Source organism: Saccostrea cucullata, unplaced genomic scaffold (genome assembly GCF_032062105.1).
Source record: "Saccostrea cucullata isolate Sc308-1 unplaced genomic scaffold, CSIRO_AGI_Scuc_v1 ctg709, whole genome shotgun sequence".
NCBI lineage: Eukaryota > Metazoa > Mollusca > Bivalvia > Ostreida > Ostreidae > Saccostrea > Saccostrea cuccullata.
Genome location: NW_026926516.1, coordinates 163,204 through 235,292, shown reverse-complemented (window position 1 = coordinate 235,292; position 72,089 = coordinate 163,204). Strand labels below are relative to the sequence as shown.

The window sequence follows — 72,089 nt, the reverse complement described above, 5'->3', positions numbered from 1 at the left end:
TGTGAACTCTCAAACTTGGCCTCCATAATGCCCATCTCTACCTTCATACTCTCCTGTAACAAAGAATTCAAATCTTGATTAGAATTTACAGAAGTCTAACGATGTTCCCTATACATTTACAGACTTTTTAATATCTCAGCAAAAAAAAGATCAGGGTTCTTATTTTAGGAGAATTGAAAATTGCGAACTCATTGGGAAAGTTTTATTTATTAGGTGTTTTTATCTGACACCTTTTCCCTGATGGCCGCATCCAGCTCCATCTGATATTTCCTACTCTCAGTCTGGAGGGAGTAGATCTTCTCTTCCATGTCTTTACACAGGGTCACAGCCTCCTCTGACTTCTCCTGTAAAACATGGAATGTCACTAACATCAGATACAGAGATAAAAGAAAGGATCAGGGTTTTTGTGAAGTATATTTATCATTGTAATTAACTTTATGCAATATATTCCATATCCTTCTTCATGTATATTATACTAGTATGCAAATATTTAGTCTAATCAGACACATACACAGAAAACATTCTCAAATACAATATACCTGAAATACATGTGCATCTCTACACATATATATCTCTTGTAATTATGATATGCGTGTAAATCTGATTCAATGATGTCCAAACATTATACTCATATACCATAGGAGATTATATGATAGCTTTCTCAAGTACAGGATAACATTTATAAAGTGACCCATCCACTAGAATGACCCTCCCTTGATTTTACTTACCCTCTCTTGATTCAGGACTTTCTGGTTGCTCTCGGACACTTCATCTATCTTCTGTAACAGTTCCTGCTCTCTTTTGAACCAATCATCTTGTTCCTAGAATCCACACTCAAAATTTACTTAACGTTGAAGTATACCAATGAAACTTAAACAAATCATAATTAATTTAAAAATATTGATGTCTATTTTGATGGTCAAGAGTAAAAAATAATCATCAATGACCAACAGGACAAGATACAAGATGGAGAAAAATCAAACTTCAAAGAGATAAAATCAGTAAAACTGATAAAAAGGACCATTAGAAACTGAAAAATATTTTGAATTTTAAAACTAAGTCAATCCTGAGACCAAGCCAAATTCTAAACCCTCTGAATTGATGAGAATCTGGATGAATTTGTACACACCGAGCGGAGACGATCCTGTAGCTGTTGGACCTTTTTCTCGGCCATGTCTCGAGCCTCTTTGAGATTCTCCCACTCCTGGTTGATCAGTTGAGTCCGCTCGCGCTCAGCATCCAGCATTTCCTCTGCATGGAAACGAGCTCGCTCCTTCTCCGATATCTACACAATCGTCATTTAAAATGCACTATATAAACAATCATATTTTTGTGTACCTTAATTTTTTCTTGAGAATTTCCTTCTACTTTGTTTTTACAAGTACTCTGCCAGAATTTGACTTACCTGAGCCTTCAGTTTGTCAATCTCAATACTGGCTCTGTCTTTCTCATCTCTCATCTGTTGTAAGGCTTCTGCCATGTCTTTCTCAAAGTTTTTAATCATCTGAAATATGTTTGTAATAAATACAAACATCTTAATTTTTACTTATTTGGAAATACATGTATTATCATGAGAAACTTAAGAAAATCAAGAACTGCCAATCTTCATAAATGTAATTCTAACCGAGACAAATTCCCATGCCAAAAGAATTCATTAAGAATAGATATAAGCTATTTTAGCATTACATTTATTTAATCCCATACACGTCTGAAAAATATAATATCAAGTTCTTGCAAGAAACAGTCGAGAACTAAACAGCCACTTCCCAATAATTTTGATGAGCCAACTTGATGCAAAAAATGTAAGATAATTGACACTTTAACCTTACCTCATTCTGTTTGGCTAGTTTCTCTTCTATTTTCACTTTCTCTGTTCTTAACTTTATCAGCATACTTTCTTTTTCTTCATCCCGATTCTTCCAGCCTTCCACAACTTTAGCAAGTTGCTACAAAAATAATTTTTTTGGTAATTACTAACATCCTTTAAGCATCTCATAAATTGCTACATTATTTGAGTGTATGTACAAGTACTGAAAAGAGGAAACTTTGACAAAGCTCTAATAAACATTAAAGATTCCATTTGTCAACTTCCACATTCCTGTTAAAGAGCACTATTGGATACTAATAAATTATCAAAGATTCCACTCACTTTTATCACCCTTCCAAGTAACCACATTTACAGTACTACACTGCCCCTAACTTACCTTGTCTAACTGTTCTATCATGATATCTTTCCTCTTGTCTGTAGAAATGGCCACAGCTAGCTGTTGTTGTGTCTCCAGTAACTGAAACGTAATCGCAAAGTAACATCACAACACAAAGTCTTTCCCAAATGTTTGCTCTCAGGCATATTTGTATTTAAGATTTCAAATTTGAGATTTCTTTATCACCCTTTTTTGTGCTGTTTGCAATATCACAGTTCAATTTTTTTTCTGATTTATCAAAAAGATCTATGTTTTTTTAAAGTGTGACAAAAAAATCAAATGATGAGGCATTTAATGTGACTGGAACAAACGGACAGCAATGCTTTAAGGACATACGCAACGTACCTCACGTACTGATAATTTTTCAAGATATTCTAAATTTAAACTTACAATATCATTATATGTTCTTCGACACAAAATCAGCATGCATTACCAGGGGTTTTGAAAAGATATCAAATTGAGAAAATTTTTGCATTATTCAAAGAAAAGTGCACAAAAATTCCAGAATTTTTTTTATCAAAAATTGTTTTAGAAGAGGTGTACAAATCCATATATAGATATTAAAATTAATTGCACACGGGTCCTTCATTCAGTGGAACTCTTCAACTCCAAGGAAGAATCCAATAAAGTTCAAACTACATTGCGTATGACCTTAACTATCATGTCACATGTACAGTAGCATTATTTAAATCATATTTCTTCCATGACAAAGTGAATTAAGCCTTAATTTTAGCTAAAAATTTTCCAGTAATATACATATAAGTATATATTATATTCATAAATGAAACTGCTTTACATTATGCTGTACTATAAAATTTTGACCTACCTTTACATTCAGCTTCTGAATGTATTGCTCACAATGCTGAAAATGTAAAAGGAGTGGATATTACAACTTGTACTGTAATATGCAGTTATATTTGGTATTTTCAACAGGATTAAACTGTGGAATGCAGTGAAAAAGAATTACTTTAACAAATTATTTTAAATGAATAAATCTAAAATGAAACATTACACCTTTCCAGTCTGGTATGAATACAGCCGTCAGTAAGAAACACCATAAGCTAATCAAACTGTATACATTGTGTATAAAATATCAGTATAAATGCTCTTTGAATATATGTTCTACTTATCTATTAGAAAACTCCCTCCCCTTTACTACCTCCATTATCAGTGAACTACATCCTCTCATCATGCTCCTGTATGACTGTATCTTTTTCACTGATCCCCTTCTCCTATAAACCCTTTAGTATGGCTGTACTTTATAACCATAAACACCCCCTCTTATAAACCCTCCCAGTATAGGTGTACCTTTCTCCTGTAGCGTTCCTTCTCCATCACCTCCCGCAATCTTTGGTTCTCCGCGTACAGGGAGGATTCACTCCTGCTCTGGTTGGAGGACTCGGACCACATTTTAGACGTAAAACTCGGAAAATTTTCCAATATTTCTGACACATCTTCTCCGCCCTTACCACTGTGAATCAATGAAAATATTTATCTGTATTAAGTTCCTTTTCACTTAATCTTATTGATACAGTAAATAAGAAAATGAGAATGTTTATTCCCCAATGTTTACTACAGGCAAAATGATCATTGTATGAAATTTTCATGTTTATTAGTATTTGTACCTGATGATGGAGTAATCTCCGGGATTGTGCATCATTTCAGGGGCTGACTGCATCTCCTGCATAAACCCATTATCATTGTAGTCCATGTGATTTTCACCTGTAAAAATCAACACCTGTACACTGAACCTCCACCAGAAAAGATTATACAAGGGGCATGCATTTTAGTTATTCAGCACAGACAATAACTTCTTTACAATCACAAAGCTTTTAGTGAAAACTTCTAACCAACTGGTTGCATGTATTCCACAGTTTGACCCCATACTTACCCAGACCTGATGCAGCAGAAAACTTGAGCATATTCTGTAACTGATACCGGACCTCTTCCATTCCCTTTACATCAACATTGTCCTACAAGTACCGGGTAGATAACATTAAAGGTAATACACCCTCTTTTTCCACGTTTTAACTCCAATTAAACTGAACTAAGACACATGAAAATTTTCAAAACTGACCTTGACCTGTCTATGAGTGTGAGTGGTCTCCTCTCCCTCAGAATGATAATGCTGTACCTGGGTCACTACATTGGCCGCTGGATGGACTGGAGAATGATCGTTGACCTTGACACCACCTTGATATGACCTTGAATGTCTCTCCTCCATACTTTCCATGGTCTTCCTCGATTGATCAGTCTTGACCTGTCGCTCACTTTGGCCGGCAGCCATGTTTCTTCTTGCCATGATCCGACTCTCAGCATGAGAAGGAATCGGTCCAGAAATTTTCTTTTCACCGGCAACCTGCCTGGAATTTTCAGGTCTTTGAGTATTTATTTTGGAAGTGTCTGCTGCTGACTTTGTAGCATCAGAACCTTTGGTTTTGGGCCTTGGTAGATGGGAATCTTTGCTTTGTAGAAAAGCATTGTAGGACTCGCTTCTTACAGAGGACACAAAGGGACGCCTCTCGTTCAACGTTTTCTGTGGATGTTTCGATGTTTTGTCGTGAGTTTGCTGTGAACTCTCAGACACTGGAATATCCCATGATGCATTGCTATGAATATGTACATGAGTCACTTTAGGTTCTTGAGTGTGAATTTGTTGTTCTTTACCAACATGTTCCCTCTGGATTTCTGGTTGGTGTTGCATTGAAGTATTCTGAGCAGCATTTGGTGGGGTTCCAATACTTTCTCTGTGTTGATCTACAGCAGGCATTGATACAAATACCTCCCTTCTCTCCATGTTAGGTCTATTCTTAGGTGACACAGGGGATACAATTTGTTGATTTCTACTAACATTTATCTCCCCTGGTGACATCATATATTTTGTTTTTTGCAATGCCCCAGGACTATATTTACCCATTTCATTAGGTGAGGTCTTTGCAAGTGAAGGTTCATGAAATCTTTGTTCCTCATTTTGAAATTTATTACTGGCAACGACATGGCGCTCAAATTCAAACCTTGAAATATTTTCTGTCGAGTCCCCATTCTCCATTTTACGTAAGGGAGAAAATATCACACGACTGTCCAATTCCTCCTCACTTTCGCTGCTCTGGCGAGGAGACTGATTCATTTCAAAAAATCCAGCAGCAGGCGAGTCATTCCGCGAGTTGTTATTATCCATGTCTTGTGATCCATACACCTCCTCTCTCTCTGCGACCAAATAGGAACCCTGTGGGGGATTCTTCTGGGGCATTGAAACCGATCTGTTTCTGCTCAGGTCTTCATTTCTTTCTGTGTCATCCAGAGCGGAGAAATCCAGCTGACCAACAGGCCTGAAGATGACGGATTCCTCGTCTGTTGTTCTCTGAGGCAGAAACCCACTGCTGGTGTTAAAGGCAGGACTTCCTTCAGGGCCTGACCGTCGATAGACTAAACTCGACCTAGTCTGATTCTCTTCTATACCGATTCTTGTGAAATCAAAGTCCCCACCAGTAGGTGCAAGGGATTCCTGTACCATAAATGGACCTGTCTGCATCAAGTTCATAGGAGCGTTAGACTGTGTTCTGTCCATGTTGTAATCTGCCATTCTGGCTGAATTTCTGCTAATCACAGTAGGAATTCCTTCATTCACTTCATACTCTTCCAAGCTATCCTGCAGGTCTTCCATAAGTTAAAAATTTATTTGACTGTGTCAACTTACCTAAAATGCAATTTAACAAAATTAACACTGGTACATTTAAAAAAGAATATATTTCTATTACAAACAGATGTATACTGGTGTCTCATTATATCGCGGTACTTAAAAATTTTTGCATAAAAAGTGTAATTCCAATTGTTTACTTAAACTTTCATCAAATGATATTCATAAACCAAACTATGGCCTATCCTTTTAGTATCAAATTATTTCCCAAGTTTGCATCGTTTAATTTGTAGTCTATTTTTAAAACAGGAAGTCTTATTTACCTCCTAAATTGGAGAGTCTCATAGTATCGCGGTATGGAGAAACATGCCACCTTGTTTTTGACATGGACTTCAATTCTTATTTTTAATTTTACGATGTAATTCTACATAAAAAATAAACAATCATCCAAACTAAAGACTTTCAAAACATGAACTTTATTATGCATTTTACTAGATTATAAATTCAGTGGTCTAAATATACTAAAAACAGGAATGGAAATCTGGAAAAATACGTTTTATTTGAATTAAAACTTTTCCGACGCATGTTCCATTCTTTGTAATCATCACAAAAATTTACATTCAGACGACAGATAGATAGATTTATCCACAAAAATGATATGAGCTGTGTATATGATTTTTTGGAATATACCGCGATACTATGGAACCCGCGATATAATGAGAATCGAGTATATGGTCGAAGGTCCTAAATTCGACAGGGTCCGAATTTCGACGGTTTTCTTTTTTTGTGTATATCGGGTTCGTTCTCGCGAGATCAGGCTGGTCTGTGTAAACATAGTACCCCTGTACACTTGCGATTATATTACCTATATCATGGATGAAAATACATTTCAAACAGGAAAGCTTTCATTTCATATAATTTTAGGGGGGGGGAATGTCTGCCTTGCGTAATATCACTTTTTGACACAGATATGAAATCTGATTACTGGAATATGTTTGCTACAAATAACTTGCCAAATGCCGTCTGCATAGACTGACAATTCAGTAATGAAATTCGCGCGACTAAGTTATGGAAAATAAGGCCAAGCCAATTTTATTTTGAATTTATCAGAACTATATTTTTTAAAAAGAAAATAATGAATTTATCATATTTTGAATTAAAAACACAATGACTAAGAGTGTTGTTATACTTAAATTTTAATGATTTTTGGTATCATCTGCAATATCCTGAAAATGTAATTGTATTTTCTTCCTATCTTTTTTAATACTTTTTTTCCCTTTTAATTAAGTAATACAATGAATCTTTACATAGAATTATTTCAATGCTTAGAATACCGTATAAGTGGAAATTTTAGCGAGACGCAAATTTAGCGATTTCTACCTAAAATCTGGTATTTTATTTTTAGCGAGAATTAATATTAGCGATTTTAAATTGCTAACTAAAGAAGCTATTACAAATAATACGCAATTAAATTTTAGCGATATTCAATTTGAGCGATGTCAGCACCCTCGCTAATAATGCCAAAATTAAATCCTCGCTAAAAATTCTACTTATACGGTATTACATTTTGTTTCTTTTAAACTCTTTCACCATTTCATACTTTTTAAAACAAAATTATTTCATTCTCTACCTACATTAACAAGGTACTAAAATGATATTTAATAACTTTATAAGGTATTATATGTAAAAAAAAAAAGATAAGGTGATATTAGTTTACCTATTGGTTATATTTGTTGGCTTATCCTATAAAAATAAAGACATCAAACTACATGTTGTACACACCATATCTGTGTGTATATTGCACATTGTGCCATAACAAATTTTCAACTATGACAACATTTTATTCACAAAATGGGCCCAGTATGATGGAATGAAGATTGGGGTGCCTTGTCAATATTGAGACTGAAATACTGTTGCAGCACACAGGTTATCTGCCTCGTATGTCTAATTCATCTGTCGTCATTGCATTGAGGAGTGACAAAATGATGAAATCAAGTGTTAAATTTACAATAGTGGCCATTAAATAACCTTATATTGCATAAAAAAATAATCCAATTTCATTTCTACTAAAAATTTGTTTTGCTTGGCCTTCCTGATTGCTTGCATATCGATCGATGACGTAACCGTCGAAATTAGGACTCGGTAATGGCGGCGCCCATTGTTTTTATGTCACTTTCGAACTCATCACCAATAGAAGTAGATAAGACTAATTGGATATATCTTTACACAGGAAAGAATACAACTTGAATGATGTATTTACAGCTCAATTTATTTCAATGGATTCTTGCTTACATAAGATAAAATATTGCAATACATTGAAAGACCGTCGAAATATGGGCACACGAGAGTATACTTTTTATTTTAAAATTATGAATGATGTCATGTAGAAACTCCGTTAATCGAATTAAAATAAGTTGCTACATACATTTATACAAATACTAATGCCTGGCATCTTTTACTACGAAACATATGTCATTTATGCTACTAATGGCACTATATTGCTCAGGTAAACAACAGAGAAAATTCGAAATGCAATAAAACTAGGCCTATGTGTCAATCACGAAAATACGCACAAAATTTAAAGCATGCGCTACTTTCTGTAGGATTTTACTATGTACATGTTTGTTGATCATTAAGTGAAATCGTCTTATGGATAATGTAAATAATCCCAGTTTACCTGTGCATGATTCGCTAAAACATGTTTTGAAAATTATTCCTTAAAATTCATCCGCAAAACATATTGACTTCCGGTTTAAAATTGATCCATTTTTTGAAAAGTTTAGAATAATTTAGTTAAATTTTTAAGGATTAACATCATTTATTTCACAAAAAAGTAAAATCTCTGCATATTTTTTGGAACTTGAAAATCTAAAATAAAACTATTTTTCATTGCGTCAGAAACGAAAGAAGTTGTTGCTGGGCACTTCCGCTAATCAAAATGACAGTGTACACCCTATACATATTTGACAGAAATGGAACGTGTTTGTACTACACTGAGTGGAATAGGAAAAAGCAGTCGGGCATGAGCAAAGATGAGGTACATGTATACCGAAATCCCTTTCAAGTTGAAGACATTTAATTTGCCTTGTGAAAAAGACAGACTGAATGTTCATTGCAAATTGCATTTTGTACTGTAGCTTTAAATAAATAGGTCTATGTTGGTTAGAGTAATCTAACTGTGTATAGGTACAAGCCCTCATCACAGTTAGAATACGTTCCACATACTTGCAATGTAGCAAATCAGAGCGGATCCTCTCTGAAATGATTTTGAAGACAAAAAAAGGGGCAATCTCAGCGAGATCTGAATAAAAAATTTTGATCTGGCCAGGTGTCTCAACCGATCTCAGACCAGTGTCACATAATCTCATCTGGGGTTTTGTGCACAGACTTCGATTGCTTGTTTCCATCAATACAGGCTGAAATAAATTAGCTGTCGATCCACCTCAACTTTTTGCTCTGGATGTCCGTTTAATTCCCTATCACCATAAAACTTTCATTTCTTACCTCTGAAAGGTTGAAATCCAATAAAATATCAAGTTATTGACTTTTCTTGGCAATATGCTATTCATTTAAAACTCTGATACTGCACAGTTTCAGCAATAGTCTGCTTCAAATTAATACTTTAATTAATTGTTCTCCTTTTAATTCCTATAGAAATGAACCATAGTACTAAAATGCAACAGTTTGGAAATTTAGATTAACGCAAATACAGTTGAACTTCAGTACTGCATACAGGGTTATTTTTTGCCCCTTGTTATTTTCAGCCTTTAACACTTGCAAAGAATTTTAATGCCCCACTTTAAATTCAACCAATCACAGTTTTGTTTAAGAAATCATATTGTGTTCTTATAAATCGCCAGGACGCCTGTTTCAAATTCGCCCACATTAATAAGCAGAAAGGAGTGAAAATTAGGCAGGGCCAAATTAAGATTTCCTTGTACATTGTATACAGTATCATAGACAAAAGTATTTCAAATTATTCTACCATGTCTACACTTGCATATTTTTATTATTTTGCAGGAGTTCAAGTTGATGTATGGCATGATACATTCCATAAAGTCTTTTGTACAGAGGATTTCACCTACGGATTTGTATCCTTAATTAGAACAATTCCTCTAATAAATCAGAAAAAAAATTGTGTATAACATATGTACTGTAACCACATAACATTGGAAGTCATGATATGATACAAATGTGGAAAAATTTGCTAGGTTATAATTAAAATTGACAAAAATACAAGTAATCATCTATTAAAGTTTCAACTTTTTGTTTCCTTTTTTAAAGAGCACATTTAAAAACTGAAAGAATTTCAAGTTTTACATTATAAGGAAATTGTCCAACTTCAATTTTGCAGACTCTTACTCATTTTTCTTATGGAAAAAATGTCCAATGCCTAATAATTATAATGAGGTATGGGATTCAAATTCTTTTTATTGATAAGAAATAAAAATGTACCATCAAGTGCCTGTGCCATTCAACATTTATCACCTTTTAAGTAGTCTAGCACTTTCACGCCTGCTAATCGATCACTTGCACAACCAGCAGTTGTGTATAACAATCAAAAGAGATCGATTTCCGGTTGTGCAGTTGATGCGAATAATTCCAGTGCACAGGTAGTAAATGGACTCGATTCAGTCAATAATTTATATTTTTATTAAAATATAAGAATGTGATTCCATGAGCAATTTATTTTTCTTTAATTTTACACTCTCATAAAATGCAGTGATTGTCGATTAGCGACTGTATTTGTTTTGAAGCAAGGACTGGTAGAGCGAAAACGCTGATTGAAAACAGTATTCGCCGACTAAAGTTCGTTTTAATCTCAACCAACCTTGAAAATTCAGTGTCCACCATGAGTATGCTACAAGTGCATCCTATCCACCAAAACTGGGACTTCAATATGTGTTTAATTTGACAAATATTCGAAGAAAAAAACATTGCTTGTGCATGCGATCATTCAGTTGTGAAAGAGATCTCGGGTTATGCATGAGATAAAGGATAAAAAGTTACGCAAGTATTATACAATATCTATAATTCACCTCTTATATTTTATTTTTCGTAATTATAAAGCGTTAAATATTGTCTATAATACTGTAGATCACAAAATTTTCGCGACACCTTATTTTCGCGAGATAGTCATTGACTCTTGATTAGCGAGACAAAATTTTCGCGAACTGTGGTCATCGCTCTATATGTTCTTAAGGAATACTATAATACGCGAGAATTTAATTTTCGCGAGTACACTGTCTCGCGTAATTACGCGAAAATAAAGTTCTCGCGAATAAAAAGTGATTTACAGTATGAAGACATCGCAGGGGCAGATCCAGCACTTTTTGAAAAAAAGGGGGAGGGTGTCCAGGTGTCCAACACTCATGCAAATAGGCACTTCAAACATGGCAACACTGAATTTTCAACAGTTCTATGGGGGACTTTGACAATCCAATAACAAACAAACAAAACAAAAACACAAACAAGCAAGTAGGGCTCGGAGGAAAGCATATTAAACGAGGGAACTTTATTTATAGCGACCAGAAAGGACAGAGATTGAACGACATGTACAGTGTATTTATTTTATTCGAATTTTTTTTTATTCAAAGTATTTATTTTATTCTGTTTTGTTTTACATAACTCTCTCCAATCAAATAGAGGGGGGAGGGGGGGGGTCCAACCCCAGGAACCATCTTCTAGATCCGCCAATGATGTACATTCATATTTGCAAGCACATTTTGACTTTTTCAGCAGCAGCGGCCGATCTCTTATATCGGGAAATGAGGCGTTATTTTTCATAAGTTCTGTAAACTAATCAGTCTTAATTTTAAAAACTTTATTTAAACTGAGCATTTATTGTTGTTGTTACAATTTCATTGTCATTTCTTACTGAGTAATTAATAATATATGGTTATATAGAAAGAGTTTACAATAGGTACTCCCTAACCAGGGAGTAATCAAGATATGAAAGGAAATTGCCATGATTTTCCAGATAATAATGAAGTGGTTAAAGTTGCAAGGTGAATAAAGATTGAAAAGTTTTTCAACAACACTGTTGTAAAAATTGTTTTGAATGTGCTATAGCTGCAGATCTGTAGCGTTATAGTTTTATATACATGTATTTGTCTTTGACCATAACGCTACAGAGCCTGTAATGCAAAAAAGGGCAATTTACGGCGCAATATTTTTTGCGCGTTTTGGGGGAGAATTCCTCTACTTTCAAGCATTGGTCAATCAACTACCTTTCACTCCCTAGTTCTACACACATTCTGTAGCCAATATGTATATTTTATACACCTCCCAACTCTTTATACTCGTCTCTACAAGTGATAAACTCGCTTGATTAAAATTATTTTTTATATTGCTGAAAATTAACTTCTAGAGATTTTATTGCCTGTAGAGACAACTATATATGGTTGAAAGGTGGATAAAATATATATATTGGCTCAAAGACAAATATATAAAACCATAACGCTACAGATCTGCAGCTAAATGTGCTACAGATGTGACAACAAATATTTTTCTTACATTTTCCATCAAACTACGCGCCTTGATTAGCCCACTGCAGAAACCATGGGTATTATCACGTGATAAAGATCCAGGGTTTCGGCATGTGGTTCATCTTGAGAGACCTACATCTTCATTCATACATTCTTATAATTCATCATTGACTTTTTTATTGATTCATTGATGACTCCATTTGATGAACAAATTCACTAAAATTTTCTATTTAATTAAAAAAAACATTTTATTTATTTTTGCTTTGAAGACAGTCTGAAATGAAATTGATCTATTTCAGCTTTGAATATTTTGTGCTTCCCATGCATTGATGCTTTTGAAATAAAAAAAGTACTAGTAATTTTTGAAATTATTAATTTTGCGGCTGATTTGGTGCTTTACATGAATTTTATTTGGAATGTTTAATAGGGATATGTTTTATTGAACGATTATTTTGGATTTTTGACGATTTTCCCCTATGGTACACATGATGAATAAATGTAATGAATATAATTTGTGAGAAAAAAAGTGCCCAACAAGTCCGGGGGGTGTCCTGTCCAGAAGCACCTGTAATGTGGTGTTGTCATCTTGATCCTTTCCATGTCGATAACGAAATTCAGGATACCTAGCTTCAAAACACCAGGAAATATTTACCCCTTGGCAAACACATATCATCGAGAGCCTGTCTCTTATTTTTTTCACAGACAGCACTTTTACTATAAAATACATGTATATATGAAATGAAAGCATGAAAAATTCGGTCTTTCCCTCCACTTTTGTTGAAGTACCGCCAAATAAAGGTAAGATATGTTTGAGTTAAACAATTTCATACTGAAAGAAAATGATATACTGCCCAGTATATGCTGTTTTTTTAATTTTATTTTATCTCTCTTTTTTATTATTTATTTTTTTTTTTGCATACGGAATAATCATATTAAAGATGCATTGGATAATTCACATAAGATTTGTGATTTAAATAATACACACATAATTTTTTACTGTAATTATATTGATTGTAACTGAAACTTTAACCCCCTCCCCTAACAGATATACTTCAACAGTTTACTTATATATCTTTTTTTCTCACAAATTCAACTTATTTGCAAGAAAATTCTATAGCTTTATGTTTTAAATTTTGCAAGACTACCTTATAATTATATAATGTTTAATTTTATTCGTAAAGTTTGAAACTTTTTGTCCTTCATCTCATGCACAACCCGAGATCTCTTTCACAACTGAATGATCGCATGCACAAGCAATGTTATTTTCTTCTAATATTTGTCAAATTATACACAAATCGAAGTCCCAATTTTGGTGGATAGGATGCACTTGTAGCATACTCATGGTGGACATTGAATATTCAAGGTTAGTTGAGATTAAAATGAATTTTAGTCGGCGAATACTGATTTCAATCAGCGTTTTCGCTCTACCAGTCCTTGCTTCAAAACAAATATAGTCGCTAATCGACAATCACTGCATTTTATGAGAGTGTAAAATTAAAGAAAAATAAATTGCTCATGGAATCACATTCTTATATTTTAATAAAAATATAAATTATTGCCTGAATCGAGTCCATTTACAACCTGTGCACAACCGGAAATCGATCTCTTTTGATTGTTATACACAACTGCTGGTTGTGCAAGTGATCGATTAGCAGGCGTGACTTTATTTGTAAGGCTTTTCTCATTCAAATACCAGGTATTTTAAATTGCTTGATTTACCTTAACTTTTTAACAGAAAAGAAGGATTTTCAAGCTTTAGAACTAGCAGATACAAACTGAATTTCTATGAGACACCTAGTGGTATGAAGTTTATCATGACAACTGATTTATCAGTGGGGAACATCAAAGATGTTTTACATCAAATCTACAGCACTGTGAGTTGTTTACTATATTTTATTTGCTTCTTTTATGTGAGACATATATTATTACTATCAAATAGAATTGTTTTAAAATAAGTTAAAGGGCTTTATTAAAGGGTATGTCAAACATTTGTGACAGGTCAATAGGGCTGGGACGATACAACTTTTTCTATATCGATTTGTATCACAATATTTGAGCCACGATACGATATGTATCACAAGATGTTTAATAGCTTATGAAACCTTTTTTTACATTGAAATAAACAAATTATTTCTTTGCAAATGAGAATAATTTATTCAAAATAGTTGTTTATATGTTGTAAAACAAAAACATTTTACTCAAGTGGTGAAATTTATTATTTATTTCATATCTATATTTATATTTAACTTAATATTTATTTTTTATATTAAACCCAAATGTTAATACACAAAGTAAACAGAAGTCAAATTTTTGGGGCAATAATTCGATATTTTTTCAAGTGTATCGATATGTGTATCATCCTATCGATATTTCGATATACATTCCCAGCCCTACAGGTCAACAAGGGATGTTTAATCTTCCCAGGCACCTGATCCCACCTCTATGATTTCCAGGGGTATTTGTTTTAGTTCACTTCACAGATTTATATTCTCAATATATGTATATATTTTTTAAATTGGCCATTTTTCGTTATCTTCACCTATTTCATTTGTTTTAAATTCCAGATATATGTGGAATATGTGATTCGGAATCCACAATGTGAATTAGGACAACCCATCACAAGTGAATTGTTTCAAAACAAACTGGATGAATATGTCAGAGGACTACCTATCTTCCCAACAAGGATATCTTAACACACCATTACTAATTAAATTAACTAATTAACTATAAAAGTGTATTTTATGACACACAAGTAAAATATCTTTGAAAAGTTTCATGTTCGGTATTCATTGAAAGTACAAGATTTTCTTTTGAAGAAACATGCTTTTGCTTACATGTATACACAAACTACATGAAATATTAAATGAAATTGAATTTATTGTGTAAGTTTTAAAGTGTAATGATAGCAGTATGTTGTTTTGTTGATATGAATATTAAATGAGATTTAAATTATAAAGTTTTCTTTTTTTCTACATAGCCACCAGCCAAATGTGTGTTCATATCAGTAAAATTTTACTTTGAAATTCAAAATCAGTTGCACATTCCACATGCTTGATTATTTTGTTCACCTAAGTGCAGGCGAAATAACTTAATTTCCATAAGTAATTTTATCAGTATGCATGGAAGCTAGAGTGCTCAATGTATTTTCATGGTCCATTGTAGAAAAATAAAACTAGAAGTACTTCATTAGCACTGAGCTTACAAATTATACTTGCTGCCCTCAATGTGAGTATTATAACATAATCCATGTTTTGTCAAGGTAAAACCAAGTTATGTTATAGGAGATGCACAGTGGGTCTGTGTAAGAAAGATCAATTCTCTAAAAGTTTCATAAGTTTTATTCAGTGGTATAGGAGGTGGAAGGGATAAGAGCTGTGTACCCCCAATATAACAGTGTAACATGAAGGGAGATATTTATGGCTGGACTTGCAATCTTCCCTGAGACCCCTGCCCCACTTCACTTCTAATCAGCTGCTGTACACTCTGAGCTACTCAAGCTTCCAAAGCATTCCAATAGAAAGAATGTAAGAGTCCATGTTTTGCCATGGAAAACCTCAAATATATATCTATCTGACCAAAACGAATAAATGAAGGTACACAATGTAATAAAAAAAAAAATTCTGTGAAAGGCTGGTTAAATTTTATTCAGTGGAGATAGTTTACCACCCCCCCTTCCGGTATATAACAAATAATGGAAATGTCAATAATTTTCTGTGGCTTTTACCATTTATCCACCCACTTGAAAAGTAAACAAGGTAAATCAAAGAATCTCTGTCCCTTGCTTAAGGAAAAAAGAAGAGAACACACAGTTCTAGATTTGGGGTTCAGGGGCACTGAAAGAGGGATGGACAGGGCCCTAGGGAGTTATGGTGTAAAATTTTATCGCAAAGCATAAAATCTTCTTGACATATCCCCATGAATAAAAGTTTAACACATATGCAAAAATTTACTGCCTTGATTTTTTTACTTCAAAAGAAATAAGTGTCCTGTCTTTTTTTTCAAAGTTATAATTATTATTTTTGACAATTAACTATAGTTTAAACTTTAAGGTCAAGGCCATAGAAGGAAAAATATTAGTTTTTGGAAAGTTTTTATCCCAAATAATACACATGTGAAATATGAAAGCACTCTTTCTTCTCAATCAAAAGTTATGACTGAGGGATTTTAATTTGTTATAAGTAGGTCAAAATTCAAGGTCATTCAAGGCAATACCTGTTACAGATCTGTGCATTTGAAACATGAAAGCTCTAGCTTCTCTTTCAAAAGCCATGATCAAAATTTAAGTTTTTGTGGCAGACTGAAAGATTGACAGGCAAAAAAAAATTTGTCTTCTTGTATTCACAAAAGTGGTGGAAAATATATATCACCACGGATGGGAGCTATAGTTTACAATGCCCAATTCTGAGACAACATATTTCGCAAATATAAAAAGTATAGAGAAAAAATATATTTTCAGCTACTGAGTTAAAAAAAATCGTCAGTGTCATCTTTTTACATATTTGATTCCATTATTGCATTTCATTTTCACTAATGAATTATTAATCTGCCCTAACCACTATACTGTATACATGCAATGTTCCTAGGGAAAAAATGTACCTGTGGGGTTCAACGAGTGGTTCTCAATTTGACATTGAGATATTTATTATATGATACGTTTCATATCAAGTATTGCCTGATCAACACAGCAGACTATGGAAGGGAATTACCGCCAAAATTCTATGTACCTTGCTTTTATTCTTATTCTGCCTACTTCTTTATGCTTTGTTATTATTGTAATTATATGTCACTTTATTGTTTTCATATTCGTCTTTATTACATTTCACTTCGACTTTTATCAGGTCTGGGCGGCCTCCGTTTTTGGAGGATAGCTAGATTCAATATGGCAGCCAAATTTTTTACCATATATGGAAATCGCAATGCAATGTCGGATAGTTTATCTTTTGATTTCAGAGGATAGCACAGGTAATTTTCAAACGCCTCGTGCCTACCTTTAATCAAAAAGTGCAAGCACCAGAGTACAATTAAATAAAAGATCAGACATTAAACTATCAATTGTATGTGGCGATTTGAGATTCTATGTCTAGAATTTTTACAATACGCTTTCAAAGTTGGCACTTCTTGCGCTTCATTTCTACTTAATATTTCTTGTTATTTTGTTTAATTTTTATGTTTTTTCCCTATCAGGACAAATAAAAAGGCACTTAAATGCTCAAACAATACATAAATAACATTACTTTCATATTTCTTTTAATTAAAGATTAGAGGAAAAGGAAACACAAAAGAAAACGTACTGTAAAGACAAAATACACTCTGCCTGATAATTTAAGCAAAGATAAAATAAATATTATTTAGAGAAAATAAGAAAAAAAATCCCACTTTTTAGCTGTGCGGCATCTAAACTTCCGCTAGAGTTTTTAGATGAGGCCTCGACGGGGACCATGCATTCGCAGTATATATATTTCCACGGACAACGTAAGTTTCAGTCAGATTAGTTTTGACAACGGGTAGACGCAATTGAATTTAAGTCAGTCTTAACTGATAAGGGGGACGGTCTAACCTTGCTGTAGATGGAGATTGATCCTAATTTATTTCAGGGGTCTTAATATTTCAGTTTTATTAGATGTATACACATAAAACAGTATAGAAGACTAATACCAGAACGGAAAGTAGCTCCGCCCACTGTAGTCCCGTGCAGAAGTCTGAGAAGAGCAAACTTCAAAGAAAAATTCCTCTACCGTCTTATTAAATGAAATAATAATGAAACTGAATTTTTCAAAAATATGTTTTTTAAAACTTTTATGCTGCTAACACATAATTATGGTACCGGAAAATGAGGTTGGCTAGACAGGAAAGGGTCTTTAACAAAGCTTTCAAATGAATAATTTATTGACAGCAAATTACCAAAATTTGTTAAAATGATTTAAATACCTATATGTAACCATCATCGTATGAAATTTAACCTTTTATTTGTTTTGGTTGAAAAATCAGAGTACGGTACATAAACTGGGACTTGAGATGCAAGAGTTGCTGTTATTTGTTTGGTTTAGACTGCCCTTTGTTTTGAAAAGTCCGGTACATGTAGGTGGCGACACCTCCATCCTCTGTTTCTAAAGGATAAAATCTATCCTCCAAAAACAGAGGCCGCCTAGACCTGTTTATCATTCTTCATTTTGTCTTTACTTCAATGTTGCTTTATTCTAGTAAATTCATTCTACTTTCTTTTAAACTTAAACAGTTTCTTTAATAAATTATTAGCATTATCTCTACTACGAATATTAATTCAATCACGCTTACAATGAAGCATATTTAATGAAGACGAATGGAAGTTGTCAAACCGTCAAAATTTAGTGCGGCATTATAACGCTAGGTGGTGTGGTGTTCGCTACGAGTGTTGGTAAAACTAGGTTTAAGAAAACCCGGGTCGGGTTATTTGAGATTCTTATACGCCTTAATACTTTATCAATCGAACTTCTGAAGGCCGGATCCGATCTCCCGATCCAATGATGGAAACTCCATATTTATTTTCTCTGGGCACACAGGAATAGCGGCTTCTTTTTTCAGACATAACTTTATACTATACTATATGTTCATTTAAGAGGCCGACCCACTTTTTGTAAGACTAAGGGTCAAATAAGTAAATGTAGTACGAATAGTAGGAAGAAAATTTAAATTTGATTCTATAGAAGAAGTTGAATCTAACTCAAAACCCACCACGCCCCCGAAATACGATTTCATTGGCGTCGTAAGCTAATTGAAATGGGGGGGGGGGGGGGGTAAGTATACGAATTTTTTTTAGACCTTCCAAAAAAAAAAACGACAAGCAATGTCCATTTTCCAAACACAAAAATTCTATTTCGTGAGGAGGGTGGGGTGGGGGTGGGTTGAAGGTTTGAACTCCAGTGCCAAAGTTTTTTTTTCCCAAATACCACCAGTTTCCCTATTTTATACCTTTACTGCATCGTGTCTATGGAAAGTGGGGGGGGGGGGGGGGGCTAAAGCTACGCAGGAATGTTCAATGTCTATACTAAGTCTATCTTTGGAAAGAAGTGGGGGCTAAGCCCCCCCCCCCTCCCCGGTACCGACGCCTATAGGTGTATTTTCAAGTTTGGACAATTTCCTGGGGGTTATTTTTTGCTTGTCAAGTTGTTTTCAGTCGGGTAGCTTGAATATTTATTCTCTTGTTGCCCCCCTCCCCTCTTTCAAAAACGATGCTACGTCACTGTTCTCTCGCCTGAAAAATATAGTTCTACTCAAGTTATTTGTTGGATATTTGAATTAAGTTTAATTGTTATAAAAATGTTAAAGATTTTGAAACTAGTTAACCCTTATAAATTGGGTTGTTTTTCAGAACCTTCCAATGAAGTGAACTTTATTTCACGACAGATAGTCACTGCTTATGCGCGTGATTCTAGGGACAGGGCTTTGCAAATGAGTGAGGAGCGTTATGGGTAGGCAGGCGCGGATCCAGAATTTTTTTTCCAGTGGGGTCGGGGGGGGGGGCAACTCAGTCAAAAAAAAAATCCAATCTCAGGTGACAAGCATAAAGAGAAGAAAAAAACCTAAACTTGCTCAAACGTCAAAATTCTATTTCATTGGGGGGGGGGGGGGTTAACTTTTTTTCCTTGTTTTAGTAACCTTGTTAATTCCAAGGGGTCCTACCCCCCTCTAGATCCGCGCAAGGAAGTCGAAGTTGGAACCAGAATACATGCACTCATGCATACTAGAAACACCCCGGTCTTTTTTTCTGCGTAAATATTTTATATTAAAATAGCACTTTTCAACAAAGAAAGAAATATCTTTAGTACGCACCGTGTTTGTCATCAACCTGGAGAGCTAAAAAAATCTTAAAGCTCGAAAATTCTATTGGGTGGTAGTGAAGGGGGGGGGGGGGTCGTCAACTTTTTTCAGTAATAAATTTTACTCATATGCCACTAAGTACATGACTTTTAATATATAAATTGACTATTAGTACTGCAACAAAAAGTGTAAGGGATGGGGGCAACAAGCCTTTCGCTGAACCTTTCCAGTGGTAAAAACTTACGTTTAGCTATAGGTAAATGTTTCGTGGCCACCCTCCCCTCTACCGATGAAACTTACCCCATAGGAGGTTGTCCACCCGGAAGTCAGTATATATATTGAGACTTTGGTGGTGTGATTGTACATTGTATAATTTCCTTTTCGAGAATTTTTCACTCAAATGGAGAAGCCACCTCTTGCCGGTGGAAAGCTGCAAATTTGTCATATATACTCGGCACTTACAGCCATTGAGCAGTGAGGGATCTTTTTTCGTGCCAGCACTTATACTGCGACACGGGACCTCGGAAAATACAGTCTAGATCTCATCCGAAGGACCGAACTCCACATCCTATAGTGGGATTCGAACCCACGACGTATTGGTCGACTCCTTACTACTGTACTTCGTGACTCTATATAGAGCAGATGCCGTAACCACAGTGCCACGCGGGCGACTGCATCCAAAGGGGGGGGGGGAGAAAGAGTCATATCCATATTTACTCGTGAAGATTATCTATGTTTAACTAAATGGTTAAAATGATTTAATTATAAAACACCATTAAAATGATATTATTTAAATATTTATTCATATATAACCAGGGACCTATATACTAGTATATACCCGGTAGGTCCCTGTTTGAACGGATAACTTTTCTTCAAAAATTGAAAACGTTAGTATATATAAACATTGTTTTACGATTCAAAAAAAAAACTATTCGGGGTAGGGGTTGCTAGGAATGGGGCGAATTGCTATGTATAGCGAGATTTCCCACGGAAGACTAGCTATATATTGAAACTTCCCCGGGGAGGGGGAGGAGTCCCACTGTATAGTCTTCAGAAGGAAGCATCACTATGTAGTCAGTCTTCCGGGGGGCTTACCATCTAGCGAGACCCGAGGGAATGGCATGTATCGAGTACATACCTGGACTTATAACAAACATCATTCTTTTAAAAATTTAAGTTTGAGAAAATTGAAAAAAAACTCGAATAACCCGGCCCGGGTATGCTTACCTAATTTTACCAACACTCTTAGCGAACATCCCTGCCATCTAGCGTTATAATGCGGCACTAAATTCGGACAACTTGTATTCGTCTTCATTGAATATGCTACATTGTTTGCGTGATTGAGTTAACGTTCGTAATAGTTATAATCATTTAAGAAACTGTATCAATTTAAAAGAAAGTAAAATGAATTTAGAAGAATAAAGCAACATAGAAGTAAGGTCAAAATGAAGAAGGATAAAAGTCAAAGTGAAATGTAATAAAGACGAATATGAAAACAATAAAGTGACATATAATTACAATAATAACAAAGCATAAAGAAGTAGGCAGAATAAAAATAAAAGCAAGATACATAGACTTTTGGCGGTAATTCCCTTCCATAGCAGACATGACCGGTCGGCAGGGGGATGCATACGCCTCCATAGCACCTGATCCCACCTCTGATTTTTTCAGAGTTCTGCGTTTGCACTGCTCCCATTTTGCAATGTTCCAACTGAACTTTTTTTTAGCTTGAATTCTGTTCGTGATTTTCATATTCCACCCTTCAGCAAAGTTTTTCGACATCAATTTTCATTGACTAGGTCATTTGATCAATTTGATAATTGTCCATTCCACAAACACACGAGGGAAATTATTTTAAAAGGTGCATATAGCACATCCCGTTCAGATGGAGATGCAATCCCTATAATGACAAGCTAATATATCAGAGAATATGTGTTCCCCGCTTAAGAGGCGTTTTTAGAAGAACATGCGGGGCCATAGGGATTTACAGAGTATAACATTTCAATACAAAACCTCAAAATCTTCTTGAAATATCACCAGTAAATGAATGTTTTACAGATACAAAGAATGTATGAATGTACAACCTTGACCTTTTGACCTCAAAATAAAAAGGAGTCTTCCGTAGGTCGTATATAGGGAGCTGTAGTATATTGATTGCAAAAAGTCTAAGGCTTCTCGAAATATCGCGAGGAAACGAAAGTGTTACAGACGGACAGATATACAGCTAGACGGATGAAATGTTGGATTTAAAAAATTGTATGAAACCCTAGAACATCAATTAATTTGTCATTAGCCTGCCTTGGATTCAAAATTGACTCAGATCTTTATTCTTGAAAATTTAAATTCTTGAAATGGAAATACATGTAGCTTATTTCATTCCAGTTTTCACCTAAATTTAATTTTCTAGTCGGACAGACAGGCTAAAAATATATAGATAAAGAAAAATATACTGATTTTATCTTCATCATATATTTGCAAAGTATGATGTTTGTTTTATCGTGAGTTACTTTATAAAATTTATGCAATTTATTTCATTACCCCTTATTAAAATCGTATATCAAGATGTGCTCAAGAGCAAATTACGAGCTATAGTCGCCATTTAGTAGTCGGAAGTCATGAATGTGGCGACATTCTCTCATATACATGTATTTAGAATTAATTTTTAATAATTCATATTTTATTCCTAGTTTTAGCTTGTCTTGAGAATGGATATAACTAACTGTGTTGTTATCTGCGTTTGTAAATTCTTTTAGTTATATATAATTAGTGTTCTTTCTTATAAAAATAGAAAAATACAAAACGATTTTTAAGCAAAAAAATTTAACTCCCAGTTAAAAGGAAGAATTTATTTACCAAAGATGCAGAACAATTACTTAAAATACATACGATGATGCAAAATGTAATTTATTTTTGAACGAGGCTCTAATCATTCTGAACATGAATAAGTATAAACGAAGATCTGATGACCAAAGGACAAATTGACATCTGTTACATTTTTCATTTGATGATCGTAATTCAAATTGTGGATGACTTTGTCCAAAAAGTTCGCTTTAAAGATTGAGAATTTTAAAAGCTTCTAAATATTAGGTTAACTTCGTGACGAACATTTTATAACTTAACAAAAACTGTCACGGATCATATTGGGTCTTGTTCCTTCTTCTGCATAAACAATGTATAAGAGTAAATAATGTGTAAATGTAAACAATGGAGCTTAATTTGCATGGGGTGGGAAATTGAATCAAACTTCGTAGGATAAAGTGCAGAGGCAATTATTTAAATGTGAGTAATAAATGATAAACGATTCTTTTCCAATTGTCCTTTCTGGTATTTTTTTTTTATCAAAAAAAAAAAAAAAAAAAAAAATCTGCAACCTGACTATTTTCATGTTGCAGATTTTATTTGATAAATATTAACCATTATTAATAAAAATTGCAAATGAAATCTGCAACATTACTATTTTCATGTTGCAGATTTAATTTATTTAATAAAATATAATATATCAGAAAGGACACAATGATTGTTCGAATGAGTAACATCTGATTCATATTATTCAAAATAAGAAATATATTTTAACTCTGTTTCTGAGACTGTTTTATATTTCAGTATTTATAGATTATACTATAAACATAAACATTTTCCCGACATTTTATTTTGATTTGAACAACTTTGAAAGGTGTTATCTGATTGAATATTAAGTTTTGTTGTAATTGACAACGCAATTTCCATGTATCGCGTGATGTTTATTTTGAGGGAAATTATATAGGATTGTTAAGATATATTCATCGGGCGATTTTAGAAAAGAATTGTTTAATGGTTCTGTCTTCTACACTATTTTATGGTATAAAACAACATTTGATAATAAAAAAAAATATGTTTATGTAAATAAATAAATAGAGAGAGAGAGAGAGAGAGAGAGAGAGAGTTTACGAATCACTGACACATATGTATTCAAGAGCTGCCTCCCTTTCCGCAGCATGTGATTGTGCAAGCTTTCCTTGATTCATTTTTTTTTTCATTCTTATATTACAGCGCAATATATTCATAGTTTTTCAAATTTGCAAATAAATGAAGAACTCTTTTAATGATGTTTTTAAAGTAAAATTAAAGATATTTCATGTTAGACAATTCCCGAAAACAAATGTGAACTCACATCGAAAAAAAGACTTCCCTTAATAATTTGCATAATTTGCAGTAATTTTGATTTTTATGTGACCAAAGAAAAGAAAAACGATTAAGTACCGCTGAAAGTAGTTGAAAATTTTGTTTATTGAACCGCGAGTTGGAGCGGAAAAGCCCCTCTGTCGTAAAACAGGTGCCCGATGGGGATTCCTCGATTGACGTCACAATACACATATTTAGGATTTTATCACGTGACATTCTTCAATCAATGGCATATTTCTAGCTATTTTACAAGGGTATGATATGACACAATTAGAGACGGATTGACCGATTGAACAAATAGGAAAGGTCAGTGTTTATGACATATTATATTGTGTCCAGTGTGCTACGGACAGCTAAAGAGTAGATCACTCGAGAGAGACTGCCAAATTATCGATCATCCGCCATGAAGATTCGACTCGTACGTTGGTAAAAACGAAACGAGGAAAAATAAGTTATGAATCCTTGTTTACATTACAACTAAACAAGGCGCCTGACTGTTCAATTTTGCTTGTTGCTGAAATCTTGCGCCGAAGGGCGTTTGTATGTGAAATGTGGAGTGTTTTTGTTCACTGATAAAAATCCGTTGGCTTGTATTAAAGGAGACATTTAAATCAAGTTGCTGATGCGATTGAGATTAGCCTTGGAGATCGGCTGACACTTCACCATGGCAAACCAAAACGGGCCCACAGGGACCAAGTAAGTAAAAGTCTACCCATTTGCGTGTTTGTCAAGAGTTTTGCAAGTGTATAATTAGATAGATCTAAGTGCACGTGTTGATAATGGAATCATAATAATAGCTAATTATTGGCCAGGAAGTGCTGTCCAGTGCATGTCTGCAGTCACTTTGATAAACGACCGTACACACAGTAGAACCAGCTGTTGATATAATGCTACTGTCTCCAGTACTTTCTGTGTACCCTCCTTCCTATCCCCCCTCACCCACCCCACCCCCATTTCATGTGGTGCCTTGTTCTTGGCTTTCATTTATGACACAAAAACCTCATTGGTTGTGATATGTTTGTCATTCATTGATTCAATAATAACAATAAGGAGAAGGAGGTGCTAATGAGGTTGAAACCTAGCTTTCTTCCCCAGAAAAAACTGTAAAGTGTTAACCCAGCAAACAAGAAATAGGGAGAGGCTGTCGTTTTCAATCATTGATCATCAGTGATAAAACACTAAATAGTGTACACAGAGCTTGACAAGCAAACCAATTGCAAAATAGTATAAAACGTTGTATTAATTTGTTGCTGTTGTGTTTTTTTTAAAATTGAAATTATGATCTACACCTTTATGTCTAAAAGAAAAAATGAAGTGCACATTTATCATATTCTTATAAGTACCAATGTTTTTGTTGATACTTAAAATAGTTGAATTACTGAGTTGACTGTTTCTTCCTGGAGTAATGCATGCATATGAAAACTGAGATGTGCAAGACATACAGACTCCAAAATGATATCTACGTGATATATAAGCACGAAGACCCATATACATGATATAGTTCATTTGTGAAGTCTTATAATGAGTACAATTATAGAATGAGATACGATCTTAACTTCAAGGAGAGGATGCATGGAGTCAATAGTACAAACACATTAACTAACAAATATTACACATTTCGGAAATCATTATTCATCTGGTAAGCACCAATTAAACATGAATTCCAAATTTCAGCCACATATGTGCAGATTCATAAATAGATACATTACTAGTGACATTGAATTTGTAGTGTTAGAAATAAAATTTCTCAAGTCAAGTAGCCTAGAAATGATTTAAGATGACCAAAGGCTGTAGAAGAAAAGTTTTAGCTCCCCCACCCCACCCCCACTCACCACCCACCCCCCTTTCTGCAGTCCAGTCCAATACGAAAAATCGTAATATTACAGAATATCGTAATATTATTCTTATATTACTATTTTTCGTAGTATAGTTAAATTACGAAATTTTGTAATATAGCATGTTGTGAGAGACTATATTACGAGTTTTCGTAATGTAAGACAAAATTAAGCATTGAAAGAAACTGAATGATGTTAAGGAAAGTATGACGTCAGAAATACATTATGCCCCAATGGTACTAGTATCACGTGGTCATTTTGGTCAGTGACGTCTATCGAAAAGTATGAAAATGCAAGAAGAAAGTAACAATAGTAATGGGTGAGTGAAAATTTTGTATTATTATTCTTATATAAGAATTTTCCCAGGGATGGGAACAATTTTCCATAAAACTTCAATGTATCCTAGAACTTGTCATAGTGTTCTATAATCCCCGAATTCCCTATATTTTTCCCGAAGTCTACCCTAAAAATCAGACCCTTATCTCCAACAACGAGATATTACGGGGGATAACTTGTACAACATTCACTAGGCTCTGACTCTGCATGCACTTGGATCAAATGCATCAAAACAAAGAAAATGCATGCATATCCACGATGATTTGATGAAACCAGAGACGTATAATCTCTCATGAAACATAACAAGCAGGTTGTATCAGAAAAAAGGGAAGTAACTCTTAGAAGAGTTAGAAATTGCTTATATTACGAATTTTAGTAATATTACGATTTTTCGTATTGGACTGGACTGTTCTGAAAAAAAAATGATTACAAGTTACAACTAACAAGTGAAAAGAAAGGTTATTCCTCCCCGCCCTTCCATTCAGGAACAAAATATGATCTGATCATGTATCCGGAGAAACATCATCAATTGCACCATGTGCACAGTAAAAATTATTTTCGTAAAAATATATTTGACATATACTTTATTTCATATGCATGATGATATGCATAAGTCATTGAAATGTATAGAGAATAGTTATTTTTTTTTATTTCTAATTATATATATAAATACAAGATGAAAAAAAAAATGCTCTGTGCTATAAATTTCATGAGAATCCTCTTCGAGTTAACTTAAGAAATGCAACTTAATTGCATTACCTGGGATTAAAAATGCAATAATATGTTGCTGAATTTTATTTTGAAACTATGGGCTAGTTCAACTCAAAAACAAACTAAACAACAGAAAAAATTCAATATGAAACTGACTACCAATATTTTTATCATCTAAGAAAGCTGTGATTTGTTTGGGATGACATTTTTCTTATCATATTTTTGTAGTTCAGTCTAACTCAATTGGAAGATTGACTCAATTTTAATCCAATGATGAAGATTATGCAATCTCATATTCAGCCTCCCAATTCGATAAAATCATGATATTATATGAAATTTTATCAGAGTCGTGTGCACGTATTTGAATTCTTGGCACCTTGTAGGTTTTCATAAATAAAGTGTAGTAGGAGTTTATATTATGCTAGGAGGGCTGGCTGAAGTGAAGATTGTGTTTTATCTATTTAGTATTGCATAATATTCACACCACAGTGGCACTCGAATATTTTTTCTGTATATTTAAAACCATATAAAATTTGTATAGTGAAAAAAATAAGTTTTGATTTTCAGGAGTTTTTAAAATTTCATCTCAGAGAGAGAGATTTTAAAACTTGACAAAATATTATAATGCAAATAGCTAAGATGATCGAGTCATTTAACATTTTTTTTTACAATAACTCGTTAACTGCAAGAAAATTATGATACTCTTATGTCAGTAATGCTGGCATTTACTTGAGTTTATTTAAAACTAACGAGATTTTGGTGACAAGAAATGGTCATAAAGAAGACGCAAGACAAATCGTTGTCTTGCCTGCTACTCCTTCCTGTTCGATACCAGGGGAATTTCCTAGCGTCGCAAGAAATTCTGAGAGGAATTCCTATTTCCAAAGCCTTCACAATGTATTGCCTTTTTAACAGATCATTTTCTGGATTTTACAGAAAAATAGGCTTTCGCCTCAAACCCAATATGGTTTTGAGAAGTATATATATTAAGGGTAATGTGTTGATTATTGCATTGCATGAGGCATTCGAGAATTGTAAAAATTAAAGTTGCTGATCAATAAGGAACTGCCTACGTTATAACGTTGGGGCCAGGGGTATGATGATAGAAGAAAGGAAGTTCTTACAATGCATGTGCAGCTAAAAGGGAAGGAAGCATTCTTACATCGAAGCCATTACTCTGTACAAAATTATGGGACCCCAAAATGACATGTTGCGGTATATTTATTAGTCCCCTACTGGTGAAACAAGTGGGGACCATAGGTTTCCTCCTAGTCTACCTATCTGTCTGTCTGTCTAACTGCCCATTTCAGGACGTTTGTTCAAATTGTTGAAATATATACTAAGTGAAAGAGTTATGCCCCCTAAAAAATGGTAAAATCAAGAGCTTCGTGCTTAATGAACAGAGAGCAGTAATGGATGTAGTGTGCTCTTATGTATGTTTTAGTGGGATGCTGTGTTAATTGTTCTTTTTTTACACACCTGAGATGAAAGTAAACATGATAATAGATTTTCAACATCTGATGTGTACATGGTGTATGGATCAGGCCCAGATATTCAATGCAGATTGTAAATTTACTAGAAATGACTACTATTTGCTGTGCTCTTTGCTATAACATTGCATTACATAATTTTACATTAATGATATCGTACTAGAAGTAAAACAAAACATATTGTATTTGACAGTATGCCATTAAATATTATACATACTTTCATTTTTGTTTATCCAAGTGGGATGAACATTACGTCATTAAGTCGAGTGTTTACTGAAAATTTTGTGGAAATGCAAAGTGCATCAGACTTTGTTGTAGGTAATGTTAAATAATGGAGAAACTTAATATATATGTAATCTATCAAAGCCTTGAAAATTAAGAAAATGTTACAGAAAAGGATTGGATTTAGCATGTTTTGTGTGCATGGCTCTATTATTCATGAAGTCTTTGATGCAACATAATTTCTCTGGAAAACTGCAATACTACAAAGTCGAGGTAGTGCATAGCTGCATTATGTTTACCAATGGCTTTTAATCATACATGCATCACAGAAAATTATGACAGGAGAAATTACAGCATTTGTAATTAACCTAGATCTTAACGAGGTCACCAAGTATGCATGAGCACAGCACAAAAAATTAGATTCAGTGCAATAAGTGCAGGAATTAGGGCAGAAGTAATAATTGTCATTGGAGAAACTCTCAGTGATGCTCATCATGATGTGTAATTTTTAAAATTTTTTGAGCTAACCCTTCCTTTTCTTAGTCGACATCCGAGGTACTTCCTTCTTTCCTTGTCTTTCGCCCACTCATTCATTAAAATGATGTCACACTCTCGCAGGTTGCTCAGAATATTCAATTTATTTTGTTTTTACTGCCATCTTGTAAGGACTCGATCCTTGCTTTATTTTGAATTATCAACTCTCTGTTTGAACAGATTCTCTTATAAAGCACAAGTCAATACTCAATTGATACACATCCAGCTTGAAAATTGTACAGCTATGATCCAGTTGACATTTAACTAGGGCCAAAAGAAAATATACTCTTGTTTCCTGTCCCCTGACCAAAAAAATTAGGGTAGGTAGGTTGAGAAAAAATTTTATTTTGAAAACTCAATGACTGAAGAACATATATCATGTAATAACAAGAAAATGATATGTTAACAGTTTACAAAGCAAGTTTGGTAATGAAGATTTATAAAGTAAAGGTATCCTGTACACTTGTGATGTATTAGTTCTGTATAATTATATTGTTGGTCGACTTAAGCATTTGTTTAGTATTTTAGGAAAATAGTCACCCAAAAAATGAAAATGTAATAAAAACTTTTAGGGTCGGAGGGTAAAATGTAGGGTAGATCGGGTGACAGGAAACAAGAGTATTTTTTTATTTTGGCCTAGAGCAGTTTATATTTGCATAACATGCAGGTATATTAAGAGTCTGTGGTTTTGATATCAGTGAGTGGGGCTTCGATCATCATTCACATATTGTTATTTAAGTACATGTAGTTCAAATTATAGATGTCCAAGATTTTTTTAATAATTGTAGTATTTTATATGTAGGTTGAATACATGTCCATGCATACATGCCCCCCCCCCTCCCTCTCAATAAAATTTTTGTTTCTTGTTAATGTTAATTTAAAATCTTGAACACAGAGCTAAAATAAGATTGACACTGAATAACTTTTTTTTTGTATATATGAGGAAGAAAAGATATTTTGAGTCAGTTTTCTAAAAAAAAAAAATTAGCTCAGTGCCTTTTAAAACTTAGAATTCCACCTTCCTTGACACTAAATACCCTTTTTTTTTTAAAAGATTGAACATACCGTATAATCCCTATTATACGGCGGTTAGAAAATTGCAAAAAAGGTGGCGGTTATTTTGGTTTATTTTGGTATATGGTATTCTCTTTATAATATTTAATGTCATATTTTAATTTCAAAAAATCTTTTGAAAAAAAAAATTGATAAAAGGAACCACTAAAATAATGTCTAACTTTACCTTAAGTGAAGCTAATCCACCCAAAGTATGCTAAATTATTCATTTTCCATTGAGAAATTGGATAATAGACATGTTTCATTTTCACTTTCTTCAATTTTTTGATACAATTCTAGTTGATTTTAATCACTGCACAGGAGAGGGGGGGGGGGGGGCTCTTATTTCCTGACAATTGAAAAAGACCTAAGGGGGTGCTTATAGGGGCAGGGACGGTTAATAAGGATTATACGGTATATATGGTTGAACATTAGTATCTCATTTACCTCCTTTACCATGGATAGTTGAAATAATTTGGAAGTCCCATGCAACCACTTTTTCACTTTGTATTTTGAATCCTTGAATATATTAGTTTTTTCTCAGCCCCATTTAGGTTGTGATAACAAGGATTTACTGTATTTAATAACCAGCCTGTTGTAATGGATAGAAATCAACAGGTATGAAATATGGCTGTTGTTCTTCGAAAGGTATGTTGATAAAGGGGCCAAGAGTGTAGAAATTGGATTAAAATATGGAATGCTAAAAGTTGTTACATGCAGGCCATATCCCATATATAATCTAAATCTGATAATTCAGGCAAATATTTAAAAAAAATGAAGTTATTAAAAAATGCTTTTTTCATTGTTTGTGTAAATTTGATTTAAATTTTGAAATATTAGAATTATTAGTCAGATGCTAGCTGTTGGTGTCTATATAAAAGCAATTATATTGTCTAATAACGTATGCATTGTTTATCAACATTGTTCTTCAGTTTAATAAAAGCTGCTTTGTAGGAGGCTATATTTTTGTATAAATTTGATTTTATAAATATGGAAATAAATATTAGGAAACTGCACAGTTGGAGTCTTCATATCCAATATTGTCTAGTAAATCTGACTAATTTATATAAATATTTTGAAAAGTTATTTAAGGTTTTCGTCAACAATTTAAAGTTGTTTTGCAAAAAAGAAGCTCTCTTCGACTGGGCTGCTAATGAGAGTGATTATCACTTATGTCAGAGACTATATACACAAAACAGAATAATGGCTCCAGACGGTGTACACGGCCTTAATGGAGCTTCATAATGCATATGCTGCTGTTCAATAAGAACTTTGTACCAGAGATAAGGAAATCTCACGATTCTAAGACCAAGGCTTACAAAAAAGGGAAGTCTAATGCAGCACTGTACATGCATGACCTGAGTTTTCAGAGGTATGTTTTGAAGATTGGGCATACATTGTAGTTTTTGTTTGAATTATGTAGGGAGATATGAGGAATGGTTTAAATATTTTGTTTTTGGAGATGTTTTCAGATATGTATTCACATGGGCACAGATTTGAATTGAGAATTAAGTATCAGTAGGAATTTTGGGGACTAAATTTCATTTGTTTTCAAAATGAATAATTTAAAAGTGTATGTTTTGCTTGGCCCAAGTGTTTGTCCAATATATGAATATAGTGGATTATAGGCCATATTACTTTTTTACCCCTCAGGAATATAGTGGATAGGTCATATATGATCTTGGTTTTCAACTTAGGGATATATTGGATGGGTCATGCAGTGTATAACCTTTTTCAACTGAAGGTCTTAGGATTATAAATTCTGTATGGGTCATATAACCTTTTTCAACAGAGGGATAATATTGGATGGGTCATATTTATAACCTTAAGAGTTTTTCAATCAATTTTAATTAGTGATGTTAGTGGATGGTCGGTCATAACTGTCCTTGTTTTTTAAACTTAAGAATCGATGAATAGGTTAAAGGGGCATGGACACAGTTTCAGCTAAAATTTCAAAATTTATTTTTCCATTTTTACGAATATTTAACTAGAATCTGTCTAATGGTCATCAAAAATTTGAACGCCAGTTGTCCAGATACAAGATAGATTTAGAACTCCAAACCTTTGTTATGTAAACAAGGCTAGTGGCATGTTTTTGTTTACACAGGTTAATATACTAATATATGTTTGTTCAAAGTAGATAATTTCAAATAAAAGTTAATTTAAAATACGATTCGACAGTTACTATTGATTTGCTGAACTTCATTGTGTTATAAATATGATATTTTCTACATGTAAACAAAAACAAGGCACGAGCCTTGTTTACATTATGAAGAACTTTAAGTTCTGTATCTTGTTTGTTAATCAACAAATGATGTTCAAATTTTTGCTAATCAATAGATGATGCCTTAGATAGGAATTGTAAACATTAAAATTGGTTTTAAAAAATCAGTTAAAACTGTGTCCAGGCCCCTTTAAAATATTACTTTGTTTTTCCCCCAATGTTTTGAAATTGGCCTTTATGACATTTGTTTTGAAATGTAAGGATGATAATCATGATAATTAAAGGATAATAATGGATAACTCATACAGCTTAGTCTTCAAAGCTGTATCTAGTCAATGGATAATGAACATGATGAATTTTCCAGTGTCCAGATTCCAGAGCTTCTGACAGCGTGGACTATTAATGGTCAGTCAGCTTGTCACCAGATTCAGTGTGAGGGAACATCAATGATGGACATATTTTCATTATTTCACAAATATCTCTCTGATGATAGATGAACATGCACACTTGAGTAGATTTATAACTGAACAGGTTAATTTAAGCCGATAAAGTACCCTTTCTATTTTGCTGATTCATTTCTCAAGGAGGTGTTGAAGGGAAAATCTGTGAAAATGAGATTGAAAGGATATTGAAGTTCGTGTTTATAAGAGTTATTTTCACCCTCTCACATGAAAACAATTTTGCCCCCTTTTAAAAATTTTGCCCATACACAGTTGTATTTTAGAAATTTCTTCTTCTATTTTGAATTATTTGTCTCATTTTAAATTTACCCATTTGTTACTTAAAGGGGTAAAAATTAAATGGGAGCAAAAATTTCCCTGTATACTATGTATACAGTAAATACAGTAGTTCCTTGATTCTTCATTCAGTGGCAGTGTTCTGTAAACAATTGCAGTATTGATACATTGTATACACAGTCAAACTTTGATAGCTTGAACTTTATGGGACCAAGGAAAAAACTTCATAATAACTGAGGATTCAGGTTTTCAGGGTATAATACTTTTAAAGAGTAAGACACTTTAGTTTTTGATTGTTTGTTTGTATGTTGTTTAATGTCCCTCTGGAGAATTTTTAACTCATATGGAGACTAAGACCTTTGTGAGCAGGATTGAGGGATCTTTTTTGCACCAGCACCTACTGCGACACCAGACCTTGGTTTATACGGTCTCATCCGAAGGACCAATCTTTACGTCCCACAGTGGTATTGAAACCCACGACCTAAGGATCAACTCCTTACCTCGCGATATACTGCTAACCACCGCGCCATGCAGGGGACCAAGTCACTAAGTGGTTGCGACTCCCAAATGACTTTAACATATTCATCGAATTCAAGATATTAGTGTTTGAGATACCAAAGTTTAACTGTATTAATTTGGTAATCATATGTCAATTGTATTCTTAGAATTTATTCACTTGGACATAAAAAATGAAGTTTCTAGGCAAAGTTCAGTGCATGGGGACTAAATCTCCTGATATTTCAGATTGAGAAATGACTAATTTAATCTCTGTTATTACTAATTAGATATATTTAGACATTTAGTACCGAACCATATTGTTACGCAACTTTTTACGCACAATGGATTTATAAATGCATTACTTCCAAGAAAAAAAAAGCATTTTCCTCCACGTGAATCTTTTTTATCTATTATACCTTCATCCTCTACTCATGCTAAGCATGTATTAAAAGTACTAAATAAGCATTACTTCAGCCCCAATCTGCTTACATGCTTCCTCTTGTACGATGATTTTTTCCATGATGACCAAAGTAGATTTACTGAACATTGATCAATGGGTTCAGGAGATGTAGCATGCAACAGATGGAATCATCGTCACAAATTTGATCAAATGATGTACGTTACTCGCAAAAACCTATTTTAGGGATGCGCATGAAAGGCGGTTAGGTGCTGTAGTAAACATTTCTGGATACAAATGCTGGGATCGAAAATAATAGCATGTACGCAATTCATTAACAGTTGAATCTTTATCATTTCTTAATGACTTCAAGAAATGAATTGTGAACAAGAAAAATTGAAGACTTCAACTAGTCATTCCAAAGTTTCTTTACATCATATGTCACAATGTATTTATTAAGTGATTTGTATAAATTGTAAATCATATTTATTAACGATTAAGTTATTGACATGCAATTTGGCAAATTGTCTTACCGGTAATGCACAAAGTTATCATCAGCAATGAGAAATAATTTCATGTTGGAAGGGATGTGTGAATATGATGTCTGATGTAAACAGGTAGTGGTAATAATTTTCTGTAGAAAATGAACTCACATAACATATTTATAAGTGATATAAAAGGGATTTCTAAATAAGGGACAGGGGTAATAATTTCCTTAGAAAATGAATTCGCATAACATTTTTATAAGTCAGATATAAAAGGGATTTCTAAATAAGGGGCAGCAGGAGGCAATTTATCGTTTCAGTAATCAATTTTAATTTAATTTATAATTTACAATAAAATTTGAAAAATGCTTCTAAAACAAGTCTCTTCAACATTAAAAAACCAAGGGTATAAAACTGTATTTATAGTCGTCTTTCAATAAAATATGCTGAAATAATATTGAAAATTACTATATTTTAAAATCTAATATTTTTAAAATGTTTTATTTGTTCAAGATATTGCCTAAGCAGTAACATGTTGGGACACAAAAATTTCCAGGTATTGATTCAAAGTAATTTGTATTGTACGTGTACATTTTCTTCTTTATCTTCAACAGCATGAGTTACTTCCCCTTATTTGCTGTAATCTCTCTCTCTCTCTCTGATTATTCAGCGAGGGGGTTTTAATGCTCTTGACTTAGAAACATGAAATATGAAAGGAATTTGTACCTCCTTTCTCTCCATCAGGCCCACCGGGGGGAGAAAGAAGTAAAAATCACGATAATTCCTAAAAGATCATGGTGTGCATGGTGATGAGTTTGATTTTAGCACGCTGCCCCCATGCTGTGTCTTGATTTGCATTTTGGCAGTGTCGAATGTATATGTATTTTGGCAGAGTAAGTAATGACCTTCGAGAGTGTGTCTGTGACTATAATATACCCAAGACTTTGCTGACAGTTTGTCCTCGACAAAACGCAATTACACAGATACCACATGCTATGTGTGCTGAAGGGAAAGGCATTATGGTGCACTCTTCGCTTTCTTTTGAAGATGCACTGGTCATAGAAGGATTTTGTTTACGAATCTGGTTGCGACAAAAAATGTAAATAGATTTGTGAATGCAGTTGTCTTGGATTTCAAATTTTCCGTATTTATGTATATAGATGAGTGATATTGCTGTAACGGACTGGAGTTCTTTTGATTGCAGGTAAAAATTCAGATTAGAAGTGTATTGCAGAGAAGTTTTTTTTCTCTCTTAAATATGAACAGTAAACATTATATCTATAAACATTATTTCAGAGGCGGATCCAGAAATCTTGAAAAAGGTGGGGGGGGGGGGGTCGGGATAGGGGCCCATAGCCACAAAAAAAAATTGATGTAGTAAAATTTATTATTTTGGGCAGGAAAGAGAGGCGGTATGCTGGGCCCCACTCTAAATCCTCCAATGTAACTACATGTATGTCCTCTGGTTTGCTGATGATTTGATTTTATTTTATTTGGAAAGGTGATAATTCCTGTTTCTTAACCAGGTCTCTTTCTTTTCTTGCTAGTTTTTTTTTAAGTATATAAACATGCAGTATAAACTATGTCCTCTGCTTTTGATTTGATTTGAATTTTAATTGAAGGGGAGGCAATTCACTCAGTGTTTTTGTTTATGAGTTTTAATTGCATTTCAAACTACTTGTTGTGAAAGATATGTCAACTGATTATAAGCTGATGTGTAGTTTTTTTTTTATTTTCACCATGGTGAGGGTTGACAGCATCACACCTATAAACAGTTACCATAAACATCATTAAGCTGTTATATAATGAAATGTCAAACAAGCTTCCATATTTTTCATCCACATCGGATTAACTGAAAAAAAAATGTGCTAAGAAAATATACAAAATTACATAAAAGTTCATTTCAGTGGCATTATATCAATAACGGAACTCAAAACTCTTTTTCTTATGTTTGAATCTTGAAGAAAAAAAAAGGTTTTTGAGCAGATTGTTTTTGTTTAATACAGATTTGATATCAGAGTTCTTTCATATTACAATATGACATATACAGTAGAGGCAGTTATTAAATGTATTGCAGCCTCAGCTTTCTATCTTGGTGCTCCCTGGTGTATAAAATATCTTATTGAATAACCAGGTCCTACAGAAACACAAATGATTCAGAAAATATATAAGAAAAATTGCAGCAGGGGATGCATTATTATCAGGCATGGATCCAGACCTGCAGTCGGCCTCTTAATAGATTTAATCTGATAGGTTATAATGCATGTCTGCTTAATAACATTATTTTTTATCTGAGAACAAGAAACTAGAGTAATCTGTATGAGTTGTAAGAGAAGCAAAGTGCTCTATATTAAGAGTTGTAGAAATGCAAAGTGATTCATTTATAAGTGTTGTAGAAAAGCAAAGTGATTCATAAGTGTTGTAGAGAAGCAAAGTGAGTTATAAGTGTTGCAGAGAAGCAAAGTGATTTATAAGACAGTTGTAGAGAAGCACTAAAGTGATTTATAAGTGTTGAAGAGAATCTAAGTGATTTATAAGTGTTGTAGAGAAGCTAAGTGATCTATAAGTGTTGTAGAGAAGCACTAAAGTGATTGTAGAGAACTTAAGTGATTTATAAGTGTTGTAGAGAAGCACTAAAGTGATTGTAGAGAACTTAAGTGATTTATAAGTGTTGTAGAGAAGCACTAAAGTGATTGTAGAGAACTTAAGTGATTTATAAGTGTTGTAGAGAACCTAAGTGAATTATAGGTGTTGTAGAGAAGCACTAAAGTGATTTATAAATGTTGTAGAGATCAAAGCACTAAAGTGATTTATAAGAGTTAGAGAACTTAAGTGATTTATAAGTGTTGTAGAGAACCTGAGTGAATTATAGGTGTTGTAGAGAAGCACTGAAGTGATTTATAAGTGTTGTAGAGATCAAAGCACTAAAGTGATTTATAAGAGTTAGAGAACTTAAGTGATTTATAAGTGTTGTAGAGAACCTAAGTGATTTATAAGTGTTGTAGAGAAGCACTAAAGTGATTTATAAGTGTTGTAGAGAACCAGTTAGTGCTTTAAAAGATTTTCAGAGAACCAAAATTATCTTTTAAGAATTGTAGAGATTCAAAGTTGTAGAGAACATGAAAGTGATTGATAAGGTTTTTAGGGAACCAACATGATCTGAACAATACAAATTGAACTGATATCAATAAAATGTAAAATCCCCGCCCCTCACTCTATAAACAATCCTTAGGGATTCATGTAACATTAAATAGGATATTTTACAAGGTCAGGGGTGATTTGGGAGTCTAAAAATAGTTGCTGTTGACAAGCAGGTAAGATTGGCAGGTATATAATACGTCAATCGGATCAGCTGCTTATTAACTTTGCCATCCATTACATGACAACGTATCCTGCTTAATTAATTTTCATCACCATGGAAATCGAAGAAAGCCATCTCATAAGAATTTAACACCAAGCCAGCGGTCTCATTGGCCAGATGGACCGATGTTTGGTCACTTTGAGGTGTGAAACCCTGACGGTTATATCTTGTGACCAGACACTTTGTTTCAGCATCTTGATCAGGCTTCAGAGCGGCAAAGACAGATAAACTTTTTGTCATCAAAAGGTCTTCCTTAGTGAAATCACAAACCAGATCTGTTCCAAGACTTCTCTCTGTGAATTTTTTTTCCTTATTGGAAAGTGATAGACTTTGATGTTGGACTTCATGAAGATGATATCATGTTCAATCTTCTGTCATTAATTGAGTTCAGTCTTAGACCCTGCAAAACATTGTTTTTAGCTGTTCGGATTCTGTAATTATAATGGTCATCACCTTTTATTAACTGACTCTGGAGAAGAATTTCTCTCTGGAGCTGAATTGCAACCAGAAGAAAAAATCAATTTGAAAATTGATAAAGATCTGTATTTACTGCTTGACAAAGCATCAAAGCAATTATTGCCTTTTTTATAAGCTTTATAGTGATTCTTAATTAAAAGAGACTTAATAATAAGACAGTGATAAGGAATTGCTTCTCTGGGACATGCCTTCAGTTAATAAAGCAACAACACCTAAATGCAGGTAATTGATTTTTCGATATTTATATTTTGTCCATGAGTTATCAACATTTTGATGAAGAGAAGAGAATGTAATATAACAATATTCCACTTAAAAGCAGCTGAAGTATCATTGTTTCGATAATTAATGGTTCAAATATAATTAATATACAGTCAAACTTTAATATCTTGAACTTGATGGAACCATGAAAAGACTTGAAGATAATATTCAAGGATTTGAGAAGTTGGAGTTAATTAACAAAAAGGTAAAGAAAGCTTTTGAATGAATTCAACAGATACAGGGTATTTCAGATAAATCAGTGTTTGAGACATCCAAGTTCTACTGTACAGTAATACTGAAGTCAGCATGCATGGCAAAATTTTGTTTTTGTTACTTGTTAAGAAAATTTTCTTTGGAAATCTATAAAAAGTAATTTTTTTCTTTAATTTAAATTTGCATTTATGTTTTGGTGAACATGCTTTAAATCAAAGTCATAGCTTTTAAGCACCATCCTTTTAAGGAGAAACTCATTATGGACTATTGATTCTTGGGGACTGCAATGTCAACAGAGAGAAACTGTCATCTATAATTGATCAAGTTTAAAATCTGTGCTCATTACTTCAGTGATCAGACCAAAATCTGTAATTTAATAGTGCTCACCAAAGGAAGATGGGAATGAGATTCTTGCAGATACTGCAAGGGAAAATTCACATTAGCTCACTCAATAACGTGCAGGCTTCTATGTTTACATTTGTTGTCTCGATAGAATCCTGGGAAAATGACAGGGGTCAGAAACCTAGAGGTTAATTGTGCAGCAATGGTCCCTCCATTTATAGTCTTAATGATACTGGTCTAGGCCTTATTATTGACGTATAGAGTTTATGCATGCTGTTGCACTGTGTGGGAGGATACTAATTTTATCAACACTTTTAATGGAAATAAATGCATTTTCAGCATGATCGACTCTATTCAATTGACATGTACAAGCACAAATTTTGAGATAACACTTGTACTAAGAACATTGTTTTTTAATTAAATTTCCAGTAGTGCAAGAAGTAGTTAGAGATTCTGTTGATTCCATTTCCTGATTGTCAGAGGTCTTGGAAAGTGGTGTTGGGGGGGGGAGTGATGAAACACTGCAAGAAGCAATAGGATTTTTTTTTGGGGGGGGGGTGTTATTGGTAACGATATTCCATTAGATTATGCTTGTAAACTCATTTGGCCCTTTGCCACGTACAAAACATATTCATCCTTATTTACTGCAGGTTTTCATTTAGGATCTACTCTTGCATTATAATCCTTGTATATTGGTACATTGAGGCCCAGATTTATGAGCAGTTTCCAGTAAAAGTGTGGGTCATTTATTACAGAAAACCAATAACTGCTGTATAGTCCAGCATTGAGAATTACCTCCAGGGCTCTAAATATTCTCAAGGAATGAACGTTAAAGCTAATGACCTGTGAATTATTGCATGGTCACTAAAAATCATTTTGACCTAATTGTATGGCTTACTGATAGTTTGTTTACAGTCTCCAAATAAGACTTGTTAATGGGCAAGAGCAAGTCTGCATTTATTTACTGTTATAATTAACTGATGGATAATTAGCCAATGATGCTAATAAGAAAAGTTCAAATTCTACAGTGGATGGTAGTGTGTTTGTTTTTGAAGAAAATTCAGTTAATTAAGGCGTGCACAAAATATTTTCAATACACCTTTTTCATCTGTTTCTTAAATTATCGTGGAAGTAGACTGTTACGGCTGTTAGAAATTGATAAGCATTTAAGTAGAAATACTTGGTTGTTCATTCCATAAGTAATGTTTGCATTATCCGTACTCAACTGAGTACAAGAGTATAACATCAGATCGTTCTGGTATTGAGACATTATTGAGCTCGGATAATGATGTATTAACTTCCAAGGGGCTGCTGAAAGCATTGACATTCTGTGAAGATAGTAGATCTATAAAAACACACATGCTTAAGAAACAAAACACTTGAACATCTCTGCATACCTAATTTTATGTGCACACACTCATAAAAAAGAGATTAATTTTATATATGGGCGATCATAAATCAATTGAATTTTGAAATCAACAGTGTTAAAAAAAATCAGATGAAATCATGTGTACAATGTACAGTCATTATTTACATTTTTTTTTGTTAAAACTATTTCCTTGTCTTGTGAAAATTTCTAGAATCAGAATTAGAAGCTCACTTTATGTCTGATGATAAATCTTTCTACAAGAATGCAGTTACTATAGTTCTTCTTTAAGAGGTATACATCAAGTTTTATATTTTTCTAAGAGTATGTGTGATGATGGCACTTACGAGAAAAATTGCCAAACTCTCCAAGATAGGCAGTTTCTGCCAGGATTGCTTTTAAGAATTGTTAATTTGTCTCTTCTTTATACAATGCATAATTATTAACTTACTTAAAGAAATGAATAAAAAAAAAATTCTTCAGCATTTTGAAAAAAGACACTTGAACAAAATTTACCAGGGGACACAATCCTAATTTGGTTGCAATTTTAAGCAGGAAAAACATAGTGATATATGGTACCGGAGTGTATGAAAATTTTCTTTTTAGAAGATTTAAACTTCCTAGGAATTTAAAAGACATACATAAAGTATATCATAAAATTGATGAAAATATTAGTGCTTTGTGTAATATGATTAAGATATTGAACAGTCCCTTTTCTCTGGAATATCAGCTTTATATAAATATCAATTTATTGTGAAAGTGTACAATTAGTATTATCTATATATACTGCTCAGCTCAAAAACAGACTCATGCATATTGATATACAGCATGTTCAGTACAGTATGAATGATTTTACACTTCTAAAATATACCTAATAAGAATTTAAAAAAAAACATTTTTGTTTCATTTCAGGGTTTTTAAAAAGACAAGCCCAAATGGAAAGGTGTGTACATTTCAATACTGAATCAAAAAAAAAACAAAAAAAAACATAAATCATCACTTCAAGGTTTTCGTAATTGCTATAGCGTGATTAACAATTTCAAGGTTAGATGCTTTCAATGAGATAATATCTAACTGGGTTCTGATTCACAAAATATGCTCCATATTTTATTTTTATGGTTTTAATTTATGTTTTTCGTCAGCTGTAGCTCATGAAAGAAAGAAAGTGCATATACCTATATATATATTTTCTTTATAAGAAATTGCATGTTTATGTTTTGCTATTAATGACTCGGAAAATATATTAAATAAAAAGATTTTAGGAAGATTAATTTGTCTGTCACTTTCCTTCATGATCTAGGATGTTTTTTTTTTTAATTAAATCGTTCAGATTGGGAAAATTTTATATTTAATTTAAAGATTAATAAAATGGAGAACCAATATGATTGTTGAAATAACGGAGGCAAAAATGATTCTTGTATATCAACAAGAGCAGGTGTCATAATGTGCAAGTCGTGAGAGAATTTTGATTTACTTGCATCAATTCTCCATGCTCTAGTTTGTTATAGAAATGCAATTATTTGTTATCAATTTTATGCTAATGTCTGAGGAATCATATCTCCATATTATATAAAAGAAACTTAAAGTGCAGTTTGTCCATGAAAAAAAATTGATGTACATGAAAATGGAGTGTTGTTGCATGTGGGCTTCTTTTGATTTCTTTCAAAATTTTTCAACCAAAATAAAAAAAATGTAATAAAAAAATTGAAAAATTTAAGATGCATAAAATAATAAATTCATCCAAGATTGACTGAAAGGCAAATAATCGATAAAAATTAATTCATATGAGTGATTCTAATTGAGAAGAGTAATTAAGTGTAATAATTTCTTGTGGCAATCAAGATTATAATTTTATTGATCATGAAGCTTGATAGTTTTTTGGAGTTCATTGGAAAACGATAATGTTTTAAAATTTTTTTCAGATAACAACGTACCTGGGAAAACGAGATTTCATTGATCACTTAACTCATATAGACCCTATTGGTAAGGCACTCTCTAGTAATAGTAAATTTCTGTGTACTTTTATAAAATTTATAAAGTGCATTTTTAAAATTCTTTTTTTAAACTTGATATCTTTAGAATATTGTGCACTTTTACGAAAATTATAGGTTCATATTCTTTAAAATTTATTGTAATAAAAGTGATACTGGGTATATACAGCCAATGTATTGGATTTTATAATGTACTTCTATGTCCAATTCTTGTTTAAATAAAGGTACATACATGAACCTGTTTGAACCTATTACCTTTGATATTGTAATAACGAAATCCTATCAAATGTACTGTACTGTTGGTTAGGGGTGTGAACATTCGTGTCTAGATTTTTTGCTTATAATGTGAAAAAAGTAATCAGGTGATTTTACATTTATCATGTTTATGGCATGTAATTTTTGCTAAAAATAATATTAAGGACATGCACAGACAATTTTTTATGTCAGCATAAAATGCATTACAGAATTGTAAATGACTTATTCACAAATTTATTTTTCGCACTTTTATTGTTTTTTGTTTTGTTGGAGATTGACTAGCCAGAATTTGTGAAACATTTTGTGTGGCATATAAGTACTAAATAAATACAGTAAAACTCTGTTATAATGAAGTCACTTGGACGTGTAAAAATTACTTCACTATATCTCTGTATAGGGAATATCTAAAATTTTACAATGGGGGATCCAAGAAACCTTCGCTATATCCATGAATGCACACTATCTGTGTTCGTACTAAACGAGTTTTACTGTATCTGGAAAAAATATTGTGTTTCCATAATTTGGCAATCTACAGTATGGTATTTTTTTCCTATAATAATGATACACAGTGCTTTAGTTAACCCAAGATGAGTGGCAGAGTAACCTATGAATTACCATTTAAATGAATCTTCTGACTTTTTGATTATGACAGGTCACAGAAAAATCATTTACTGACCATAATTAAACCTTGAAAAGGTTTTCAATGCATAAGGAATTAAAAAAAAAAACTTCTTAACACTCACTCATAACTACCCCTCATACCGGGTATATTGGAATATTAATTTTTATAAATTCAAAAGTTTCCTTGACCATGACAACTTATCTTCCTTTGATGATATTTGTAAGATTTAACTTTTACTTAATTATACCTTTTTTATGTCCCCCCTCCTCTTAGTTTTTAGTTTATGCAGAATAATTGCGAAAAAAAAAATCTTACAATATGATAATGTTGTTTTCTTCATTTGTAGATGGAATAGTTCTGGTTGACCCCGATTATTTACAAGGAAGGAAAGTGTTCGCCCATGTGTTGGCAGCATTTCGTTATGGACGTGAAGATTTGGACGTTCTCGGTCTGACTTTTAGAAAAGACCTTTACTTGGCCAATTTTCAGGTATACCCCCCAGTGGAGGATCAAGCTAAACCCCTCACAAATCTACAGGAGCGGCTCATCAGGAAATTAGGATCCAATGCCTATCCTTTCTTCTTTGAGGTAAAACTAGCAATGAAGTCATAGAGTATGTCCTAGGAATGATGTCGGCATGATATACTGCATAAAATGAATGAAAATACATAAAAGGGTGCATTAAGTTGAATAATCTCAATGGGATTTATGAAACCATGAAATTAAATAAGAGAAAAATTTCCTTACATATTTTATTTACAATGTAAGGTCACCTGAGTCACAGATATCACTACCCATTTTGATTTGTACGTTGTCAGACGTTTGTAAATTATCAGATATTTTCCGCATCTGCTCATAAATCAGTTGGACCAATTTTTACCGATTTTGGTGATACAATGAAATTTTCTTCAAATATCAAGAGAGGCAAAGTGAAAAAAGAATGAGATGGCTTCAATGCATGTGCTCAAACAGTCATTGTTTTGCAAAATTTAAATTACCTTATGATTTGTTTTCCAAGTACTACACTAACTAATTTATTAATCCAGATCATCCTATTTCTCTTGATTTTAATTGGGCAACAGTCCTTAATTCATCATTTATTTTGATTTTTGTTATACAGATCCTTCTTGGTGTTGTAAATATATAATACTCAGGTGACCCTTAAGGCCCTTGAGCCTCTTGTCTGCTATTCAGTACTAAAAAAAAAGAATTTGTCAATATATTTTCTCAGTTCCTGCTTATGATATCACAGTTATATCACTGTGGTGTCTTGTTTGTTTTTCACAGGAAATGTAAGTGATTCATAAGTAGTTCAAAATTACCCAGTTTCACCCTATAGGTTAATATTTAGTATTGACATCACATTAATGCTAAGATTATATTCAATTAATGACCAGTATTTATCTTTTTCCCTCCAGCTTCCTCCCAATGCCCCAGCCTCTGTCACTCTCCAGCCAGCCCCAGGGGACACAGGCAAGGTAAGAGTTAGGAGTATGTGTCTGAGGTAGAAGTCTCAAAACAAACCCGTCATCTCAGACTAAGAGACCCAAGAGGACATCAGTCATCTGAAGCTCAAAATGTCAAAAACACATTGCATTTTTCCTTTATACATGTCACTTGTAGGATATGGCAAATATTTTTAATTTAAAAAAAAAAAATCTTTTTTCCAAACACTTGCTGCAATAATGTAGCCTCCTCCCCCTTTTATTTGGGGGGTTGGGAGGTTGGAGAGCTATTTTATTGTAGCTATCCAAACAGAAAAGGTTTAAGTAAGAATCTGAAAAAAAAATTGTTTTTTTGTTTCATTTAATTGGTAAAAATTTATGTTAAAGAAAACATATTTTAAAAAATATCAGAAAATGGATAAGAGAATTTTAATAAAAAAGCCCTGAAAATGTATTTGAAGCAATTTTTAGGTCACAATGGGATTCTGCCATGTTTGTTGTTGACAACATAACATCCTGTTTGTGATTATCTCCAAGTCATGACTCCCTAATTCAAGTCTGCAAATTGTTTTTCAAAAACTTCCACTCCTTAGGGAGTTGATCTGATTTAACAGCTGATTTTAATTTATTGCCACGATTTCTCAATTTATTTTTGAATTCCGTAATGAATTTGTGAGATAAAAAGCTAATATATATTTTTTTGTAATTTACTGCAATATTAATATGTCTCTCTGTCCCAATGTTACTTTGATCAGTTAGTACATATTTTGATTTGACTCTGGGGATAGGGTGGGGTAGGGAACTTCAGATGGTTAATTAAAATAAATTTTATTGAATTATCATTCACATTGTTTATTTACTTGGTATTTGTGATTCACTATTAAAGAATTTTAGACAAATAATAAGTAATAGCAAATCTTAAAAGCATGTAAGTTAAAAGTATAACCTGTGACAACATTGTTAACAACTTCTGAATCAATTTACGGCTGTTTTCCCTTTCTCTGAAAATAAATGAAATCTCGGAACGTGTTATAAAAAAAATGTATTGAATTTCTCTTATACAACCTTTGGGTAAAAAAAAAACCCTTTATGTTACATCAAATACATTATATCTAAGACATAATTTTAAAAATATTGGAGCTTGATTTCTTTTGTTTTCTAAAATAAATCCCTAAATTCAGTTTGTGTACAACTTTAAAAAAATTGGCTATAGTGTTTAATAATCAAAAGTTTATAATCACTCCATCTTCAATATTTTTTCTTAGTCAGGTAGTAATTGTTGCATAATAAGAATTGTGTTGGAAGATATATATTACGTCACAATGTAAAGTGCAAAATTACTAATTAGCACATATGTGCTTTTATTTACATTATTAATATTTTAACCTCATGTTACTTAAAAAGTTTAATTTAAATCTATTTTTTCAAACAAACAGTGTGACGTACATCTCGATCGTTAAATGCGTAGCATTGCAGACGTAAAATGCAAGTTTTTCACACAATGTGTAATAAAACACAGCTTTCGAGTTATTTATATGTATGCAGTATGTATATAGAATAGAATAGACATGATGTCAAAAGGGGAAAAGAAAATATCGATCTTTTATTTCAAAATAAGAAAGCTACAGGGAAGAAAGCCACGACAAATGGTACAAAATAAGACTACAGAGTGTTGGTTTAGATGACAGTTTAACAGATTGATACATGACCAAAAGTGACAACAGATGTCGTAATCTGGGGGATACAGATCAATAGAAGAACATCTTGTGGTGGTCTTAAAACCTATAGATTATATATGTATAGCTCATAGATGTTATTTTGAATTATATAGACTGAGATTTTTATGACCCCATAATCAAAGATTTGGGGGTATATAGTTTTTGCCAAATCTGTATGTTTGTCCACAAAAACTTAAACCTTCCTCATGACTTTTTATTGGGTGGGACAAGGGCTTTCATATTTCACATCTGTATTTTGTTACAAGACCTTTTTTCAGGTCTTGACCTTTACCTTGAACTTCGACCCTTTTTTACAAAAGTACACGAACTCTAACCTTGGCCATAACTTTTGATAAGTCTGTGCTAGAGCTTTAACACTTCACTGTGTATTCACTGTCACAGTGACAAAAACTTTCAATTGAAATTAATATTTTTGACCTTGACCTTAGAGTTTGACCCACTTTTAAAAGACTATCCTTGGATATAACATATCATAAAATTACAAGGGCTTTCATACTTCACGGGTATATTCCTTGTGACAAGACTTTCCATTAGATACCAACAAATTGGACCTATTGACCATAACCTGGGAGTTTGACTTGCATTCAAAAAGCCTCAGCCCTCACCATAAACTGTCTGTAATAATGGGGTTTCAGTGTTTCACAAACACATCTTGTTACTGTATAAGTCATGGACATTTTGAATTTTCATCTTTTTCCGGATGTCATCTCTAATGTTTAGAGTCATATGACTGAGGAAAATATTTACAGCTTTTAAGTATGCAGATATGCCTTTGGTTTAGAACAATATTCATGTAAAAGATTTCTCATTCAAATTTTGATTTGAAGGGCAAATATTGGTTCTACCTCATAAAATTCTTTTCCTGTAAATTTTGTGATCTGCATGTACATATATAGGTGTAAACTAAATAGATAAAGCAAGAAAATAGCTCTTCTGCACTATACTGGTTAATATGTAAAAAAAAAATTGCTGTTATGAAAGGTATAAAAAAGTTATTAAAATCCACATGGAAACAATTTGTTTTTGGATGATGACAACAGATTTTGTTGGCACATTAATGTCTTACTCATGATATATTGATGTTGATTTTTTTTCCTCAGCTGTCTGCAGATTCAATATAAATTAAATTTTTTGATACAGAAACTATAAATTTTCTGCTTTGAATGGACATATTTAAACAGTTTACACAAATTACTTTTAAATGAATATTTATTATGAATACTTATTATTTTTTCAAATTATTGAAAATCAGAAGCAAGATATTGATGAACTCTACATAAACTTCTTTTTATAGAAATTGGCATATATATCAGATTTTGATGCATACAGGGTAGAAATTTTATCAAAGATATGTTTTAATTAATAACTGAAGCTTATGTACCTTAATCATTAGTTTGAAGAGCGACATTGAGCCCCTTGAGCTATCATGGCATTGACGTCTAGGGAAATAGAGAAGCTAGTATATTTGTAAGAAAATATGTCAATACCTAATTAATTTAATGAAATAATGGTCTCTTGCAAAACAGCCCTGTAAGCAGATCCTTATGAACCATCATAGAATCTTTATAAAACTCTCCCTAAGTGAAATAGATAAATGTTATTGCATGCACATTGTTTATAATTGCTGCTGATAATCAAGTCGCAAAATACGATATTGAAACAAATACTTCTCTTCAACATTACTCATGGTTTGTTTTTAATTATAGTTTTATCCATGACTCAATTATTTTTTTTTTTAATTTCATAATTTTTAATTGCAGGTGGATAAAAAAAAAGCTTCTTAATTTTAATCAATATACTAATTGACAGATTTAAAGACTTTTCAAGATTCTTCGTGATCTCCATAACATATCTTCATGTAACAGCTTTATAGATTTGAAATTGAAGAAATATAAAGAGCTAGAAGATTCACACTTTATATCACACCTCCCTAGGGGTTTTGATACATTGAAGGAGAATAGCATGTGAAGTTTCATCGTCTATCGATTTCTTTTCTATATAGCCCTGTGGAGTAGACTATGAGTTGAAGACATATGTTGCTGACAATGTCGACGAAAAACCACATAAAAGGTAGAGTTTCTGTAAGGAGAAATAATGAATATACTGGTATATATGTGTGTATTGGTCAAATATGTCCAAAGCTCTTTGATTAAAATCTATGAAATAAAGGAAACTTGAATTCAAAAAGCTATTAAAAAAAAGGGAGACAATTTAACTTGTCCTTATAGTTGCAACCATTATGATAAAGCATCGCTAAACTTGTTTCCACCTTGCAGATGAAATATTTCGTGGAGGTTTGTTTTCATGTTAAAGTATCATCAATGCATTACATTAAGTTTGTTCCCAATTAACAACTCATCAACTTCTGAAATGAGATTTTAAAATACATGTACATGTAATAGGGGGATAAGAGAAACAACTCACAAAAAAATCCTTTTAATTTAGGTGATATTTCTTTAAAATTCTATGGTTACAACAGAGAAAAATGGTTAGAAGCAAAATCTGGATATAAATATCTAATAAAAAGTTGACTGTTCTTTCTTTATATTGAACAGGAATTCAGTTCGCCTGGCGATAAGAAAGCTGACATATGCCCCCGTTGAACCTGCTCCACAGCCCAGCGCTGAAGCCACAAAAGATTTCATGATGAGTCCAGGAAACATCAAATTAGAGGCATCGCTTGACAAGGAAGTAGGTCAAAAGTCCACACTTGTAAACGTGACCTAGATAATGTCGATAAAATGTATATAAGTAGGTATAGGGTTGACAGTGTACCCCTAAAGTGTTTCGACAAAAGCTTGACAGGCAAGAGTAAATTAAAGTGAATCAGTACCTCTAAATGTGACCCAGAATGAGATGAAATGTTTTGGAGAATGTTGTTGAAGCTGCATTTTTTTAATCAGCACAAAATTGGTTGCTTTAGCAGTTGATAGACATATTTTTCATTTGCCTTTCTTTTGTCTCATAGATTTAAACAATGAATGTATGAAGAGAAGATTTATAAACACATATTATATCCAAATATTTCAAGGGTTTTTCTATAGTCCTTTGTTATTGAATACGTATTTATAAGTTAAGTTAATAGTTGCCTTTTTTCAAATAAGGAAGTTGATGGGTAGAATGATTGTTCACTGTAAGAATTTTTTTAAAATTACATTTTGTGAAATTACCATAAATCCATCTGATTGAGGATGTATTCTTTGTTGTTGGCTGTCAAAATCTTTTTTTAACAAGGAACTTACTGATAGGAAGAAAAACTTTTCTTAATTCTTAATGTAAAATAGGTTATAAACATTAATCATTCGTTTATCAACACAATGATCACAATAAATGTGCGGAAATGATCATCGTTTTGTGACCATGCTTTATACACACACCCATATATCAATTTATCTAATAGCTCTTCTATGTGACATTAAGATTTTTCTCCCATGTGTCTTAAAATAAAAAGTGAGTTCACCTATGAAGACCAATTAATTCTGCATTTAAGCTCTTGTCAAGATTTTTCTCCCATTTCTTCAAATAAAAAGTGAGTTCACCTATAAAGACCAATAAATTCTGCATTTAAGCTCTTGTCAAGACAGTGTAAATATATTGAAATTTTTCCACTTTGAACACAGCACTCAATATGTCTGAGTAATCTATGTAATGACTCTGAGATTTTGATGTCGGTGAAAGCGAAAGGGATATTGGATAGACACAGGGAAAGGACAATTCATAATTATGTTGACCAATTTTCTGTTCTACAAATAAACCTGGAGAAAGCTAGGATTAGCTGTTCCAGTTTGGAATCTGTAAATTGATCTCTGTTGGTGATATAATCGGCCTTGTTTCCTCTTATCATGCGTTTTTAAAGGGTGTTAATCTGAGGCATTGTCCACCGAAAGCTCTCACGCACTGCTGTTGCCTTGTACCTCAAGGGTATATACGAGGGTCGTTAGAAAAGTTCGCGGACACTTTGAATTACGGAAAATCTATTTTGTACTGTGAAGTATGACCTATGTCTGAATAAATTCCTACATTTTGTTTATTGGTATGTAAAAAATCATATATAATAAAATCTTGAAAATTTACAACGTTTTTTACTATGAGGTCATGGAATTCACGGAGCAATCACTTGACGTAAGGCGAACAACCCGATTTCAAGTTCTATAAATCTTTCATTTCTTCAGATTTTTCTTATCTATTTTCTACTTTAAAATTGAATATCTATATCAAGACATATTACTTTTCTTTTATATAGTGTCTTTTGTACTGATTCAGATATTATTGAGATCTTTAAAAAAGTCTATGCAGTTAATCGATCAGGTATGGAAACTATGCAAAACCATATAGGCGCAACGCAACGTCCATGCGATACGGGGGTATTGAAGTATCGATGGAGGCAATCATTCAAAACGTTAATCCTTCCATTCTTATGTAGCTACAACCATTTGAAAACTTGTCCTTTGTAGGTGTAGGAAATTCAGCATCTTGAACATTTTAATCTCTTTTTAGACATTTTCCAGTCTGCATACATAATTTTTACATAGTGCAGTGCTCCGTGACGCTAAATGACGTTCCGATTTTTGGCTGTGTTTTTAAGCGTTGATCAGTTAAAAACGGCTATAAAACAGTCATATACCCTCCAATTTAGTTCAAAATTTTTCCCAGTGACGTTTCATGAATACTATAGCGGCAGGTAAAATATCATAAAAGTCTTTGCGGTACAATTGTGCAATTTTTAATTTTAATAAAGAGTCTTTGTGATGTAAACGTGCCAGAATGTAGCATGCTCCGTGAAGCAAGATTTATCAAAATAAAAAAGCTGTATATTTTTCAATAATCATCGGAGAGCAACAAATTCTTGTATATTAATTGGAAAAAAGGTAAAGATTTTATCTGCAAAGTTTGACCGGTTTCGTGGAAATAGCGCGCTCACAATAAAACTTGTCCGCGAACTTTTCTAACACCCCTCGTATATATATATCCTTGATAAGTGAGAATTAATAATAATAAATACTTCCTCTAATAGTATTGGGGAGGGAAAAAAAATATATCATCGTTAAATGGAAGTTGACGGATTAAAGACGTAAGAGACTTTGACAACTGATGAAGCCTCAGTGGCCATTTTATTACATGCAGATGTAAAGGACCATTGGCCGTTTTAACAGTAGGGGAAATTCATTTTCAGGACAAGTTATTTACATTTGTAGTTGCATTGTGTTTCCAATTAGATGAGGCGAACCACTTGTGACATTTGACTGACCACAAGCATGAACTCTGTAAATATCTGGAAAAAATCAATATGCAGCCTCCTTTGAGACCTTATAATCTTGCACTTCCTTAAATTGTCCAATTTTAAGAGGGTCTGGTGGATTTAAATTGGGTCCTCTAAGTGAAACATTGAACCTGCAACCGACCCCCCCCTCCCACCTTTGAGAAATTTTGAAAAAAAATTAAATTTAGAATGCCATCCTTATTGCTTAGCAATTATTAAATTAAACAATTTGATATATTCAATTTTGAGCTCTATTGTAAACTTGACGAGCTTTAATATTCTGATATTGCTATAATTAGATTTTTTGTTTACATCTTAATTTATATGAAATATTTTGCAAAATAGGTGCATGTAGCATTGAATAAAAATAAAATTAAAGTCAGTCTTTTAAAGATCTGTAATACATATACCAAGGATTAGAGATTTAATTTTTTTTTATATATCATGTTAAAATATTTGCCATGTTTAAAAAAAGGTCCCAAAATACTAGATACCTTACCCTAAAGCTGAAATTACCAACTATAACTCACAGGGGGACTCCAAGCTGCTTCAGCCTTCTACCAGCAAATTTCATATTCTTTTACATTCAGTAGCACTTTTTCACCTCCAAGGGAAATAATTTTTAAGTTCATCTAGTAGAATTCTAAAGAATGATACTGATTTCTAATATTGTACAAATTTCACTCTGTTGACTTTAAAACCCAGTGCTTTTTTTGCCACTGAAGAGCAATTTCTTCTTTAATCGTTGCCCTGAAATTGGTCTTTATTTTGACAATCCATGTCATTTAGTGTTTTGTAGATGAATACTTTCCTTTTTTTCCCCTGTTATTTTGTAGGGCATATCCCTAGGGTAGAAAAGAGTTAAAAACAGTGTCCTAAAAGAAAATTATAATACCGTAGTGATACTTAAAAACAAAGGGGACTAAGTACTTTGTTATTGACTAGATATTCATGCAGCTATGTAAAAAAAAAAAAAGTGTTATGAAGAATATTGTCTACGAAATCATTTTTTATACTTTCAGAAATATTACCATGGAGAAAGCATAGCAGTTAATGTATTGGTGGATAATAATACAAATAAATCGGTTAAAAAAATTAAGATTTCTGGTAAGTATCAAGTGAGATACATGCATTAATTTTGTTCTTTTAAAACTTAATATATTGAATGAATAAAATCCATTTAAGAAAGTGATATATTCCAAGTTCATGTAATGTAATAAAATGTTTAACTTTCTGCCAAATTTTTATATAATTTTTCTTTCCTCTAATTTACTTTGCTAAGAAAAGGCATGAGTTAAGAAGTCAAGATTATGTCATGTGCTTGAAGAGAGATAACTTGTATAGAATTTTTATGATGTGCATGCCTGTCTTTGATATTTGTAGTTCGTCAATTTGCTGATATTTGTTTGTTCTCAACTGCACAGTATAAATGTGGTGTTGCAGAAATTGACAGCGAGTAAGTATTTATCAGTACAGATACACTTATATTCTATTTATAGTAAGATTTTATTTGGTATTTAGGGATAAAACACATAGATTAAGAAATGCATTTAAACTTGTCTACAAAATCTTTGGCCGGACATGGGGACCATTACTTAGGATGAGACAGTATAAACCGAGGTCCCGTGTCACAGTAGGTGTTGGCACAAAAGAGATCCCTCCCTGCTCAATGTCACTGAATTATGAGTCTAGGTCAGAATTTGCAGCCCTCTATTGGCAAGTGATGGCATCACCTATGAGTGAAAAATTCTCGAGAAGGACGTTAACAACACATAAACAAACAAAAGCTTGGGATCAGAGAAGATCATATTTCAGCTTGATTAAAAAAAACAATGTTTATTCCTTGGTTAGCAGGATAGCTCTATTTACATTTCTTGATTGTTGTTCATAAAATTAATCAATATTATTGATTTTAATAATAACTACTTATCAAACTAAGCAAACCATAAAAAACTTAAATATAAAAAATACAAAAGCATTATGGGAAAGGACAGAATGATTGATGAACAGGACCAGTATTTCCAATAATTGCTTCAATAGTGTTTTGTCGGTTTTTCATGGGACACTTAATTAGTGTGAAGAGCATTCAGTAGGTCCCTATAGTGATGGTATATGCATATAATGATTGAGGCATTGGAAGTAAAATTACTCATTGTAGGCAGTGTGGCCATGTGTATGTCTGACTTAAGCTGTTTTGTGAGGGCATTAATAAATAACCAGTTATTTGTAAACAATGATGTCTTTTTATCTTATCAAAGTTTGCAAAGGCAATCTCTCTCTCTTTCTTCAATGCCAGTTTTCCTGCATTGGAACCTAGTATTTTTTTATACACCCCAGAAAAATCATTTTTTGACATTCTTTGGCAATACATTTACAATATACATTTTAATAAGATGCATTTTAATGTGTTCTAGTCATATCATGGGATGATAAAAAAAGTTAATTTGTAGCTTAACTTATGGCATCTCTGAAAGGAAAATCTTCAGGCTTTGGAAATTACCTGAAATAAAATACAACTCAGTTACCTGTACATGTACAATCCTATGAACTAGAACCCCTCACCTGGCAAATTTTGTTCCTCCTTAAAACTTATGATGCAGAAAGACAACGAAATGTAAAATTGCATGCAGATAGCAAATGCACATCTAGACTGGTACATTTAAAGATGAAGTTGAACAAATGCCAATTTTTTAAGCTTACAATTTTTTTTTCTTGTATTTTTAGGGAAGGCTTTCCTATTCAACCTAGTCAGATAGGGTTTTGCAAAGTATATTATGTGACCCCATTGTTGTCCAATAATAGAGACAAGCGGGGCTTAGCTTTAGATGGCAAGCTTAAACACGAGGATACAAACCTGGCCAGTTCAACAATGTAAGTACTATACATGTGTATAACTCTGTTTATAAGTCATTTTATTTGCATTAATAAAGGATATTTTGCACAAAATTCTTGGGCATCTTTAGGAACAAGATAATTTTCAGTTGCCATCTTTTCAAGTTTTTTGAAAACCTTGCATGGTGTTTTTCTTGAAACAATTTTAAAAAAATCTTTTTAGAAAGGGTCATTTTTTTGTTGTTGAAAATTTCATTTGTATTCTTTCAATATTTTTTTCCTTTTGATCTGCAGTATGACTGAATCTAGTCAAAAAGAGAACTTAGGAATTGTTGTTTCCTACAAAGTGAAAGTGAGGCTTATTCTGGGATTTGGATCTGGGTGAGTTATCCTTCTTTAGCTGATAAACTTGTAAAATAAGAATACTTTGTAAATAAAGGAAGATTTAATCATTTTGACACTTGCAAACACACACATGGATGTTTCTTTGTTTTCATCCCACTTGTCAATTTAGATATCATATTTCAGCAATTTTTCAGAACATGATTAAAAAAAAAAATTATTTTTTCTCCCATGAAAAATATTCATCAGTGAATGAAGCATCATCTAATGATGTTCAAGTTCATATTTAAGAACAAGGTAAAAATACTGTACACACTTTTGAACATTTACAACATATGCACTGCCAAAAACAAAAAATGAATTTGCAATTTGAATTTCAAAACTCTTAATTTATTACTTGTCACCACAATTTTTTATATGGGGAGTCTTGCCATCCTGTGTCTCAATACATAAAAAACATCTGCTAAATTGCAAATTCAGTGAGACTTTGTCAGAACTGTGGATGTTTTTACAGGGACCTGTGCGTGGAGCTACCTTTTACCTTGACTCATCCCAAACCAGCAGAATCCCCTCCCCCCTCCCGTCCCATCAGTGTGGTCCCCAAAGAGGGGGATAATGTGCCGGTGGATACAGACCTCATACAGCTTGATACCAAGTAAGATTGTCTTTATTTTAAATAGGGCCCTTTCAGTGAAGCAGTCTTGTGCAAATGATAGTGAGACTATTTGGGGGAAAATTCAGTTCATCATGAAATGCATTTTATCTGAGTATAACTAATAGATAACATTTTACCTGGATGTTTTTATTAATTTTACAGTATTTTAAAATTCCAATTTAATTTTGCAAATTTTTTGACTGGAATTATCTAATTGAATTGATAAATGCCCTGATGGTGTTTTTTAAAAACTTAATTTTTTTGAATTTGGTGTTGGGGTATGGATGTGAAATTTTCAATTCATTATTTTTTTCATATTCACATTAATCTGTATTTTATATTGAATAATATTGACTAACCTGTGATTAATTGTTAAGATTACTGATTTTTTATTTTACTGTTTTTGTAGTGGAGTGGAGCCAGACAAGGATGATGACTTTATTTTTGAAGACTTTGCGAGACTAAGATTAAAAGGTCATGATCCAGATGACACAGAAGCTTAAGCTGACCTTTGAACCTACATTTTAAACAAAAAAAATCTGCCAGAACCGGGTGTTTTTTATGTGACATGTCACACATGCAAAATGTGTTAAACCTTTCAGGATAAATTCAGAATTTGCAGAACTTTCTTAAAGATTCTCAGAACACAAAGTGGTAGAATAACAAGATATACTGCAGAATGATTTGGGTGTGTTTATGTGTTGTCATAGTAACAAATGTGAAGTTTATATATATAAATATTTTATTGTCATGAAAACCTGGTTAATGCATTTACTGAAGCCTGTTTTATAAAAATCATACATTACTGCAGAAAGCAAAAGAGTTATTTGGTATAAACACATCATCAAGTGACCACTCACACTTTTCGCACATACTATACTTTTTGTTAATGTCAATGGTTTGAAAAAAATAACAATATTTTAGTCTCCCTCAGCATTTGTATTTTTATGTTTGCATTTTTAATTTGACATTCAAATGCTAATTCTGGTGTTTTAGAAATTTCTTCAGATAATTTTATTGAACACTGATTTTCCCGAAAAATACATAGGGCATAGACTTCACCAATCCTGCAGTATATAAGCCCCTTTCTACTTTGGTGCTTTTGACCTCAGTTTGTGACGTGAGTGAGTTTTGTGTGTGAGTTTTGAGTGTGTTTGTGTTAGCCAGATATTTGTATATTGTAGAAGATTCAGTATTTGGGTGGCTTAAGAATGTTTTTAGTATTATACATATATTTATTACAAAATTATATAGCGCTTGTATTGAAAGGTTTAGAAAATTGACATAATTTTAAATTACAAAAAAATCTTTTTTTATATGAATCGTAATTGTTCAAATTATTGTGCTTTATTGGTAAAAAAAATCATTTATTTTCCCTGAAATCTGGAGGATAACATTGACCTTTATATGCAAAAATTGATAAAATCAACTCATGTGTTCTCCCATTTTATTGATGTTGTTCATTGCCCCAAAATTTTTATACCAATTAAAAAAGCAAAGCTAAAAATGTTTAATCCTCATTTTTTTTTTAAAAATGTGTATAAAATATCATGAGGCATATATTCCATTTTTTCCCCATTGCAAACTTTCTTACATGTATGTATATGGTGTCTATGGAATTTCCTGAAATTTTATTTTTTTTGCTTTTTATACATATTTTTATCAATTCATAAAAAAGAGTTATTTTTGACATCAATTATTTCTATAATTAACATGCTATTAATAAAAAACAGATATCGTAAATATCTGCATCTTAGATATGGAATACTTGATTCTGACGTATTGGGCAACTGACAACATACTTCTTTGTGAGGCCATGCCAATTCACTTTTTTTGCTGGTTAGACCTGCATGCTTGTATTTAAACAAAACTGAAAATAATGTTAACTTCAATTTCCTGCACCTGGGAAATTCTGTGCTAATTTCTTTTCCATTTCCCCTGTATTTTTTATATTTAAAATCTGATTACTCTAAATTCAGAAAAAAGTAGAAAAAAATATAATAATCCACTCAAATTTTTCATGTTTTGCCTATTAAAAATGTTTCCTACAAAAAAGTAAGATTACTTTTATTTAAATGCTTGCCTGCACATACTTTTTTCATAAGATGCCAAATTAACAAGAAATTAAATTGGTGTGGCCTAAACAGATGTTGTGCACACATCAAATTGTGTAATCTAAAATTTTTGAAAGACTCATGTGATTTAAATATGGCGCAGCCAAATACTACCAGAATCGAGTATGCTTATGTCAATTTTTTTATCAAAAAAGCTAAACCTGGGGGTTCACTCTTAATTATTTTTTATAGGACCATGCATTGTATTTGAAGAGGAAAATTGGAATCTCTATGACTTATATTCAAAGTGTAAAAGAAAATGATTTTTTTTTCTGCATGTAAATTGGCGGTAACTTTGTGGACTTGATAGAAGAAAGACTGGTGATTTATTTTTTTGTAATACTCAAGCATCAATACGGGATTAGCTTAGAAATGTTTATAGCAGATGTAGATCATGTTTAGAGCCATTTTTTTTGTTTTCCAAAGTGCTTACGTAATACCACATGTAACATGTTTTGTGTACATTGTGTTTGTTTTTTGGAAGTACAGTGCTTTAAGTGATGAAATAGAGAAATTGCATTATGAGGTACATTTATTGACAAAGGAAGAGTCGAAAACATTGTTCAATACTTGATTAACTTAGACCACTGGTTAAACTGTTAACAAAGAATATTCAGCATTAGCAGTTGATAAGGGCCTGGTTGACCTATTAGAACTTAGGCCTCACCATGCTTATTTATGTACAACATTATATTTATATGCTTTGTTGTTGTTCAGTAGTCCTGAAATTTAATCATTTGTATTGTTAAGTAAATACTGAAATGCACTGAGTGTACCTTCTTTCTGGTGTAAGCATCTGCCTCAGGGGCACGATTTTCAAAAGAACTTACGACTAAGACCAACAATTTTAATTGATTTTAAAATTTTGTAAAATTAATTATCCCATTTGAATTGTTAAATTCTTTTTAAAAAGATCAAAACAATTTTCAAATCAATGTAATAAACTAAAAAAAATTGTGAGTAAAATGAAATCTTGGTTTTAGTCGTAAGTTCTTTTGTAAAATGAGACCCAGGGTCATAAATTGTAGAATCATCATGTCTGTCTGTCTGTAGATGTGAATTTGTCTGGACCTGTTCTTAGAGACTATTGGATGACTTTGCTTCAAAACCTGTACACTCATTATTCACCATTTGAAGGTGTGCACCTGTCATTTGAGTTCATATAGGTTTGAGACATAGATTCTATAGCTGCAAGTTGATACATCTGTACAAAAATGTGAATTGCAGCTTATAATAAAACTACTCATTAACATTAAACCTAAAAAAAGATGTTTTTGGTAGAAAGTCCTTAGACATCTATGCAGTCATACAGTAAAAATTGCAGAGAAAGGAGTTTAAATTTTCAGCCCCAGTCCCTGGCTTGGCAATGTGAGTAAAAAGAAATCAAGAAAAAAATACTTATGTGATGCTTAATGTTTGTTGTTTCATGTACCTCTCAAGAATTTTTCACTCCTATGGAGATGCCACCACTTGCCGGTGGAGACTGGAGAACTGCCAATTTTGTCTTTTACTCGGCACTCATGGCCATTGAGCAATGGGGGATCTTTTTCATGCCAACACCTACTGCAACATGGGATCTTGGTTTAAATATCCCATCTGAATGACCAGTCTCTATGTTCCACAGTGGATTTGAACACATAGTGCAAGGCTCAACTCCTTTCTTTGCGACTCTAGAGCAGACGCTTTAACCACTGTGCCATACTGGCAACTGCTGGATATTGTGCAGATGACCAAACTACAGAAAAAGATTTCTTAATAATGATAAGATGCAGTTAAAAATGGCTATTTTTCTATCCTCTCTCCCCTGCCATCTTTCTCCATATTTTGCCTCTCTCTCCCCTCACACACCTCTCTCTTTCCTCTCACATACCTCTCTTCCAACTCTCCCCTCACACACCTCTCTTCCCACTCTCACACCTGTCTCTCTCCCCTCACGCACCTCTCTCTCTCCTCTCACACACCTTTCTCTCTCCTCTCTCCTCTCACATAACTCTCTCCCCACTCTCACAGCTCTCCCCACTCCTCTCTCTCTTCACTGTCACTCCCCTCTTCCCCCACTTCTCTGAGTGAAATGAAAGTGCAGAGAGGAATGGAGAGAGAGAAGTGGGAGTTGAGAAAGAGGGTGAGGAAAGAGAAAAGAATGTTCTCACACCTCTATCTCCCTACTTCCACTCTACTATCCCCACACTCTCACTACTTCTCTTTACTGGATTATCACTCACACTCTCCCCATTTTCTTGGCTCTCTTTCTTTATTTTTAATGTTTTTCTTTCCTTCTCCACCACCCCAGAGAAGCAGTGTGTATATTTGAAAAATTGATAAGTTGTAGTGTTTAATGTCGTTGGATTCCCGAAATTGCCAAAATTTACGTACATAATTTGAATAAATATACTTCGAATCCCAACTTGTGATATTTACCACTTATTCGAAGATTCTTGAACAATTGATTTGCCAGAAAAATATATCTGTATTTTTATTAACGAGAGAAATCATATATGCGCGTGCATCGTACGTACGCATAGAACCACCGATGATTCTTTCCCTTGTATAAAATATTTATTTCCACTGTACATTGTAAATAAAAAAAATCTTAGAGTATATATTATTTACAGTTATGAAAAAAACTTTATCTTTGGGCGTATTCTAACATAACTAGTTAGATTTTAATCGCACATAAGAAGCTTTACTTTATTTTAGCTTTCCATTTGCAGTTTAGCAAATATGCACGCACTTCAGATGATATTCTGGATTTCATTGTTAGTGGATAATATGACTCTAGAAACTTTTCTTATGGACATACATACGTCCCTCCTTTTATATTTTTAAAAAACTAAAAGTTTTTATTTTATTATTTTTAATTTTGTGCCAATCTCGATGTGATAGCTGAACTCTACTGACCATGGAGCACTACTCAGTTACCCCTGTACATGTATAACACTTAATGCCTTAACGGGTGTTATTGAATGGATGAATAAAGTAAATTGATGAATCATTGGACCGTTAATGTTGAAGACCGGAAAGAGGGCTTGTTTTTTAATAACGTTAGAAACAGTCGATCAAAATAACTGTAAATTACCAAGTGAGGTGTTCAAGTAGTATCAAGAGGGAAGGGTCTGCCCTCAGCACATTGATATTAACAAGCTAATACTTGATATCGCGATTATTTAACTTAGCGGAACTCTTTCGCGATGGAGGTAGGAAACGTCTGTTGGCTGGGGGCAAAAATGTGCTATTCAATACAATGCAAGAACGATCAATGTAGAATTTATAAGGACAAATAAGTAAAAAATCCTGGTGAAATGCCTTGCTAAACAATCGCTGAACCAGCCTAATAAATTTTTGAGAGGAGCCAATCCTTATTTGTTACATTTTTAATGATACAGTGATTTAAGCAGTTCCGGATCGTAACGGGAAAAACACTCGGTAAATTATTTATGCAGGACCTGTGTTTGATTTCTACATTGAAATAAGTAGTCCTTTATTTACTCTTTCAAGCCACATTAATATTTTGTTTAAAACATTATACTTTATAATCGAAGTTTTCCAATTAAAATATGCTGGAGTTCAAGCAGTTTAGATGATTTCAAGTAGTTCCGGTTTTCGCCACCTATCGTTGTTATTTATAGTTGTAACAACAGAGGTCGTCTCAAAATTCATTTTTAACGATCAGATCTTAAGTTAATAGGGACAATAATATTTTCCCCCACTTTTTTAAAGACTTGAGCTCGAAAATGGAATATCAATTATATCATATATAAAGAAGAAAAGATCATGTTTCAACAACTTTATTAACGATAAAATAAACTATCAAATATTTAAAAAAAAAATAAAAAAAACCCATAAAAATCAGAAAATTGCACTGGAAAAAACTAGAAAAAATCATCAAAATAAATAATATAATAATTAATCAAGGAATTGTTGTTCATTTCATACAAAAAACGAGGAATAGGACATAAATGCCCAACATATAATTCACCAGTTCACTTAATTGTATTTGAATGCACATGAAACTTTGCTTTATATAGTGTGTGAAGTTTGAAGAAAAGGTTAAACTTGAGTACATGTACTTTCAAAATAAATCATTTTTATACACAGTAGATGAGAAAGTTGAAGGCCATAGGGGAAGTCAGTTTTTAAAAAAAATACACACAGTTGATAAATTCTTACCAAATTTAAAATTATGTATAAGTTACAAAAATATCTTGAATAGTTTTTTTGGTTTGAAAGTTAGCAAGCTGCAAATTTAAAAAAAGTGAGGTCAAGGTAAAAACAAATCTTTAAGCAGTTGAATACCTCTCACTATATGTGTCAGCAAATGAAGTTTGATAAAAATATCTTGAAAAATTTCTTTGAAACTGGGCTTAACACAAAGTGTCACAGATTGACAGAAGGACAGATGACGGACATGACAAACACTATACATTTTGCGTGTAATATACATTATTAACCTCTGCAAAAAATTCTCCATTTTAATCCAGGATTGTCTAAAAAGAATTTGATAAAACTTTCGGCACACTGATGACCTAGCTATCAGAAGGCCTGCTACATACATTGTAATTAGCAGTAACCCTCTTTTGGTTTCATTGGTGGTTTCATAAAGTTCTTGCTTTCTTTTGATTTCGGACATTTTCTTCTTTTTTTTTCCCTTGACTACTTTAAGTTCTTTGGACTCAGTGATATATTAGATATAGCAAACATTGAAAAAAAATTAATAGACTCTACATTGTATAATATTTAATGAGATCTGTTCATTCTTTACAGTTTCTCGATTCAATTATATTAATTTGTTTATATGTATTTTCTTCTAAGGATCTTTGAATTTGTAGTATCTTCTGTAAACAGCATGTGTGTGTTAGAGAGAGAGAGAGAGAGAGAGAGAGAGAGAGAGAGAGAGAGAGAGAGAGAGAGAGAGAGAGAGAGAGAGAGAGAGAGAGAGAGAGAGAGAGAGAGAGAGAGAGAAGCTATATGGGTGAGAGAGAAAGATACTTAAAGCCATGACTTTGAAATTAATAATACTTTCTCAGCCTTTTAAAATCAACATAATTTATGATAAAACTCTGAATGTAAAATAAATTCATGTTTCTGACTTTTTGTTTACGTATTTTCTCTTGTTTGTTTTACCAGCTCTTTTGAGACAACCCCGTTTATGGTTCATTCGGAACTGCTTAAAATGGGATGTTGTGAATATTGCTCTTTATTTTGGATTTACGCCGTATTTTAACGAAACCGAAATTTCATGAGATAGAAGATACATCAATGTTTCATTCACATATCTTAAATGAAATACACACCTTACCACAGTTTCAGAGCACGTCTTTACTTTCAAGAAAGCACGTGTTTAATGTCGGTCAACGTCACTTAAGCGCTTGCGGTTGTAAACAAAAAGCCTGGACACGGTAAGATAGACGGAGTTCTTGATCTCGCTATGTCATCCAGAGTATGGACAATACATAAAGCTTCATTTATGTAAAGAATCATAAGAAACAGAAACATTTATGTTTGCTTAATTTTAATTATTTAATTAAAATTATACGGAACTGCTTAAAATCCGGAACTGCTTAAAGCACTGTATTTTTAACGAAGCGGACTCTTCTCGTTAAATTTTCATTGAAATTCGTCACATTTTTAAGAAGATAAAATATTCTAAACTTTCCTTATTTGACAATCTACTATTTGGCGTTCAATATCTGGCAAAACATTGTGCTTTCGACCTTAAATTGTTAGAATCATTCGATTGTCACTACTGTAAACAATGCCATGTGCCCCAGAAATTTAGACCTTTCTCGACTCCCCCGCTAAAGAGCGGTAGTAAGTTAGATAACTGTGAGGTACTTATTGGTACTCGCGATATCACGTATTCAGAGAATTCGTGTCCCCCGCTTAGGGAAAAAGTCGGCTCCCCCTGACTGAATTTGTAGAATTATTAAATGTATACATGTATACTGAAGCAAATAAAATACATGTATGTCAATATGCATATAAAGATTTGATTGCTTATTCTTTATTATGTGTGTAGAAGATTTTTTTTATATGGAATATTTATCACAGTGTAATGATGATTTTATAACCTCATAAATTTTTCATTTCACATGCTGAATACTATCATTTAGTAAAAAAAAAAAAGGGGGTATTTAAAAAAAAAAAAAAAATATGGACCGAGAATCAATCCCGGTGTAACCGTGAAAACTGTCGCTAGTGCTCAGTGTCGCTCTTAATAGAATAAAAAGGGAAAAGAGCGACACTGAGCACTGGCTTCTGCGCATGCCGAGGGATTTCGGTCGCTTCAAATCGAAGCGGTGTCCCGCTGAATTTAATTCCATGGTAATAGTATCCAAAGTCGTAGATTTTTATGTTTTCTTTGTTTATTTTAATCTTAAAAGAAGGCAAGACAAATAAAATTTTAAAATTTTAAAACTTTTCATTTTTTTTACCTCGTATAGAATTAGTAAATGATCTTTTAAATTTCTATATTATGGAGAATAAACGGCTACACATTTAATCGCGGTAAATTGAACAGATACTTGTATTTAAAAAAAGAAGAAAAAAACATGCCACAGTCCCTCAGTCAATTAATAATAGGTGTGAACCACGCCGTGGGCGTTATCTCAGACAGGTGTCAAAAATTACCTGTATGTTAATAACTAACAAACACAGCTCCCCATGGACGATTGATAATTTGATACCAATTAAAGGTGTGAACGGAGGTGAACCGAGAACTGAAGTCTAGTAACAAACCTTAGATATCTGTAATTTATCAAAATATAAGTTGAAAATATATATAAGTTTTATCAACCAGTTTTTATTTAGCAGATGAATAACGAGAAACACGCATAATTATGAACAATGAGCATCAGTGAAAAGTGTCGCTCTTCAAAATGGCACTTTCATATTTTCTCAGACCTGATTTATATATATCCTCTATAAAACAATTATACAGTAAAATCCCGCCGGTTTCAGTTGATATAGATGATTTAGGTATAATTTAATAATTCTAGAAGAAAAAATTGTCGAAAATAATTATTTTGAAATAGTTATGAGCATCAGTGCTGAGTGTCGCTCTTCAAAATGGCAGTTTCCTATTTTCTCACACCTGACTTATATATCGTCTGTAAAACAGGTATACAGTAAAATTTCAAGCCGGTTTCAGTTGATATAGATGATTTAGGTATAATTTAATAATTCTAGAAGAAAAAATTGTCGAAAATAATTATTTTGAAATAGTTATGAGCATCAGTGCTGAGTGTCGCTCTTCAAAATGGCAGTTTCCTATTTTCTCACACCTGACTTATATATCGTCTGTAAAACAGGAATACAGTAAAATTTCAAGCCAGTCTTACTTGATATAGATGGTTTAGGTATAAGTCAATAATTCTAGATTAAAAAATCGTAGGAAATAATTATTCTGAATTAGTTATGAGCATCAGGGATAAGTGTCGCTCTTCAAAATGGCAGTTTCCTATTTTCTCACACCTGACTTATATATCGTCTGTAAAACAGGTATACAGTAAAATTTCAAGCCGGTTTCAGTTGATATAGATGATTTAGGTATAATTTAATAATTCTAGAAGAAAAAATTGTCGAAAATAATTATTTTGAAATAGTTATGAGCATCAGTGCTGAGTGTCGCTCTTCAAAATGGCAGTTTCCTATTTTCTCACACCTGACTTATATATCGTCTGTAAAACAGGTATACAGTAAAATTTCAAGCCAGTCTTACTTGATATAGATGGTTTAGGTATAAGTCAATAATTCTAGATTAAAAAATCGTAGGAAATAATTATTCTGAATTAGTTATGAGCATCAGGGATGAGTGTCGCTCTTCAAAATGGCAGTTTCCTATTTTCTCACACCTGACTTATATATCGTCTGTAAAACAGGTATACAGTAAAATTTCAAGCTGGTTTCAGTTGATATAGATGATTTAGGTATAATTTAATAATTCTAGAAGAAAAAATTGTCGAAAATAATTATTTTGAAATAGTTATGAGCATCAGTGCTGAGTGTCGCTCTTCAAAATGGCAGTTTCCTATTTTCTCACACCTGACTTATATATCGTCTGTAAAACAGGTATACAGTAAAATTTCAAGCCGGTTTCAGTTGATATAGATGATTTAGGTATAATTTAATAATTCTAGAAGAAAAAATTGTCGAAAATAATTATTTTGAAATAGTTATGAGCATCAGTGCTGAGTGTCGCTCTTCAAAATGGCAGTTTCCTATTTTCTCACACCTGACTTATATATCGTCTGTAAAACAGGTATACAGTAAAATTTCAAGCCGGTTTCAGTTGATATAGATGATTTAGGTATAATTTAATAATTCTAGAAGAAAAAATTGTCGAAAATAACTATTTTGAAATAGTTATGAGCATCAGGGATGAGTGTCGCTCTTCAAAATGGCAGTTTCCTATTTTCTCACACCTGACTTATATATCGTCTGTAAAACAGGTATACAGTAAAATTTCAAGCCGGTTTCAGTTGATGTAGATGATTTAGGTATAATTTAATAATTCAAGAAGAAAAAATTGTCGCAAATAATTATTTTGAAATAGTTATGAGCATCAGTGCTGAGTGTCGCTCTTCAAAATGACAGTTTCCTATTTTCTCACACCTGACTTATATATCGTCTGTAAAACAGGTATACAGTAAAATTTCAAGCCGGTTTCAGTTGATATAGATGGTTTAGGTATAAGTCAATAATTCTAGATTAAAAAATCGTAGGAAATAATTATTCTGAATTAGTTATGAGCATCAGGGATAAGTGTCGCTCTTCAAAATGGCAGTTTCCTATTTTCTCACACCTGACTTATATATCGTCTGTAAAACAGGTATACAGTAAAATTTCAAGCCGGTTTCAGTTGATATAGATGATTTAGGTATAATTTAATAATTCTAGAAGAAAAAATTGTCGAAAATAATTATTTTGAAATAGTTATGAGCATCAGTGCTGAGTGTCGCTCTTCAAAATGGCAGTTTCCTATTTTCTCACACCTGACTTATATATCGTCTGTAAAACAGGTATACAGTAAAATTTCAAGCCAGTCTTACTTGATATAGATGGTTTAGGTATAAGTCAATAATTCTAGATTAAAAAATCGTAGGAAATAATTATTCTGAATTAGTTATGAGCATCAGGGATGAGTGTCGCTCTTCAAAATGGCAGTTTCCTATTTTCTCACACCTGACTTATATATCGTCTGTAAAACAGGTATACAGTAAAATTTCAAGCTGGTTTCAGTTGATATAGATGATTTAGGTATAATTTAATAATTCTAGAAGAAAAAATTGTCGAAAATAATTATTTTGAAATAGTTATGAGCATCAGTGCTGAGTGTCGCTCTTCAAAATGGCAGTTTCCTATTTTCTCACACCTGACTTATATATCGTCTGTAAAACAGGTATACAGTAAAATTTCAAGCCGGTTTCAGTTGATATAGATGATTTAGGTATAATTTAATAATTCTAGAAGAAAAAATTGTCGAAAATAATTATTTTGAAATAGTTATGAGCATCAGTGCTGAGTGTCGCTCTTCAAAATGGCAGTTTCCTATTTTCTCACACCTGACTTATATATCGTCTGTAAAACAGGTATACAGTAAAATTTCAAGCCGGTTTCAGTTGATATAGATGATTTAGGTATAATTTAATAATTCTAGAAGAAAAAATTGTCGAAAATAATTATTTTGAAATAGTTATGAGCATCAGGGATGAGTGTCGCTCTTCAAAATGGCAGTTTCCTATTTTCTCACACCTGACTTATATATCGTCTGTAAAACAGGTATACAGTAAAATTTCAAGCCGGTTTCAGTTGATATAGATGGTTTAGGTATAAGTCAATAATTCTAGATTAAAAAATCGTAGGAAATAATTATTCTGAATTAGTTATGAGCATCAGGGATAAGTGTCGCTCTTCAAAATGGCAGTTTCCTATTTTCTCACACCTGACTTATATATCGTCTGTAAAACAGGTATACAGTAAAATTTCAAGCCGGTTTCAGTTGATATAGATGATTTAGGTATAATTTAATAATTCTAGAAGAAAAAATTGTCGAAAATAATTATTTTGAAATAGTTATGAGCATCAGTGCTGAGTGTCGCTCTTCAAAATGGCAGTTTCCTATTTTCTCACACCTGACTTATATATCGTCTGTAAAACAGGTATACAGTAAAATTTCAAGCCAGTCTTACTTGATATAGATGGTTTAGGTATAAGTCAATAATTCTAGATTAAAAAATCGTAGGAAATAATTATTCTGAATTAGTTATGAGCATCAGGGATGAGTGTCGCTCTTCAAAATGGCAGTTTCCTATTTTCTCACACCTGACTTATATATCGTCTGTAAAACAGGTATACAGTAAAATTTCAAGCTGGTTTCAGTTGATATAGATGATTTAGGTATAATTTAATAATTCTAGAAGAAAAAATTGTCGAAAATAATTATTTTGAAATAGTTATGAGCATCAGTGCTGAGTGTCGCTCTTCAAAATGGCAGTTTCCTATTTTCTCACACCTGACTTATATATCGTCTGTAAAACAGGTATACAGTAAAATTTCAAGCCGGTTTCAGTTGATATACATGATTTAGGTATAATTTAATAATTCTAGAAGAAAAAATTGTCGAAAATAATTATTTTGAAATAGTTATGAGCATCAGTGCTGAGTGTCGCTCTTCAAAATGGCAGTTTCCTATTTTCTCACACCTGACTTATATATCGTCTGTAAAACAGGTATACAGTAAAATTTCAAGCCGGTTTCAGTTGATATAGATGATTTAGGTATAATTTAATAATTCTAGAAGAAAAAATTGTCGAAAATAACTATTTTGAAATAGTTATGAGCATCAGGGATGAGTGTCGCTCTTCAAAATGGCAGTTTCCTATTTTCTCACACCTGACTTATATATCGTCTGTAAAACAGGTATACAGTAAAATTTCAAGCCGGTTTCAGTTGATATAGATGATTTAGGTATAATTTAATAATTCTAGAAGAAAAAATTGTCGAAAATAATTATTTTGAAATAGTTATGAGCATCAGTGCTGAGTGTCGCTCTTCAAAATGGCAGTTTCCTATTTTCTCACACCTGACTTATATATCGTCTGTAAAACAGGTATACAGTAAAATTTCAAGCCAGTCTTACTTGATATAGATGGTTTAGGTATAATTCAATAATTCTAGATTAAAAAATCGTAGATAATAATTATTTTGAATTAGTTATGAGCATCAGGGATAAGTGTCGCTCTTCAAAATGGCAGTTTCCTATTTTCTCACACCTGACTTATATATCGTCTGTAAAACAGGTATACAGTAAAATTTCAAGCCGGTTTCAGTTGATATAGATGATTTAGGTATAATTTAATAATTCTAGAAGAAAAAATTGTCGAAAATAATTATTTTGAAATAGTTATGAGCATCAGTGCTGAGTGTCGCTCTTCAAAATGGCAGTTTCCTATTTTCTCACACCTGACTTATATATCGTCTGTAAAACAGGTATACAGTAAAATTTCAAGCCGGTTTCAGTTGATATAGATGATTTAGGTATAATTTAATAATTCTAGAAGAAAAAATTGTCGAAAATAATTATTTTGAAATAGTTATGAGCATCAGTGCTGAGTGTCGCTCTTCAAAATGGCAGTTTCCTATTTTCTCACACCTGACTTATATATCGTCTGTAAAACAGGTATACAGTAAAATTTCAAGCCAGTCTTACTTGATATAGATGGTTTAGGTATAAGTCAATAATTCTAGGGGAAAAAATCGTAGGAAATAATTATTCTGAATTAGTTATGAGCATCAGGGATAAGTGTCGCTCTTCAAAATGGTAGTTTCATATTTAGGGGAATTTCAGACTTTGCACGCCGGCGTTATAATACACAAAATAATTCAGCTGATCATCTTGATAAATTACATTTCCCAAGCTTTCTTGGAAGGAAAGATATATTCTTTATCAACAGATTTGAGGCCCAGTTTAGTAAATCTGCACAATTTTTTATGCAGATCTGCAAATTAGGGAACTTGTAATTTTTCTGCACTACTTTCTTCTCCTACCGATTCTAAAAATAATTAGTGGGATATACTAAGGTGGCAGAGGATAGTTTTTTTTTGCAATCAAAACGTTTGACTGACGGTTTACTTAATATTGAGCTGCTTTAAAAATGTGCATTGAAAAATTTTAAATTCCCTCTACATGTAATAATAGTATGAAGTAGTCCCTTGAGAAATTTGAAGCTTTTAGGAATAAAACATGTACAACTTACACAATGAGCCCTAAAGATAGCGCAGGGACAATCTCAAAATTTCATGTGAATCAAGCCTATTTTCACTATTTCGCCGCAGCCGCATCTGCTTCCAGGCCCGTGCGCCTGACCTAAGCTACCACACAAATTGCAGAATAACATTTGTACATACCAATGAACAGCAAGAGATAATGGCTCAACCACCTCGTTTTCAAGCTACAATTCATCCTGTGAACCCACCCCGCTTTTCTGGTGAAATACCGGTAGAGCGAGTTTTGAGCTTAGTTTCGTATTTCTAGTCCATATCCCATATACAGTAGTAGTGACACTAAAGTGTCATATTTCAATAAAATATACAAGGCCACCAAGTCCCTCCAAATGCACCCATAAAATATTCGAGCTATAAAATTACCTATAATATGCATTCAAACCTCAGGTTTCTCTATTTTTTCTATTTTTTGACCGGTACTTTATTCGAAACTATCCTCTGCCACCTTTAACTTTCAAAGTTTGTCTTGCAAGTAATAAACCTTGTTCAATTCAAAAAGAACATGCAATTCTGAGTCAAAATATACCAAATATGTCTTGATTCATTGAAAAATAAAAAAGTTATGGCCAAATAAGAGACCTCACCAATTCTCGGTCAACCACCTTAACCCCATATTGTTTCTTACACATAAATCAAATGCAATTCTTACAACTCCAGATGATAAATATACCAGCAAAAAAGTGTTAAATGGTAATTTTAATCTATTTCAAATACATCTATATGTAAAAAGTAAAATATGATGCATTCCAGTAAAATGCATTATTTTTATTTTGAATCTGTGTTCCTCTAAAAATTGACGCTTTCTAAATATGCTGCATCTGAATCTTGCACACTAGTAGCATAAGAAGAAAAATGGGCGACCGGTAAAGCAGGTGTACCCCAGTCTTCAATAGCAAGAGGTTTTAATGTTACGCCCAGCACCATATGTTACGCACAGCAACTATAAAATATAAAAATGCAACACCAAATTAAATGTTCGCAAAATTACGAGATACCACGTGTAATATCCGCAGCAAAGAATCACTTCATAGAATTACTAGTACGTAAAAGTGAATGTAAACAGTGACGTCATCTACAGCATGAATTATCCCTAAACTGCAAAGAACATCTAACAATACCCTTTTCAACTGACTAAGACTTATTGCAAAAGGATTATCCATGCCAGTGTTCTGGTCCCACAGCACCCCATGCAAATATCTACTTCAAAGATCTCGGATCAATGGAGTATGACCACAGCATCACCATTGAACATTTTGGTGTAGCTAGACCAGAATGTTTATCAGAGAGCCTGTTATTGAAGTGCTAGGGTTTCGTAATGAACATTAGACAGAGAACTGCCTCCAGGACGTTAAAAAAGTTGGTGGTGGTAGTTTAGTGGAATGAAAAACGGTATTACACAAGAGTAAGACTGATTTGGTTCGTATTTAAAGGTCTTTGATGGTAAAAGGTACTCTAACTATGTTCTACCTGAACACGCCTATTCAATTTTGCAATGACAACCTCATTCTTGCAAAACAACAGAAACCTGATTCTGCAATTGTCACCTCGAGATTTAAACCTAACTAAGCAGCATTAGACAAAACGGATTGACATGATCCATTTGCCAAAGACAATCACATCCCTAGACCCTGCAACAGCTGACTAAAGCTCTACATTTGGAGTGGGAGAGTATTCCTATAGAGTTTTTATAACAGACATTACCCTTTGACAGTAGATTTCAACTTGC

At 32.8% G+C, this 72,089-nt stretch overlaps 3 protein-coding genes across 6 annotated transcripts in view; 2 read left to right on the top strand and 1 right to left on the bottom strand.

The window, feature by feature from the left end:
- Positions 1-8,576, bottom strand: part of LOC134271922 (uncharacterized) — an 18,051-nt gene extending 9,475 nt beyond the window's left edge. For both annotated transcript variants that reach the window (XM_062754151.1, XM_062754152.1), the window contains exons 1-13: positions 8,519-8,576; positions 4,282-5,901; positions 4,096-4,177; positions 3,830-3,926; positions 3,513-3,675; positions 3,031-3,066; positions 2,205-2,285; positions 1,830-1,946; positions 1,406-1,504; positions 1,130-1,285; positions 729-821; positions 231-344; positions 1-53 (exon numbers count right to left, since the gene is read on the bottom strand). The exon at positions 1-53 is cut by the window's left edge and continues 43 nt beyond it. In XM_062754151.1, the coding sequence (XP_062610135.1) occupies positions 1-53; positions 231-344; positions 729-821; positions 1,130-1,285; positions 1,406-1,504; positions 1,830-1,946; positions 2,205-2,285; positions 3,031-3,066; positions 3,513-3,675; positions 3,830-3,926; positions 4,096-4,177; positions 4,282-5,868 (2,678 nt within the window). In that variant the 5' untranslated portion in view covers positions 5,869-5,901; positions 8,519-8,576. The remainder of the gene's footprint in view (positions 54-230; positions 345-728; positions 822-1,129; positions 1,286-1,405; positions 1,505-1,829; positions 1,947-2,204; positions 2,286-3,030; positions 3,067-3,512; positions 3,676-3,829; positions 3,927-4,095; positions 4,178-4,281; positions 5,902-8,518) is intronic.
- Positions 8,577-8,725: 149 nt separating this feature from the next.
- Positions 8,726-15,248, top strand: LOC134271912 (trafficking protein particle complex subunit 1-like). Its single transcript, XM_062754138.1, has 4 exons — positions 8,726-8,878; positions 9,862-9,932; positions 14,065-14,203; positions 14,894-15,248. The coding sequence occupies exons 1-4, from the start codon at positions 8,780-8,782 to the stop codon at positions 15,020-15,022; spliced, it is 438 nt and encodes a 145-aa protein (XP_062610122.1). The 5' UTR covers positions 8,726-8,779; the 3' UTR covers positions 15,023-15,248.
- Positions 15,249-24,482: 9,234 nt separating this feature from the next.
- On the top strand, positions 24,483-57,258 carry LOC134271920 (beta-arrestin-1-like). 3 transcript variants are annotated; one of them, XM_062754150.1, is made up of 13 exons: positions 24,483-24,983; positions 41,739-41,769; positions 42,749-42,809; positions 44,041-44,282; positions 45,113-45,172; positions 48,881-48,948; positions 49,434-49,569; positions 53,161-53,245; positions 53,522-53,594; positions 54,863-55,009; positions 55,265-55,351; positions 55,827-55,967; positions 56,377-57,258. In XM_062754150.1, exons 1-13 carry the CDS (start codon positions 24,952-24,954, stop codon positions 56,468-56,470), a joined length of 1,257 nt encoding a protein of 418 aa, XP_062610134.1. In that variant the 5' UTR covers positions 24,483-24,951; the 3' UTR covers positions 56,471-57,258. The 3 variants fall into 3 exon arrangements, with proteins under 3 accessions (XP_062610134.1, XP_062610132.1, XP_062610133.1); XM_062754148.1 differs by lacking the exon at positions 24,483-24,983 and adding an exon at positions 31,686-31,840; XM_062754149.1 differs by lacking the exon at positions 24,483-24,983 and adding an exon at positions 35,835-36,013.
- Positions 57,259-72,089: the final 14,831 nt, after the last annotated feature.

What these genes read in the sequence shown, in the direction of transcription:
- LOC134271912 (XM_062754138.1), top strand. Translation starts at nt 8,780, where the DNA reads ATGACAGTGTACACCCTATACATATTTGACAGAAATGGAACGTGTTTG. An exon ending in CGGGCATGAGCAAAGATGAG is followed by an intron (nt 8,879 to 9,861) that starts GTACATGTATAC and finishes ATTATTTTGCAG; the next exon opens with GAGTTCAAGTTGATGTATGG. An exon ending in AGGATTTCACCTACGGATTT is followed by an intron (nt 9,933 to 14,064) that starts GTATCCTTAATT and finishes ACTTTTTAACAG; the next exon opens with AAAAGAAGGATTTTCAAGCT.
- LOC134271920 (XM_062754148.1), top strand. Translation starts at nt 31,713, where the DNA reads ATGCATATGCTGCTGTTCAATAAGAACTTTGTACCAGAGATAAGGAAA. An exon ending in CCTATCCTTTCTTCTTTGAG is followed by an intron (nt 44,283 to 45,112) that starts GTAAAACTAGCA and finishes TTTTCCCTCCAG; the next exon opens with CTTCCTCCCAATGCCCCAGC. An exon ending in CCCCAGGGGACACAGGCAAG is followed by an intron (nt 45,173 to 48,880) that starts GTAAGAGTTAGG and finishes TTTTCTATATAG; the next exon opens with CCCTGTGGAGTAGACTATGA.